At 45.7% G+C, this 63,303-nt stretch overlaps 1 protein-coding gene across 3 annotated transcripts; it reads left to right on the forward strand.

The window, feature by feature from the left end:
- The first annotated feature begins 10,018 nt into the window (after nt 1-10,018).
- On the forward strand, nt 10,019-44,424 carry LOC140417632 (zinc finger and BTB domain-containing protein 8B-like). 3 transcript variants are annotated; one of them, XM_072501223.1, is made up of 4 exons: nt 10,019-10,078; nt 11,794-12,760; nt 30,880-31,058; nt 38,905-44,424. In XM_072501223.1, the coding sequence occupies exons 2-4, from the start codon at nt 11,833-11,835 to the stop codon at nt 39,211-39,213; spliced, it is 1,416 nt and encodes a 471-aa protein (XP_072357324.1). In that variant the 5' UTR covers nt 10,019-10,078; nt 11,794-11,832; the 3' UTR covers nt 39,214-44,424. The 3 variants fall into 3 exon arrangements, with proteins under 3 accessions (XP_072357324.1, XP_072357323.1, XP_072357322.1); XM_072501222.1 differs by lacking the exon at nt 10,019-10,078 and adding an exon at nt 10,087-10,139; XM_072501221.1 differs by lacking the exon at nt 10,019-10,078 and adding an exon at nt 10,245-10,360.
- The last annotated feature ends 18,879 nt before the right edge of the window (nt 44,425-63,303 follow it).

Genomic DNA, 63,303 nt, shown 5'->3' on the forward strand with positions numbered 1-63,303 from the left:
ACAAATGTTTGGACACGGCACACTTCCCAATGGTGGACCAGTGCTAGGTTTATCATCCAAATGTTCCAGGATATAAATAGCATGTGGCAGTAACCCAAAGGTTGCCTAAATAAAATAAACTGTTTTTGAAAGAAAAGTTCGAATGAGGTGCGTGTGGGCCGCGACGGGTACGATTTGGGTGGAGTCCCCGGGTAGGACGGCTACCAATACCGTATCTTCCCTACCCGAGCGTTTTGGACCAACGGGGGGGTCCCCAGGCAGGGCGGGTCTCACGCCGTTTCTCCACTGCCTGAGCGACCAAAGAACGGACAAAAATGTAGTCATCATGGTGGGGTTACTGTTCTGATTCTACCATCAAATCAGAAGAGTAGTTACAATCGGGTGTCTGAGGCAAGTCCTCAGAGGTATCGGCCGAATGGGCGTGTGGCGGTGGGTGTCAGTGGGAAAGTTAAAAAGTTCAGGTGAATGGGTGTGGGGCGGTGAGAAAATTCTCCTGTAGGACGAACAACATTTAACAAACAGAGAGACAACGAACAACATTTAACAAACAGACAGACAACGTAAAACCTTCTGCAGGTTCCATCAGAATACGGGACATCGTAAATCACATTTGGGCTGGGGTGTAATTAGCATATGGAGGGAGTGCAGCGTGACCAAAGAAGAAAGGAAGGAGGAGTGAAACAAAAATGAAGTGGCCTTGCTGAGGTAACGCTGCCATGAGAAGTGGTAGGTAAGTGCTCCCAGTTTGCATGGGGCAGCTGGGACCTTGTAGCTGCTGTGGGTGGTGTTCTCTTTCATATCTGGGGGCTAGTCTAGCTGGTGGGGGTCTCCTGCAATCTCGGGCGAAGTGTCCTGGCTGCTCACAGTTGTAACATGACCCCTGGGGCACATAAGGTGGAGCAGGCTCTATGGTGCATTGTTCCCTTGGGTGTGGTTCCCTGGGTGGGGGGTCAGGGCTGTTGGTTTCTTTGCTGGTTCGGGGGGCATTTGTGGGCTTATCCCGTTGGTGTTTCAGGGGGGCTTGACATTCTTGTGCGTAATGTCCTAATTGTCCGCAATTGTAACATTCCGGTGGTTTCTGTGGGGGGCTGTTCCTTCCTTCGATTACCCATGCGGGGTTCTGGTGCGTTTTAACTGGATGCATGTCTGCCTGCTCTTCCTCGGGTTCCCTAACTGCGGTTTTGTCTGCTTCTGCCTGCTGTTCTTCAGGATTTTTAACTGTGGGTTTGCTTTGTACAGACTGCTCCCAGGCGCGGGACGATCTTTTTAAAACCCATTTCTCATGGTGGGCTTCCTCTGACGGGTCATAATTTGTACAGGCTTTTTGTCCTGCCTCTGTGGCATGGGAGATAAGGGTGCGGGTCCATTTGGCCATATTGTCTGGGGACAAATGGGCACGATCTACGTTGCCGGAAACGGCTTCAAAATGAATCCACAAGCGTCCTGCGAACGCTGTGGGGTGTTCAGACATTTTCTGTCTGCATTTATTCAGACCGTCTATGGGGTCGCCCCGGTTGTACCCGATCGCATCCAGGATGGCGGCCTGCATTTCTGCAAGGGTGCCTCCTCCTACATTCTGTGGGTCGGGAAGGGCTGCTGCGACCAATGGGTCTAAGCTGAGTACCGTGAGCTTTACCTGCTCTTTCTCATCCAGGCCGTACATGGTCGCCTGGTGTTTGACGGTGGCAAAGAAATGGTGTGGGTCTGAAGCGGGGAGGAACGGTGTGATTTTGGCACACGCGTCCCGTAATTGGGTCACTGTGAGGGGGGTGGAATATAAGACTTCCGCCGCGTCTGCTGTGGCGGTGCGGTGGGTTGTTACAGGGTTCATGGGAGCCTGTATTATCTGTTGTGTGGGGGGTGGGGGTGCTTTCCTCCTTTGGGGTTTTCCCTGCGCACATGCTCCCTGAACATATCTCTGCGCTGTCTCTTGCAATTCTTCCCAATCAGGGCCGTGTTCCTGTTCTAAACTTTCCCCAAAGGTTTCTTGAAATCCCTTTTGGACAGAAAGCAGTGCTTTCAAGTCTGCAATCTGCTTTTGGCACTTTGCATGGTCTAAAGTACTCTGCCTTTGTTCCGTTGTTGTGGCGTGGAGCGCTCTCAAGGCTGCCTTGAGATCACTGCATTGTTTCTGGAGCGTCTCTACCTGGTTTTCTGTTTCTTTCTTGACCAGGACTGCACGCTGCAGGTCCTGATAAGCCTTCTCATATTGTGACTGGAAACTACTCAAGTGCGCCAGACACGATTGGTGACCCCGTTTGGCGTCAGCCACCTCTTCGTCTTTTGCTGCTAATTTCCCTTTCAATTCCAGGTTCTCTTTCTCAATTTCGCATATATCGGTTTTACTTATCCGATGTATGCCTTCTATTTCCTTGCGGAGCGTCCTGACGACCTCCTCTGTGCCTCGCAATTGTGCCAGACAGGACACAATTGCCATCGGCTTGCGCGCTTTTGCTAAACTCTTTCTGTGAATCTCACTCAGGTTCTCCCACCAAGTATGCCCTATACTTCCAGGACCTGAGTCGTCGTTATTGCAGAAATCCTTCCACACGGGCCATCCTTTGCCCTGCAGAATTTTGCGGATTTCCACTTCCCAAACGGGACACTGTCCCCGCTCCTACGCTGCTGACTGGTGCGACAGCAAAATCTTCGGGGTTCATGAGGCGCTGCATCGCTTGCATTGCCTGCATGGCTCGCTCTTATCTGCTCGTTACGTTCGAATTTGGAACAGGGGGCTAAGGTGGTGTGGTAGATGCGGGTACGGCTTGCGCTAATTTCCGAAATACCAACTGCCGACAGTTTTGACCCAACAAAAAATCTATCAGTTTTGCCTTATAACCCTGTTAGTTATCCATGCATATACACACTTCCGAATTGTGAATTATTAACCAGAACCGCTTGAACACTTGTGGTTTTTTTTTGTTTTGTTTCCGATTGGATTTCTAATTCAAAATGTTGGGGTTCTCCCGGAGTGGTTTTCTACTTCTATGTCGGGTCCCGTCAGGATGTCGCCAATTATGTTGCTCTTTTTAGCCTTAGTCTATTTGCTCTGTTTAGGTCACCTTTGCTCATGAGTCGCCAGGTATCTTTATGATACCGCCACGTGGTTCAAGTTCAGGTTATGATTAATAACACAGCACACCGCTTAGTAAGGATTAAAACAACGGTCATTTATTATATACAACAAACAATATTAATACCCTAATACTACTATTAATGTAATAAACCTATCACTACTGGCCAATACTTAACTTAGGAAGAGCCCACCAGGTCAGGGAAACGAATGGCTTGTCCAATCAAATCTGGCCCGCGGGATTCAAAGGGCTGCTACAGGTCGGTGGCTAGGTGTCTCTACCGGATAGCGATCGTTGGATTCAAACTTACACTTGCCGGTGGCTGGTCTTGCGAAGGTCTCGAGCAGGCGAAGAGGAGAGAGAGCGATCTGAACTTGGACCTTCACTTTTATAGGGCCCAGGGTCTTCCCGCCTCCCGGGGCGGCCCTTGACCCTGAGTCCCAAGTGATTGGATTCTGTCCCCAATCTCTGGGGTCGATGTGTCCAATGGTGAGGCGATTCCTCGATCGGGGGTGGTCGCTCACTTGTCTTTGTTTCGGCCACTGCAGGCGCCGACAGGTCTGGCCCGGTATTCAATTGCTAATATGTTGCAATTGTTCCCGGGGATAGCCGATTTAACTGTGGATGTCTGAATAGATTGGCTGCAAACAGTCCTGAATGCAACTGTGAATACCTGGGTTGTTGGCTGTTGATAGCCCTGAGTATCGATCTGGGCTAACTTCCCAGAGCCAAATATGCAAAGCTGTCTGCAGCTGCCTGCTTGAGTCTTCTTGGTTGCTTTTCCCAGCAGTCTTTCGGGTTAGCCGTTTTAAACTGGGTTTTGGCCAGATTAATTGGAACGCAGCCATTTTACATGGCTACAACGTGAAGGCTGGTAACGTGGAACGTCTGGGATTGAATGGGCCAGTTAAAAGGTTGCGGATGTTCGTGCCCCTCAGGAGATTCAAAGCAATGGGGTGGTCTTTCTGCAAGACATGCACCTCCGTGTGAAAGATCAGGTTAGGTTAAGGAAGGGGTGGGTCGGGCAGGTTTTCCCCTCAGGTTTTGATTCGAAATCAAGGAGCGGCAATTTTAATGAGCAGAAAAATGGGATTTCTGAGTGCAAAGGAGGTGAAGGAAGGGTGTGGGAGATATGTGGTTGTGAGTGGGATATTGAAAGGGTGCACGTGGTGTTGGTAAATGTGTATGCCCCAAATTGGGATGATGTGGGTTTTAGGAGGGGGTTGCTGGCAGCGATCCCGGAATTGGCCACGCATCAGTTGATCATGGGAGGAGATTTTAATTGTATCCCAGAGCCAAGGGTGAATAGGTCGAGCCCCAGGTCGATGGGTAGGGAGCTGGGTGGGTTTATGGAGAAGATTGGTATGGTGGATCCATGGTGCTTTCAGAACCCAGGGGGGAGTATTCCTTCTTTTCACACGTCTATAAGGTGTATTCAAGGATTGATTACTTTGTAGTGAGTCGGGAGATTTTGGTTGGGGTGGAGGGGGCAGAGTTTGCGGGGATAATTGTCTTGGACCATGCGCCCCACTGGCTGGATATTTGGTTTAGATCGGGACGAGAGCAGAGGCCGGGGTGGAGGTTTGATTCGGGGTTGTTGGCAGATGGAGGTTTTTGTGATAAGATATGGGCGGTGATTAAGGGGTATGTGGAGTTGAATCAGAATGGAGAGGTGTCGGCGGCCATTTTTTGGGAAGCACTGAATGCAGTGGTCCGGGGGAAAAATTATTTTGTTTAAGGCTCTTGCGGATAGGGAAAGGAGGGAGGAACATGACCGTCTAGTGAACGAGATAGTGGAGGGGGACAGGGAGTATTAGTGGGTGCCTGCCGCAGAGGAATTGGCCAGGAGGAAAGAGTTGCAGGGATAGTTTCATAGAATCATAGAATTTACAGTGCAGAAGGAGGCCATTCAGTCCATCGAGTCTGCACCGGCTCTTGGAAAGAGCACCCTACCCAATCCCACACCTCCACCCTATCCCCATAACCCAGTAACCCCACCCAACACTAAGGGCAATTTTGGACACTAAGGGCAATTCTAGCATGACCAATCCACCTAACCTGCACATCTTTGGGCTGTGGGAGAAAACCGGAGCACCCACGGGGAGAATGTGCAGACTTCGCACAGACAGTGAACCAAGCCGGGAATTGAACCTGGGACTCTGGAGCTGTGAAGCAATTGTGCTAACCACCATGCTACCGTACTGCCCTTAGATTTGACAGGTTGACAACAGGAATGGCGGTAGGGCAACTGCGTAGGGCAAGAGGGGTGCAATACGAGTATGGGGAGAAGGCCGAGCCACATGCTGGCATACCAGCTGCGGAGACAGGGAAATATTAAAGATACAGACTGGGGCTGGGGATGTGGTGTCATGGCCAGGGAAGATAAACGAGGCGTTTAGGGTGTACTACCAGGGACTGTACAAGATGGACCCGGGGGGAGAGGAGGGGGACATGGGCGGTTTGTGTACGAGCTGGAATTTCCCCAGGTGGAAGAAGCAAAGAGGCAAGCGTTGGACGAGCCCCTGGGGCTGAGGGAGGTGCTGGATAGTATCAGCGGTATGAAGTCAGGGAAGGCCCCAGGGCCGGACGGGTACCAGGCGGAATTTTATTCGGAATTTGCAACGGACCTGGCACCACGCCTGTTGGGGGCGTTTAATGAAGCACTGGAGAATGGGAACTGCTGGAGACTATGCCGCAGGCGGTAATCACGCTAATCCTGAAAAAGGGGAAGGACCCAGTGGAATGTGGGTCGTATAGGCCCATATCACTATTGAGCCTAGATATGAAAGTATTGGCTAAGTTGTTGGCGGGGAGGATGGACGACTGTGTTTGCAGAAGATCAAACAGGCTTTGTGAAGGGCAGGCAGCTCGCGAGTAATATAAGACGGCTGTTGAATGTTGTGATGAATCCGTCGGGGGCTCTGGTACCGGAGGTGGTTGTGTCCATGGACGCGGAGAAGGCATTTGATTGGGTGGAGTGGCGGTACTTGATCGAGGTTTTGGGAAGGTTTTGTTTGGGGCTGAGATTTGTGGCATGGGTGCGGTTGCTGTATGTGGCATCAAGGGAGAGTGCGAGGACGAATAATATAAATTTGCGAAGCTTTGACTTACACAGGGGTATAAGGCAGGGGTGCAGATGTTGTTTGCGCTGGCCATAGAGCCGTTGGCAATAACTCCTTGGGGGTCAGCCAAGTGGCAGGGGATTATGAGGGGACAGAGAGAGCATCGGGTTTAGCTCTATGCCGATGACCTGTGCTGTATGTTTCGGATCCGCTGGAGGGTATGGGAAGGATTATGGGCCTGCTGGGGAGGTTTGGAGAATACTCGGGGTACAAACTGATTGTAGGGAAAAGTGAGGTTTTCCCTGTGATTGAGGTGGAACAGTGGGCTAAATTGGGGTGATGCCATTTACGGTAGAGAGGTGTAGGTTTAGGTATTCGGGGAATAGACGGAGCTCCATAAATGGAACTTAACAAAGCTGGTGGAGGAAGCCAGTGGGGTCTCAGGAGATGGGATACACTGCAGTTGACATTGGCAGGGAGGGTCCTAGTGGTGAAAATGAATATTCTGCCAAGATGCTTGTTTATTTTTCAGGCTCTCCCGATCATTATACCAAAAGTCCTTTTTTCGGAAATTGAGCACGATCATTTTGGACTTTTTACAGGCGGGGAAGGTGTCAAGGGTCGGGTGAACCCTGCTGCAGAGGCAAGGCAGCATGGGGGGTTAGTGTTGCTGAATCTGCTTAATTATTATCGGGCTGCAAATGTGGATAAGGTGCGGTGGGAAAGAGAAGGGGTAGAGTGGGTTAGGATGGAGGAGGAATCTTGGAAGGGGTCTAGTTTGAGGGCTATGGTGATGGCAGCGTTGCCAATGGCTCTGATTAGGTATTCAAGGAGTCCGGTGGTGCAGTCCACAGTGAAGATATGGAATCAGTTGAGGAGCCATTTTAGGGTGGAAGGGATGTCGGTGAGCAGAGAATCATGGGTTTGAGCCGGGGTGGGGGTGGGGAGTGGATAGTGTATACAGGAGGTGGAGGGAAGTGGGGCTGGTCAAGGTGAGGGATCTGTATTTGGAGGAAGGGTTCGCCAGTCTGGAGGAGATAAGGGAGAGTGTATAGCTGCCGAGGGGGAGTGAGTTCAGGTATCTGCAGGTTAGGGACTTTGCGCAAAAAGTCTGGAGGGGGTTCCCGAGGTTCGGATTCACCCTGCTGGAGCGACTGCTGCTTCCGGATGTGGAAGGGGAGGGAAGAATTGGCGATATATACAAGTGGCTGGGGGAGCAGGGAGGCGAACGGATGGTAAAAATCAAGTAGAAATGGGAAAGGTTGTTGGGAGGGAAGATCAATTGGGGAGTATGGAGTGAGGCACTGCGCAGGGTAAATGGGACCTCCTCCTGTGCAAGGATGAGTCTGATACAGTGTAAGGTGCTGCACAAGGTGCATATGACTGGGGCGAGAATGAGTGAGTTCTTCCTGAGGGTAGCAGGTGTGTGTGAAGGGTGTGGGCGGGGGTCAGCAAATCACACGCACATGTTTTGGGGTTGCGAAAAATTGAGGAGATTCTGGACGGGAGTGTTTACGGTCTTAGCCAGAATAGTGGAGGAGGAGGTGGACCCGGACATTTTGTGGTTTCAGAGAAGCCGGAACTCATGGAGAGGAGAAAGGCCAATATCATAGCCTTTATCTTTCTGATAGAACGGCAGCGAATTTTGCTGGAGTGATGGTCGTCATCACCACAGGGGGCAGTGGCTTGGTTGGGTTACCTGTGCGACTTCCTGCGGGTGGAGAAGATAAAGTCTGCGTTAAGGGGCTCTGCAGAGGGATTTGAGAAAAGGTGGGGGATGTTTGTGGCCGTGTTTGAGGAGTTGTTCGTCGTTGGGGGGTGGGGGTGGGGGTGGAAAAGGGGAAACATTTGTACAGATTGTACAGTTAATTGCTGAAAAATATGTTTCCCGGGGTGTTCATTTGTTGTACCTGTTTTGATACCTGTTTGTAATAAAATACATTTTTGAAAAAGTCCCAAGTCCATGGAATAAAGCATGGATACAAAATTGGCTGTGTGACAGGAAGCAGTGAGTAGTGGTGAATAGTTATTTTGGACTGGATATAGTGGGATTCCCTTGGAATTAGGACCACTGCTTTTCTCGATCAGTATAATGACCTAGGCTGGTGTGAGCAGGACGCAATACTTGCAAGTATTGTGAATTGTGAGAAGGATAGAGATAAGACTTCAAAAGCACGAGACAAGTTGATGGAATAGACCGGACACATGGCAGATTAAATTTAATTCAGAGAAGTGTAAAGTGATACATCAAAGGAGGAGGAATGAATTATCATAGAATTTACAGTGCAGAAGGAGGCCATTCGGCCCATCGAGTCTGCACCGGCTCTTGGAAAGAGCACCCTACCCAAGGTCAATACCTCCACCCTATCCCCATAACCCAGTAACCCCACCCAACACTAAGGGCAATTTTGGACACCAAGGGCAATTTATCATGGCCAATCCACCTAACCTGCACATCTTTGGAGCACCCGGAGGAAACCCACGCACACACGGAGAGGATGTGCAGACTCCGCACAGACAGTGACCCAAGCTGGAATCAAACCTGGGACCCTGGAGCTGTGAAGTTGCACAACCTGGGACCCTGGAGTTGCACATTCTCCCCGTGAATGCGTGGGTTTCTCCCCCACAACCCAAAGGTGTGGGATAGGTGGATTGGCCACGCTAAATTGCCCCTTAATTGGAAAAAATGAATTGGGTACTCTAAAAAAAAATTTTTAAACATTGACTTTCAAGATTGCAGCACTATGGACAAAAGACACAGGAGGTACAAGTATCAGTACGGACACAATGGGCCAAATGGCTTACTTCTTTGCCATGATCTCACTGAGTGGCAAAGCAGACTCAATGGGCTGAATGACTGACTTCTGCTATTACATCTTGTAGTCTTATGGGTCATTTGATGATTCTGCATTTGTCAGAAGTGGAATGAATGCATTTCACTTTAATGGGAAAAACTGTGTAAACATGTAATCCACACTATGATGTCTTTTTTCAAAATTATTTTGCTGAGGCACTTATATATTTACACATCAAACACAAACATAAAACCAAATAAGCCAACAGGGCTGCAAATAATTAAACCAACTGAATACCTAACACCCATCTACACTATGATATCTAAACATAAAATTAGGCAGTTCAGGAATGGGGGGGCTTCGGAGCAATTGTTGTGGGATTCTGAGAAGCAGCCTTCAGACAGAGTGACAACAATAACGATCCAGCCCTGAGCCACCAGGATCCATTGGGACTTTCAAATGTGAATCGAATCATTATCTGAAAAGGGGAAATTTGTAGGGGAGTGGCACTAGGTGAATTGCTCCTTCAGAGGGCTAGAACAGACACGACGTCTCGAATGGCCGCTGCCGCCCCCTCCAGTGTTGTGACCATTCCGTGGGTCAAGATTTCGGCCAGCCAGTCCCCTACCAGCATCCAGCACATAAGGCTGCGAATTGCTTTGTGAAAATTGGATGAGTTTTGCAATGGCTCCATTGGATGGTCACTGAACCGAGCGGAAACCATCACTGGACCTGGGGGCCACTCACCGTCACTGACGTGGACCAGATGTGGCCTGGGCGCGCTGAACGCTGGGAATTGTAGTTCCTTCCGGCTATGCCGGCGCAGCGACCAATGAGGAAGGAAACTACAACCCCCGACAGCCGCCTGACGCGCGCGCGCACTGGGCCCCCAAACGCCTGCAACCGAACCTGCTGGCCCAATCGTCCAGCCCACTCACCCCCTCCGTCCATTGGCTAAAACGCTCGCCCTCTCGCCGCTCGGCTGCTTCTATTGGCGGTCGCTGCTGTCAATCGAGGGGCGCCGCAGCGAGTTCCGGTGCGAGGTGAGGTGAGGCTAGGTTGGCGAGGCGTGCTGGCTGAGGGGGGCTGGGTGGGGGGGGAGGAAGCGCATCGGTGAAATCTTCTGCTCTGGCCAAAGGCAGAAAAGGTAAATATGGAGCCCACTGAGGGACTGTGGCCTGGAACGAGTCAACGAGATGACAAGTGAAGTGAGAGGGGTGTTTGCCGAGGGGGAATGAGAGGGTGTGATCCTAAACTCTGACCTGTTGTAGTCTTCATTAGCAACTGTTAAGTGCTTTGCTGCGGCAGCACAGTTAGACCTCTGGCATGGCTTAATCTTTCACTCTCAGCCTCAGGATTGAACTTGCTGGGCCTGGGTGTCTGGCAGCAACTTTACTCCTGGAAGATGTCTAGTTGTGGGTCAAATAAGGTACCTGTGACGTCATAAAGAGTGTCAAGAACCGAATATTTTAAAACAATTGGCCCATGAGCAGGTCCTGAAAGAAGAGCAGGGTTGATGTGCCCTGGGGTGTTCCTCTTCATTTAGTCAGTGCTCATCATTCTGAAAATGTGGATGCCATTGTTACCCCACCATTTGCTGCTCCATATCCAGTTTTCATAAGATGGTTTGGCATTTTGAACTGTTCAGAAGTGAGTCAGACGAGTTTTGTTTTAAAAACTTGTGACTTCAACGGCAGCACAGTGGTCAGCACTGTTGCTTCACAGCGCCCAGGGTCCCAGGTTTGATTCCCGGCTTGGGTCGCTGTCTGCGGAGTTGGCACGTTGTCCCCGTGTTTCGTGGGTTTCCTCCCACAAGTCCTAGATGAAATGCTATTTAGATAATTTGGACATTCTGAATTCTCCCTCAGTGTACCCGAACAGGCGACTAGGGGCTTTTCACAATAACTCCATTGCAGTGTTAATGTAAGCCTACGTGTGACAATAAAGATTATTATTAAGGACAGCAAAATGGAATTGAATCCGGTGCTGCAATGATAAACTGGCACTTCCCTCAAAGCAGTGTGCTTGCAGTATTTTGTGCATTAATGAATGCAAGTATTTTTTTCATGCAGTTGTGTTATGTAATGGTAAGAGCATGCTCATTTCATTTTGTCAGTTTGTAATACTTTTCTGCTCTAATGGACATTTTTTTTCTGACTGGATTTACTGTTGATGACTAGCCTAGCCCCTTGTACTTAAAATACTCTGGACGTCTGATATGATTGTTTTGCTCCGATCTGCCTACATAGTTCCAAACATTAAAAAAAACATTGACATAAAAAAAAATTATCTGACATTATATGTTAATTTGTGTCTTTCTTGTTCTGAATCAAAATTAATTTTTTAAGTCCATTGAAAATACTGATGGGTGCTGAACTGAGATCAGCAATGGCTCCGTCAACTAGTATTTCTACCATCACTAGTAACCTTTGCATTCACAAATGCTGATCTGCCTTTCTTTAACCTAATGCCAACCAAGCATTTAATTTATAGTCAGCATGATTTTCCAGCTAAAACTGTTCATCAGCCATCTCAAATGGACAATGCATTGGTCTGTATGGAGAGGTTTAAGGAAAGCTGGTGTGGGATGTGGAAAGTTTCACTGTGCACAAGAAAATAGGTGCTCTCATTGGGATAAAATGCATTTTCAGGACAGTGAAAGGAGTGTTGTCTGTTGGATCTTTAGGAGTATGATCTTTCCATTATTCTATATTTTCTTTATTCTCTGGAGCTTTATTTGCTGAGGTTAATTGATGCTGCCACTGAGGCCAAGTTGAAAAATAATTTCCACTGTAGAATGTTTTTGAATACAAAATTATTTTTTAAAAATGCCTTTTCTCAATTTAAAATTTTTTTTTACAGGCGGCAAAACACCTTTTGACAAAGTCTTGCTCACTAAAGATGGAGATCACATCGTATTACACTAAACTTCTAGGAGAATTAAATGAACAGCGGAAGCAGGACTTCTTCTGTGACTGCAGCATTATTGTGGAGGGGAGGATCTTCAAAGCTCACCGGAATATTCTATTTGCTAACAGTGGCTACTTCAGAGCCTTGCTGATTCATTATATCCATGATAGTGGGCGTCCTAGCACTGCCTCCCTGGACATTGTCACATCTGAGGCCTTTTCCATAATACTGGACTTTCTTTATTCTGGAAAGCTGAACCTTTGCAGTAAGAATGTTATTGAAGTTATGTCAGCAGCTAGTTACCTACAGATGACTGACGTAGTCAGCTTCTGCAAATTATACATCAGATCTTCTCTTGATATTTGTGTGAAAGATGAGAAGGACGATAACTGTAATCATGTGGAGAATGGGAATAATGTAGCAGCCTTTGGAGATGCTGTGTCGTTTTGTAGGAATCAATGTCCAAATCCTGTTCCAATTCAACAGCAGGAATCAAGTCCTGACAATAATCAAAGCATAACCTGGAATGAGTGCAATTCTTACCATCCTATAGATCTTGCTCAGAAAGATCAGGACAACCTTTCTCCAGAGAAACTTCACCCTGCATCGCTACCTAAACTTCCAGAACCTAAAGTTGAGTTTGACGAGGATGAAGTAGAATCAGTTGACAGGTTCCGGCAGTTTACATCATCTGCTGCAGACCAGGCTGAGGAGAGGCTGCAATCTGCCCCAGCTATGGAAATAGCCTATGAAAATTATCAGATGAAACAATTCTTGGAGGTTTTATTGAGGACAGGGAACGTACAGCGGAAGGAAGATCTGATACAGCACTTTTCCAGAGGGGGGCGTCCAGAGGATGGAGGGGGCTCCTTCTCCAATATGATGGATGTACAAAGTGATTGGTACGGGGAGGATGCAGGTGAGATTTACATTATTAACCAATAATGGATTACATTATCAATACAATGGGGGAAATGCATTTAGGAATTTGTATTCTGATAATGTACTGTATTCATTTATACAGTTGGTGACTAATCCAATAACTCTGGTGCAGTGAAATTCAGATAACCAAAATGCTTTCTACATGTGAACGGGGAAGAACTATCTTCACTTGCACACATTTAAAAAAAATCTTTATTAGTGTCACAAGTAGGCTTAGATTAACACTGCAATGAATTATCTGTGAAAATCCCCTAGTCGCCACACTCCTAGGTGCCTGTTCGGGTACACTGACGGAGAATTCAGAATGTCCAATTCACCTAACAAGCATATCTTTCAGAACTTTTGCAGGACGAAACTGGAGCAGCCGTAGGAAACCCACGCATACACTGGGAGAACGTGCAGACTCCACACAGACAGCGACCCAAGCCAGGAAGCAGCAGTGCTAACCACTGCTGTATGATTCTTAGTGAAGCCAAAGTAACACTAAGGAAAAGATTGGTTGAATCAGTAACCCATGGATTTGGCAAAATACACCTTTTTCAACTTTAGATTGCCATAAGGTGACAATGAGGCCTTTTTTTGTACAAACCCCACACAAATTCAAATCGGTTTAGTTTAACATTGATCCAGTAGATGAAGGTTAGTATGGCTAACAATGCACCAGTAACAGTGTGTTACTGGGGTGATGGGCCAACCGATGGGTTGTAACATGAAGATGTTTGGGAAAATCTTGACCCTATTAACTGGGTGGTTTTAGTATAATTCCTCCTGGTAACATATGTCTGTGTATATAAGATGCAGTGAGTAAATTGGCTTCTACTGTGTTAATCAGTGTGTTTATCATGGGCTGGTAATTCTTGCTTGGTTCTTATTACTTTGCTTTGAGCTGCAAGTTTTTTTGTACATTACATGTCGATTTGATCATGGTGTATATCATCAACACTAAATTGCAGCATAATACTTATCCAGGGATATTCTCAGGAGAAACAGTTGCATAAGAACCACGATGTACTGTAGGAGTTACTGTGAACAGGATCCTGTATATGTTTTAGAGACTTCAGAACAAATCCAACGTTTTATTACTGTCCCTGGACTGATGGCAGGTTAAGTAGATTAGGAGCTACTATTTCTTCAAGTACTATTTTACTTTTTATCATGTTGTACTGCTAAATAGTTTAACATCCCTCTTCTGCTTCAAGAGGCAGTTTCTCCTCTTGAATCAGTTCCCTTTTAATACAAAAAAACTTCCTAACACTGAGGAGTTGCTCAGAGTCCTGGACCGAGGAATTTGCTTACTTTGTACTGTTGCTGTTGTAGGACTTTATTTCTGCCTCAGTGCCACTCGTCGACTGTTGGGAGCATAAGAGCCAGGAGTAAGTCGTTTGGCCCCCTGAGTCTGTTTTACTGTACATGGCTGATCAGTATCTTGTTTTACTGTACATGGCTGATCAGTATCTTAACTCTATCTACTGTCCTTGGTTTCCTAATCTGTAATACCCTTGCATAACAAACAATCTCTCAGTTACATGCTTGAAATTTTCAATTAATCCCCAGCCTTGACAGCTCTTTGGGGAAACTAGCTCCAGATTTCCACTATCTGACTAAGTGTTTGTTAACAACACCCATGAATGGCCTAGGTCAGGTTATGCCCCCTTGCTCTGAACTCCCCTACCAGAGGAAATAGCTTCACTCTTACTTTTATCAACTCCTTTAAGCATATTAAGCAGCTCATTTAGTTCACCGCTTAATCTTCAGTGTTTAAGGGAATGCAAGTCTAGTTTGTGCAATCTTATGCCATTATTTAACCTTGGCATTATTCTTGTGAATCTACATTGTGTTCCCTAAAAGCCAAAATTACTTTCCTGAGGTGTGCTGCCTAGAACTGAGTGCAGATGGACCTAACCAGAACTCTGTACCACTATCGCATAACTTCCACCCCTTCATATTCCATCCCTCTCAAGATCAAGGCTAATATCCCATTAACTTGCAAAATCATTTTTTGTTGTACCTGTCTGTTCGTAACTTCTGTACTTGTACTCCTAAATCTCTCCTCTTCTCGCTACCTGGACAATAGTCTAATTTGTCTTTCTTGGGTCCAAATTATCTCCCATTTTTTCAAATTGAACTCCATCTACCACACTATTGCTCGTTTTTTTTTTTTGAAAAACATTTTTATTAAGGCATTTAGAATTTTATAATAACAGTAAACAGTACAAAAACAAGTATAAAAATAGTGCAAAGACTGCTCTTTTCCTATTTTTAACATTAGCATGGAGGGGGCAGCACAAGTGGATAGCACTGTGGCTTCACAGCGCCAGGGTCCCAGGTTCGATTCCCCACTGGGTCACTGTCTGTGTGGATCTGCACGTTCTCCCCAAGTCTGCGTGGGTTTCTTCCGGATGCTCCGGTTTCTTCCCACAGTCCAAAGACGTGCAGGTTAGGTGGATTGGCCATGATAAATTGCCCTTAGTGACTAAAAAAAAAAGGTTAGTAGGGGTTATTGGGTTACGGGGATAGGGTGGAAGTGAGGGCTTAAGTGGGTCGGTGCAGACTCGATGGGCCGAGTGACCTCCTTCTTCACTGTATGTTCTATTATCCGTCTCCGGGCTACCAAGGAGGCAAAGGCCAAGACGCCAGCCTCTCTCACCCCTGGACTCCGGATCTTCCGACACAGCGAAAATCGCCACCTCTGGATTCGGCACCACCCTTGTTTTTAACACCGTGGGCATGACATTTGTAAAACCCTGCCAAAATCCTCTCCGCTTTGGACATGCCCAAAACATAAGGACATGGTTTACTGGCCCTCCCGCATATCTCTCACACCTGTCCTCTATCTCAAAAACTTTCTCATCCGGGCCACTGTCATGTGTGCCCGGTGAACAACCTTAAAACTGTCTGCGTTTTCTCCGATTCCATGAGTTCTTTATAAATATCCAAAACCTTCCCCTCCCCCACCTCCGTTCTGGAAACTACCTTGTACTGTATCCCCCGTGGCAGTAGGAGTGGAAAGGTCGAAACATGCCTTCACAGAAAATTCCGTACCTGCAGATATCTGAATCCATTTCCTGCTGGCAGTTCAAATTTCTCCTCTAAATCCTTCAAACAGGGGAAGCTCCCTTCTATAAATAGATCCCCCATCCTCTCAATCCCTACTCTCTGCCATCTCCGAAACCCCCCATCCAGCCTTCCCGGTACAAACCGATGGTTATTGCCGATTGGAGCCCAGACCGATGCTCCCTCCATTCTCATATGCTTCCTCCACTGTCCCCAGGCTCTCAGGGCCGCCACTACCACTGGGCTTGTGGAGTATCGGGCTGGCGAGAACAGCAGAGGTTCTGTTACCAATGCCCCCAAACTTGTGTCCTTGCATGATGCCGCCTCTACTCGCCGCGCGCGCGCCCCCCCCCCCCCCCCCCCCCCACTACCCACTTCCGAATCATGGCTATATTTGCCACCCACTAATAGTTGCTAACATTTCGGCAGCACCAACCCACCCTCCCCTCTGTCACGCTCCGGCAACATTTTCTTCACTCGCTGGGATTTACTTGCCCACACAAAACCCAAAATCACTTTTTGTTTACTCGTTTGAAAAAGGCCTTTGGGATAAAGATGGGGAGGCACTGAAAAACAAACAGAAACCTCAGGAGAACCGTTATTTTCACGGTCTGAACTCTTCCTGCCAGTGACAGCGGGAGCATGTCCCACTTTCGAAAGTCCTCCTTCATCTGTTCTACTAGCCGGGTCAAATTTAGTTTATGTAACAGCCCCCAGTCCTGTGCCACCTGGATTCCCAAATAACGAAAGCTTTCCTCCCCATATTCAATTTGTTCCCCGAAAACCGGCCAAATTCCCCTAAAATCCTCATCTCTCCCATCCCCCCTAACGGGTCGGAAATATACAGGAGCAGGTCGTCGCCATATAGTGAGACCCTGTGTCCTACCCCCGCCTTGGACCAACCCCTTCCAGTCCCTTGAAGATCTTAGTGCCATCGCCAGAGGCTCTTTTTGGCCAAAGTGAACAGCAGTGGGGAGAGGAGGCAGCCCTGCCTAGTCCCCCGGCGCAATTTAAAATAGTCCAACGTCAACCGATTTGTTCAGACACTCGCCACTGGTGCCAGGTACAAGTACCGGACCCAATCAATAAAGCCCCTCCCAAACCGCCCCAACATCTCCCAAAAATGTTCCATTCCACCCGGTCGAAGGCCTTTTCTGCGTCTATCGCGACTACTACTTCCACCTCCCTCCCCTCTGGGGGCATCATGATCACATTTAAGAGCCTTCTAATGTTAGCTGTTAGCTGCCTACCCTTAACAAACCCCGTCTAGTCGTCCCCTGTCACCTCTGGGACACAATCTTCTATCCTTGAGGCCAAGATTTTAGCCAACAGTTTGGCATCGACATTCAATGGGGAAATTGGCCTGTACGACCCGCATAGTTCAGGGTCCTTCTCCCGCTTCAGGATCAGTGAGATCGAGGCCTGTGACATTATCGGGGGAAGAACCCCCGCTCCCTTGCCTCATTAAATGTCCTCACCAGCAGCGGGCCCAGCATCTCGGGGAACTTTTTGTAAAATTCCACTGGATAGCCATCCAGCCCCGGGGCCTTGCCCGACTGCATGGCCTCTAGCCCCTCTGCTATTTCTTCAATCCTGATCGGTGCTCCCAGCCCATCCATCAACCCTCCTCCACCCTCGGAAACTCCAGCCCTCCCAGAAACTGCCTCATCCCTTCCACCGCAGCTGGGGGTTCCGACTCATATAGCCGGCTGTAAAATTCCTTAAACGCCCCGTTTACCCCTGCTGGGTCCATGACTGTGTTCCCAGCTCTATTCACTCTACCTATCTCCCTGGCCGCCTCCCTTTTCCTTAGCTGGTGTGCAAGCATTCTGCTGGCCTTCTCTCCATACTCGTATATTGCTTTCCTCAGCTGCTCCACCGCCTTCCCCGTAGACAACCGACCAAACTCCATCTGTAGCTTCCGCTGCTCCTCCAATAACCCTGCCTCCGGAGCCTCCGCGTATCTCCTGTTATTGCTCGCATTAATTATGTCATATTGCAACTTTCTGCTCGCGTCCACTGTATTTATTTGTTAAATCTATTTTTGGGTCATCAACAAACTTTTATAAATGGCTTTCCTTTATCCAAATCCTTTATAAACATCATGAAAAGCTGTGGTCCCAGTATTGATATGAATGGGACACCGTTGGGTACATCTGTCAATTTGAGTATATACCCAGTGGCCCTCCACTGTATCTTATCCCCTAATTGATTCCCTACTGAAGCCAGGAGGGCATTTTGTTCCTTATCATAGCCTCTTGCTGAGAACCTTGTTGAATGCCTTCTGGGAGTCCAAATGTATATTTAACATCCAGAGATGGTCCCTTGGCTGTCTCGTTAGTTTCCTCTTCAGAAAATTTAAGTAGGTTTGTTAGAAATGACATTCTCTTTATAAGCCCTTTCAGGTTCTCTGATCAACTGATGTTTGTTTAAATGCTCAAGTGGGTTTGTTGGTAAGCTTGAAATAATGCTAATGTAATTTATAGTTCAGCTTTTTTTATTGGCGCAGTGCGGGTGTTTGAGCTCAGGCCTTGGAATAGTAAACTCCTCTCCTGGCACTGTATTTTAACTGTTGTAATTGTTATTTTCTTAAGGCAGGTATAAAAATAAATAATTTAATCATGTCAAAAATTTGAACTTCTGGAAAATTAAGTTAAACTAAAATAATTGTTAGTGATTAAAACTAACCTTTTAAACTGTTGATCCTAGCAAAGTACAGATTGGGGAAACAATAATGTATAAAGTTCATAGAAGGCTTGATCAAGATCAATGCTGAGAGGCTCTTTCTCCTGGCTGCAGAAACAAATCCGGGTGTCAAAGCCTCCGGATAAGGGGTCGTCCACTTAGGAGGCAGATGTGGAGGAGTTTCTTCACTGAGTTGTGAATCTTTGGAATTCTCTACAGTAAGCTGTGGATACTCAAGTATTGAGTAGATTTAAGGCTGTGATTGAAAGGTTTTTGGACTCTTGAGGAATCAAGAAGTGGGGGTTCGGGGGAAGTGGAGCGGAGGTAAAAAGAAATAGCCTGGTTTTGATGAATGGCACACTAGGCTTTGTGTATGTGTGTGTGAGGGGGGGAGAGGAAGGGGTGTGGCCTACGCTCCTGCTCTTTTCCTATTTTTAATGTTCTGTCCTCATTACAATCATTTTCATGTTTCTTGTATTTGAAAATGCCTTCCACATTTTGCGAGAGAATTCAAGTGGATTTTTGATATTTTCTTAATCTAGTAGTGGGTAACCTGTTTGTTTCTGATGAATGTACTAGCTCTAGAGCTGGGCCAAGCTTTAAAAAAAAATCTTATTTGAGTTGTTGGTGACCAGGCACACTAAAATGTGGGATTAATAGATGTATGTTTGTAAAATCAAGTTGTGAGCTTTGGATTCTGTGGTCAATATACTTATAAAACAATGACTCGAGCTGCTAGCATGCTTTCCTGAGATCCTGGTATCTGATTAGTCCCTGCTAAGCATATATGAACATACAAACCTATGAAATAGGAGCATGGGTAGGCCATTCAACCCCTCTAGTCTACCCCGTCATTCAGTAAGGGCATGGCTGATCTAATTGTTCGAGTTGTGCGTTCCCCTCTACCTCCATTAACCTTTGAATCCATTGCCTAACTAGAATCTATCTACCGCCACCTTTAAAGATATACAATGATCCTGCTTCCACTACCTCTGAGACAGAAGAGTTCCAAAGTCGCACAACCCTCTTGGGAGAAAATAATTCTCACCTCTGTCTTATGAGGGCGACTCCTAATTTTAAAAAAATCCTCCCTAGTTCTGGACTCGCCCAGAAGAGGCAACATCCTTTCAACGTCCACCTTGCTGACACTGTTCAGTATCTTCTACACTTCAATTCAGTCACCCCTCACTCTTCTAAACTCCAGTAGAAAAACGCCCAGTCTGTCTAACATATCCGAATGGCCAAAAGGCCTCCTCCTGCTCCTATCTTCTATGTATGCTCGTAAGACAACCCACTCATTCCAGCTATCAATCGAGTAAACCTTCTCTTGACCCGCCTCAAGGATTTGCATTCTTGAATAAGGAGACCAAAACTGCACACCGTACTCTAGATGCGGTCTCACCATTTCCCTGCATAACTGAAGCACTCTATGTTCAATCCCTCTCGTAATAAAGGATAACATTCCATTAGCCTCCTTTATTACCTGCTGCACCTGCATACTAACATTTTGTGACTCCTGCATGAAAACACCTAAATCCCTCTGCACCTCGGCATTAAGTGACACTCTGCTTTTTTTATTCTTCCTGCCAAAGTGAACAACTTCACACTTTCCCACATTATACTCCATCTGCCAGATTATTGCCCACTTGCTCAACCTATCTATATCAATCTGCAAGCTCTATGTCTTCTTCACAACATACTTTCCTACCTATCTTTGTGTCATCTGCGAATTTAGCTATCATTCCTTCGCTCCACTCGTCTATCATTGATGTAAATTGTAAAAATTTATGGCCTCAGCACAGACCTCTGCAGGACTCCACTCATCACATACTGCCAATCAGACACGCCTATTTATGCATACTCAACATTTTCTGCTAGCCATCCTTTAGTGCAGGCTAATATGTTATTGCCTATACCATGAGCTTTTAATTTCTGCAATAACCTTTGATGTGGCACCTTATCAAATGCTTTCTAGAAATCCAAGTGCCATACTTCTACAGGCTCCCTTCTGTCCACAGCACATGTTACTCCTTCAAAGAATTCTAGTAAATTGGTTGAGCATTATTTCCCTTTCATAAAACCACGCTGGCTCTTCCCACCGCTCTGAGGAGGCGGTGGTAAAGTGGAATTATCACTGGGCTAGTGATCCAGAGACCCAGGGTAATGCTGTGGTGATCCAGGTTCTAATCTCACCACTGCAGATGTCTAGGGCAAAGTTAGTAGTGAGAGTTAGGGCAAAGTTACTACTGAGAGTTGGGGAAAATCTGTGGGGATTTTTTTTGGGGGGGAGAGTGGGAGAATAAAATAGCAGCCTGTGCTCTAATTTGCTGGGGCGGGGGGGGGGGGGGGAGGGGGAGCGGAGAAATTCTTGGGGGTGTATCGATTTACTCCATGTGATTTCAAGAAATGACTGAAGGCACTAAATACTGCCAACGGCCCGGGCCCTGACAACATTCTGGCAATAGCACTGAAGACTTGTGCTCCAGAACTTGCTGTGCCCTAGCCAAGCTGTTCCAGTACAGCTACAAAGCTGGCATCTACCAGGTTATGTGGAAAATTGCCCAGGTATGTCCTGTATACCAGAAACAGGACAAATCTAACTCAACCAATTACTGCCCCATCAGACTATTCTCGATCATCAGTAAAGTGATGGAAGGGGGTTATCAACAATGCAACTCAGCAATAACCTGCTCACTGATGCTCAATTTGGGTTCCGCCAGAGTCATTCAGCTCCTGGCCACATTACAGCCTTGGTTCAAACATGGATAAAAGAGTTGAACTCTAGAGGTGAAGTGAGGGTGACTGCCCTTGACATCAAGGCAGCAGTTAGTCGATTACAGCAAAACTGAGTCTGGGAATTAGGGGGAAACCATTTGTTGGTTGTATTCATATCTAGCACAAGAGATAATGGTTGTGGTTGTTGGAGGTCAATCATCTTAGTTCCATGACATCTCCATAGGAGCTCCTTCGGGTAGTGTCTTAGGCCCAACCATTTTCAGCTGCTTCATCAAGGAACTTCCTTCTTTCACAAGGTCAGAAGTGGGAATATTCACTGCTGATTGTGCAACGTTCGACACTATTCACGACTCCTCAGATACTGAAGCAGCCCATGTCCAAATGCAGCAAGACCTGGACAATATCCAGGCATGGGCTGTCAAGTGGCAAGTAAGATTCAGACAATGATCATCTCCAACAAGAGAGGATTGCCTCATGACATTTAGTGGCATTACCGCCGTTGAATCCTCCACTATCAACATCCTGAGGGGTCACCATTGATTAGAAACTAAACTGAACTAGCCATTGTGGCTACAAGAGCAGGTTGAAGTCTAGGAATCCTGTGGCGAGTAACTCCTCTCCTGACTCCACAAAGCCTGTCCACCATCTACGAGGCACAATTCAATAGTGTGATGGAATATTGTCCACTTGCTTGGATGAGTGCAGGTCCAACAAAGAAGCTCACCTCCATCCAGGACAAAGTAGCCCGTTTGATTGGTTCCCCTTCAACAAACAATCAACCCCTCCACCACCGATGCACAGTAGCAGCCATGTGAACTTGCCAATGCTTCTTAGGCAGCAGCCTCCAAACCCATGACCTCTCCCATCGAGAAAGATAAGGGCAGCAGACACATGGGACACCACCAACTGGAAGTTCCCCTCCAAGACACTCACCATCCTGACTTGGAAATATAAAATGGCGCTCCTTCACTGTCGCTGGGTCAAAATCCTGGAGTTCCCTCCCTAACAACACTGTGGGTGTACCTACACCTCTGATTGCAGTCGTTCAAGAAAGCAGCTCACCAGCACCTTCTCAAGGGCAACTGGGAATGGGTAATAAATGCTGGCCTGCTACCGCTGCCAATATCCTGTAAATGAATTTTAGAAAACAATTACCGTGAGTGGGTCTTAAGTGCCCAGCTATAATTTTAATGATCGATTCTAACACCTTCCCCACAACATATGTCAAGCTCATTCTCTATAATTTCTTGTTTTCTACCTCCCTCCTTTCTTGAATAGAGGGGTTATATTTGTTACTTTTCAGTATGATAATGGAACCGTTGCAGAATCTAATGCATTTTGGAAAATTAACACCAATGCATCTACCTCATAGCCACCTATTTTACAATCCTATAATGGACATTAGCATGGACCAATCCAAAAACAAGCAAGAAACCCATTATTATTGATTCAGTTGTACTATAAAATCTAGGAGATATGAGAGGAAATAATTGCTTTTTATTATCTTGATACTTAGCAAAGCCCCCATGTTTGACCTGTAGTCTATGCTGAGGTAGTTGTACAATAGCTATAATTGATCTTGTGTTAGCCATGGTTCAGTTGATAGCACCCTTGCCTCTGAATCATAAGGCTCCATGCTTGAGTCCTACTCTTAAGACTTGAGCACACAAGTCGAGCGTGACGCTCCAGTACTGAGGACTTGCATTCTTTCATGTGAGATGTTAAACCAAGACCCATCTGCCCTCTGGCGGATGTAAAATATTTCATGGCACTATTTTGAAGAAGTGCATGGGAATTGTCCTGGCCAATATTTATCCTTTAACAAACATCGCAAAAAGAAATTCTGGCCATTATCATATTGTGGGAGCCTACTGTGCAAATTGGCTGCCGTATTCCATATAAAACCGCAGTGACTACATTTGAACAGGACTTCATTGTTTATAAAGATCTTTGAAATGTGTGGTGGTCGTGATAGGTGCTAGATAAATGCAAGGCTTTTTTTTCCTTGGGACCCCCTCATACTGTGCATGAATCCGGCTGTAAAATGCTGAGTGTTTATTTTGGAACATTGATAGTCCTCAGTTGTGCCTTTTGTGATTAAATAAACTTGTCAGTTCTCTTCTGTTGAGGCTCGCACATGAATAATGACCACTTCGGTGAGAAGATGGGTTTCACCTTTAGAATCAAATCCCCAAAAATAGACTTCATATTACTGCTGTAGCACAGAGAAATACAAGAGAGACCTTTGACTTTGTGATCATAAATTGATATAAAATCTTGTTTTGCGTATCAGTCTTTTTTTTTAAAGAGCATCACCAGGAATATCATTTTAAGTTCCAGAATATTTAAATCGATGCAGTATGACAGCTGGTGCCATTGACACGGAAACCACATGTATTGTAAGGATAATTGTTTCTCTGCTAGTCAGCCCCATTCAGAAATCTAGTTGTCCCAACTGTAAATTATTTCAATATTTTCTCTTGTACTCTGTTGGCTTGAAGTATCTTATCTAATCCCGTTTTCGCAATCTCAAAAGAACTTGGCAATACATTTGTGCCATGCTATTGATGCAGGGAACTACCTATATGGTCCAGAAAGCTGGTATCCACACCCTGTCATCAACCTGCTAATAAAGACATCAAATAAACCACTACATTATATTGAATTTAGAACAGACACAAGATGTTTGGGCCAGCCAGTGTATGCTGGTTTTATCCTCCGAGCAAGGATTATTTTTAATCTATCTGTCCACCCTGTTTCCACAGCCCTTTCCTTCAACCGCCTGTTAAATCTATTCTTGAATGTTAACATGGCCTTGCTTTAGTCATTAACTCTGGTATTGTATTCCACAGCCTTAAAACTAGCTGTGTTTTAAAAAAAAAAAAGTTTCCCCTGCTCTCTAAATGTCTTAGTCTCCTCATTTTAGATCACACAATCATCGGAAGCAGTCTGCTGTTTCAACTCTTCATGATTTTAAGCATCCCATTAAATCAGGTTGTATAGACCACCTACATCCAAAACGGCCCTAGTTACATGGATATTTACCGAATAAAAGCAGCCCCTCTGGCCCAACTGTGATGATGCTCCACAGGAGCTTTCTCCACCATGCTTCATCTTAACCTGTAAACATTTTTCTTCTAATTCTTTCCCTGTCAGGTACTTATCCAACTTCCCCTTTAATGTTTCTACAATGTTTGCCTCAATGGCTACATGTGGTACTGAATCCAAATTATCACCACTCAATCTTTCACACCTTCATATTTATATATCCTTATACTAGACTGCATCTGATGAACCTGTACCCTGTAATGCCTCGACATTCTTCCTCTTGTGGAATCCAAAACTGCACAGTAGCACAAGTGATTAGCACTGTGGCTTCACAGCACCAGGTTCGATTCCCTGCTGGGTCACTGTCTGTGTGGAGTCTGCACGTTCTCCCCGTGTCTGCGTGGGTTTCCTCCGGGTGCTCCGGTTTCCTCCCACAGTCCAAAGACATGCAGGTTAGGTGGATTGGCCATGATAAATTGCCCTTAGTGACCAAAAAAGGTTAGGAGGGGTTATTGGGTTACGGGGATGAGGTGGAAGTGAGAGCTTAAGTGGGTCGGTGCAGACTCGATGGGCCGAATGGCCTCCTTCTGCACTGTATGTTCAATGTAGTACTGCACCCGTGGTCTTAATTGGCTTTTATAGATTCACCATTACACTTTGGACTTTTTTATTCGATACTTCTTGCCATATAACACAGTTTTCCATTAGCATTTTTAAAATTGCCTGTCCACTTGAAGTGCTGCTTGATGACTCAGAACCCCTTAAAGCCTCTGCTCTAATATGGGGGTGGAGTTTTACTGAATAATATCACCTTACTGATATTGAATTTGATCTTTTCACCATCACATCCATATCCCCTTACAGCCTCCTTACTCCTCAGAATGATTTACTTTGCAATTTGGCTACCTTGTCTAAATCGTTGATCTACGGGAATTAAAGTGATCTCAGAATAGAACTATGGGACACTGCTCCCTGCCTTCATCCACTATGAGAAGCTGTTCTTAAATTTTATTCTTTGTCCCCCTTTCTGATCACTTTTAACCAGGTTTGCTACCCTTTCCTTAATTTAATATCCTTTAATTGGGTGGCACGGTAGCACATTGATGTTTCACAGCGCCAGGGACCCAGGTTCAATTCCCGGCTTGGGCAACTGTCTGTGCGGAGTCTGCATGTTCTCCCTGTGTCTGCGTGAGTTTCCTCTGGGTTTCCTCCCACAAAAGTCCTGAAAGACGTGCTTATTAGGTGAATTGCACATTCTGAATTCTTCCTCTGTGTACCCAAACAGATGCTGTAGTGTAGCGACTAGGGGATTTTCACAGTAACTTCATTGCGGTGTTAATGTAAGCATACTTGTGACACTAATAAAGACTATTATTACCTCCTCCATTAAAGTCTAATGTGGGACCTTGTCAAAGGCTTCTTGCAAGTTTTATATACCACTTCTGCTGTTTTTTCCCATCTGTCATTTAGTTCATTGGGGATGTGAGAAACATCATGTTTGTCAAGCATGATTCCTCTCTCTATGTTGGCTGGTTCTAATTATTTTAATCTAGAAATTTAATAAATTGACCTTTAATTTAAGATTTCAAAATGTCCTCTGAAGTTAAATTGCGTGGCCTGTAATTACACTTGCTTTCTGCCTGACAGTGGATATTGCTTGGCCGTTCTTCTGTTGGCTAGCTAAAATCCACACTCTAGGGAAACCTAATTTCTAAGCTCTGCTGTTTCTTTCCCTTGCTCTCTTATGTCCTCCTGTAACTGAATTCATTTCCCTCAGTGTTTTCCAAACTTTTTTTCCTGAGACCCACTTTTGCCGACCGACCTTTGCGACCCACGCTGGCTGACCTTCGCGACACATGGCATGTTCGCTATGCGAAAGTGGAGCCTGCTTTGTCCTCACAATCTCACTCCAATTTGATTTGCAGGGGGAACGGGCAATGCGCATACCAGGTGCAGACTTCAGCCAGTTCCTTTGTGCAGTCTTCATCTTTGTGATAACTGGAAAATCCTACCTCACACACGTAGGTCGTTGTGAAGGGCAATAGCAAAGCAATGCTTGTTTTAGTCAGCACTAGATACATGTGGGAGATGTTATTCCCGAATGCGGGCAGCCTCACGGGCTTTTGGCATGTTTTTCACATGTCAGGTATAGCAGCGTAGTCTTTTCATTTGGGGTCAGCTGTAAGTTCATAACTGACTCTAGGGTTTCAACTTCAAACGGAATTTTTCACCCACCACTTCTCTTTCAAATTCTGAAACTTCTCCCCTCATTTGCCTGTACCTCCCTGCAATTAACACGCATTGGCACAATTGACAAAACCATAACTCAGGAAATCATCTTTATACTCCTTTGTTCCCAAGTTAAGTTTCTTCTTTGTAGGCTGGTAACCAGAGGCCCTGGAACTCTGTACAGGGCTAACACTAGCACTGCTCTATCCTCCCCTGGACTCTCCTGAGAAGCTCTCTCCAGCAGATTCAAATATAAGATCCTGGCCTGAAGGTACTCTGCCTATTTGTTTCTCTCTCCTTCTCTATCTTGTAACAAAAGGATTAATCTTCACAGTCCTTTTGCCTTGCTTTGTAGTAGCTAGAAAATGGATGAAGCTCTCTGCTGTGATTTTGGTGTCGAAAGTACATACATACAGGGCACTTGACGTCAACTGTGCGTTCAGGATGTGTGACCTGCTCACTGCTGCCACTTATGGTATTCCTCCTTGTTTTATGCGCATAGCCTCATTTTGTTCTAATTTAAAAGGCAGCAGTGGTTGACAGTCTCAATAAAAATGCTGGTAGTGGCTGTTGGGCACCTCTGCAATTGGGACCACCACGGGAATGCTACCACCCTCCCAACACCCACCCATGGGTCGTGACCCGCGCTTTGAAAAACCCTGCCTTAATATATAATTAGCAATATAAGACCAGAAAACGCTGAGAATATTCAACAGGTCTGGCAGTATCTGTGGAGCGAGGAGCAGACTTAATGTTTCAGGCCTCTGACCTTTCATCAGATTCTAAAGGAGGAAATTATCATGTGTTCTGCGGAAAGGTCTCATGCTTGAAGCATTAACTCTGTTTCTCTCCCCATGGATGTTGCCAGACCTGTTGAATATTTCCAGCATTTTCTGATTTTATATAACATTTTCAACATCTGCAGTATTTTGCTTTTGGTATCACATCATTAATTGATAATCGGGACTTGGTTTCAAAGTTTACAGATGACATGAAGCTTGTAAATGTAGTAAACATAGGAGTACATTTCAGGCAGAAATGGGCACTCTGGGCAGATGAAATTTAATGCAGGGAAATGTGTATGGCAGGGTGAATGGCCTTTTCCTGTGTAGTATGATTCTCTGATTTGAAGTTTGAAGTGATACTTTTTGGAAGGAAGAATTAGGAGAGGAAATATCAACTAACTGGTACAAATTTTAAAGGGGGTGCAGGAACAGAGAGACATGCGCAAGTCTTTGAACGTGGCAGGAAAAATTCAAGTTGAGAGGGCTGTTTAAAAATAATACAGAATCCTGGGTTTTTTGAATAGAATACAAAACAAAATGTCTGCTAAACCTTTATAAATCACTGGTTAGGCCTCAGCTGGAGTATGATGTCCAACTTTGGGCACCACAATTTGGGAATGATGTCAAAGCCTTGGAGATGATGCGGAGGTGATTTCCCAGAATGACACTGGGCTGAAATTAATGCAGTTGTATATGGAGAAGGGTTGTTCTGCCTTTGGACAGAGAAGGCCAATGGGAGATTTAATAGTGGTGTTTAAAACTCTGATGAATTAAACGGAGAGGAACTATTTCCATTGGGAGAGGCTCAACAACCAAAGGAGACAGATTTAAGGTGATTGGCAAAATATTGAGGGGAGGAAATGGGAATTGTTTTTACATTACGAGTTCGAATGCGCTGCCTAAAAGAAGGTGGTGAAAGTAGATTAAATAGTTACCTTCGAAGGGAAATAGGATATATAATGGAATATTTGCTGGGCTATGGGGAAAGAACATAGGAGTGTGACTAATTGGATAGCTCTCTTTGAAAGAGCTGCCACAGACATGACCTGAATGGTCTCCTACTGTGCTGCATGATTCAATGGTTCTAATTTATTATGACATCTAATTTCATGATTTATCTTCTCCCCAATATCCTATTTTCTAAAGTTCTCATTAAGTATCCCTACCAATTTTCATATACCATCTTGCTAACACACCATCCTTTCTTAGAAGGGACCTTATCTTCTAACGATTCTCTTTTCACTAATGTACTTCAAGAATATTTTCTTGTTTGATTTTTAAGATTCTCTTTGCTTATTCATTGCATGAGTAACCATTCAATCGCTTCTAACCCTTTTTATTATTGTCATTCCTACTGGCTCCATTTACCCTCTTCTTCATTTATAGCTTGTTTCTAACAATTCTTGACCATTGAATTGGGAGACCTGAAGTAGTCTCCTTTTTGTAATGCTGTATGTTTATTCTGCATCTTTGCAGTTCTTAAAATAAGTGCCATTTTTCTTCTCCAGTGGTGTGATAATTTCCCTAACCTCTGCAAACTTATTCCTTCTTGTTTTTGTAAAATCAATTCTAATTTGTACTGATATTCCCCTTTTTATTGGGACCTTAAAACGTATCCTATTAGGCTTACTACATTTCATTAAAATTACAGATTTGTCACTCATACCTGGATTTAGCAATGTCCCTTCCATTGTAGGCACACATTTTGGGAAGTCATTCATTTTTTTCTGTTTACTCCTTGCCTACCTCCCTGATTTATTTATAGATTCCCTCTTCTATTTTCCTTCCCCATTCAGTGATCGCTTGCTTTGTCCTTTTGATTATTAGAAGAGCTTTTGATGGTGAGATTCATTCATCAAAGGTTGTGCGAAAAATCCTTGTAATGCTGTTTCAGACCGTCTTAGTGACTGCAATAAGCAAATTCCAGGTTACAGATCTGAGATTCCCAGCACATGTTTTTCACCAGATATTTAACATGGGATTATGCAGGTGCAGTACAAAGAAACAACTGTTGTTGTTGGATCTTTGCTTGGTACATTGAAGGGGAAGATGAAATGTTTGGTCCATTGAGAGTGTGTGTGCGTGTTAATCTGCAGAGCTGTGCCATTGGTGATTCTACATTTGATGCATGTTACTCTAACCTTTAGTCGAAAATTTATTGCCACCCACTGCAATTGGTAGTCCTCCGGCAACTTCCAATTCTTCAAATGTGAACCATAAAATGTGACTATTGCCAGGCAATAGTCTGCAGTGGGATGGTGAGGAGGCTGTATTTTCCTGCGGGAGGAAGCTGTATTTTCCTGTAGGAAGAGGCACTGGATAATATCCGGAAGCTGGAACCCTGATCTGCCCTCCCCTTCTTTCCTTCTTTCCTATCAGTAGGGCTGTTGCTCATTGTTACTTTTGGCTTCTCCCTGGTGCAGGTTGACTAACCTGGCAGAAACTAGGAATAAAATCTGTAATGTAGTCTGTATAGTCAAGTGCTTTTACCCCATGTAAAACCCACAAAGTGGATTTTATATTTTTATTTCATTTCACAACTAAATAATATGCTTCTCATGATTCAGCAAGTTTATGCAATGAGTAATGTAAACATGGGAAGCAATAGTGGTGTGGTATTGTCACTCGACTAGTATTCCAGAGACCCAGGGTAATGCTCTGGGGACCCGGGATTGAATTGTACCCCACGACATGTGAATTAAGTATGATACACTCACGTGTGGCTTACATTCCAGATCCGCAGCAATGTAATTGACTCTTACCTGCCCTCTGGAAATTCCACATGGTTCAAGGGCAATTAGGGTTGTGCAACAAATGATGGGGGTTTGATATCTAGCCTATATGGAATTAGCCAAACTCCATAGGGGTAACAAGAAGCCATTATCGTTACACCGCAGGTTGCAGGGGGTTGAAAAATGGCCGTGCTGTCTTGAATGACGTGCTAGAAAACTGTGTAGTTTTGGATGATAACCGGTTTGAACTTTAATAATTGATGCTCTAGTCTCTGAATAGTCTGTTGTCCTTTATATTTGAGACTGTCACATGAATAATGTCCTTTTGAGCTAAGGTACTGGCATCTTTAGAATTGTGCTTCAGCAGACAAATCAATGCTTTTGGGAGAGGAGTGGAGCAAGAAATTTAACTGGGAGGGGTAATTTAAAGTAAAATATTTTTTGTTGCACAAGTGCCGTTGCCAACATGCTTATGTAATTGTGTTGTGTGGGTTAATTCGAGAACATCCCTAAGATATGTAGCAAAAAGCGCAAATTGAATTGTCTCTAAGTTTTCAGTAGCACTTCATTAAGATTCTACAGAGACTTAACTAAGATTCAAAACTGTATTTGGATTTTGGGGTTATTACTGTCATATTGTACAATATTCTTGGGTGAATTGGGCATTGCATTGTCCCAGATGGAGATTTATTCTTATGGATGCTTTCTAAATAAAATCCTGTCAAATTTATAGATTTTTAGTCTCCATGCTGCCACCCCACTCCCCCCTCCCCAAATGGTTCACCTGAGCCATTCCATGCTTTAACGCTGATGGTTTCTCTTTCTAGGGAATGGAATAATTGTGCCAAAAAAGATCTACAAGTGCCCGTTTTGCACCTACACGGCTAAACAGAAAGGAATCTTAAAACGACACATGCGCTCACACACTGGAGAGCGGCCGTACCCGTGCGAGACCTGTGGAAAAAGATTCACCAGACTTGAGCATCTCCGAAGCCATGCTTTAAGCGTGAGTAAAGTTTGCATATTCTTGCTTATAACCATCATTAGGTGAAACTTTAGCCCCACCCTTCACAATAGATAGGCTGTGATTGTTTCATCTTGACGCCCTAATTTCTAGTTAAACGCTTTAAATTATATAGCTTTGAGTTCAAGGCTCACTGCACGGACTTGAGTACACAATCTGGCCTGTCATTCATTTCATAGATTTTTACAGTGCAGAAGGAGGCCATTCGGCCCATCGAGTCTGCACCGGCTGTTGGAAAGAGCACCCTACCCAAGGTCCACGCCTCCACCCTATCCCCATAACCCAGTAACCCCACCCAACACGAAGGGTAATTTTGGACACTAGGGGCAATTTATCATGGCCAATCCACCTAACCTGCACATCTTTGGACTGTGGGAGGAAACCGGAGCACCCGGAGGAAACCCACGCACATACGGGGAGGATGTGCAGACTCCACACAGATAGTGACCAAGCCGGAATCGAACCCGGGACCCTGGAGCTGTGAAGCAATTGTGCTATCCACAATGCTACCGTGCTGCCCATTTGACTGCTGCAGTGCCGAAGATGCCATCCTTTTGATATATTAAACTGAAGGCCTGTCTGCCCTGTCAGGTGGACATAAAAGATCCAACGGCACTGTATCAAGGAATGACATGGGAGTTCTCCTTGTTAATAAGGGGCTGGTTTAACACAGTGGGCTAAACAGCTGGCTTGTAATGCAGAATAAGGCCAGCAGCGTGGGTTCAATTCCCGTACCGGCCTCCCCAAACAGGTGCCGGAATGTGGCGACTAGGGGCTTTTCACAGTAACTTCATTGAAGCCTACTTGTGACAATAAGCGATTATTATTATTATTAGTATTATTATTATTATTATTATTATTATTTTTCCCTTCCCTCACATCTAAAATCAGATCATCTGATTATCACTTGCTATTTGTTGGATCTTGCTGTATGCAAATTGACTCCCACATTTCAACAGTCACTCTTCTTCAAAAGTACGTAATTATTTGGCTGTAAAGTGCTTTGAGATGTCCTAATGTCATGAACGATTAACTTACTGTTGCAGTGAACCTTAATTCTGTGTTTAGGAAAATGCTTTGTTACCGTGGTTTACCTTGGCCAATATCAGCAAATATGTTCACAGGACAAAACGCACTTGTGCTCTGTCAATATGTTGTTTTCCTGTTTTTATTTCCTGCCCTTCTATCTTCCAGTATGCTCAGCTCCTCCGTTGAAGGCATTGCCTAATTCCTGGTATTCCACTTTTTTGTGCTAACCTTCGAAGCTTAGAATGTCATACCATTGTAAAGTGCTATTTTGACCCATATCTTTCCTTCAGTGCTGCTGTCTTTTTCCATCTAGTCTAGTTCCACTCTAGTGCTTGCTCCTGTACAATTTAATAATCTTGCTTTCACATATTCCTCTTTAAAATGATCTGTGGATTTGCTTCAGCAACATATCTGTGTGGAGTTTGCACTTCCTCCCAGTGTCTGTGTGGGCTTCCTCCGGGTGCTCCGGTTTCCTCCCACAGTCCAAAGATGTACAGGTTAAGTGGATTGGCCATGCTAAATTTCCCTTTAGTGTCCAAAAGGTTAGGTGCGGTTACTGGGAGCAGGCGTGGGCTTAAGTAGGGTGCTCTTTCCAAGGGCCGGTGCAGACTCGATGGGCCGAATGACCTCCTTCTGCACTGTAAATTCTATGATTCGGTAGAAGACTGTATTGTAATCACCTTTTGGTTAAATACTTTTTCCCCCTAACTTATGCTTTAGTTTTTATTGATAGCCTTGTGGGGAGAGGGATTGTTTGCAGTGAGACAAATCAAGGTGTGCGGTGGTAGATCATGCACTGGGTAAGCCTACCTCATGGCACCCCCACATATCTAGCCCGCCCCCAGGGACGACACCGGGGGTGGCATTCGACTGCCCTCGGGACCCTGGCCCGAGCCCATCTCCAACACCCATGCCCCACACCAGCGGCCTCTCATTACCCACCCTCTGGGACTGGGCCACACTCCTCTGTCTCTGGTTCAGGTCAGCCAACGCTAAACAAGTGCTCCCCATGCCCGCCGTCATGTCCTATTGTGGCTGGGCCATGCTCTGGAGCGGCGCAGCAATGTCCGTGTGGCCCTGATGCATGGTTGCTTGTTACATGGCGGCCCTGTCCTGTGCCTTGTCCACCGCCCTGACACTGTGCTCCAGGCCTTGGACGTCCTGATCCAAGGTCTCCACCACGTGCGCTACCTGTGTGGTGTTAGCCGGGTAGCACGCTTGGTTGGCACTGCCTCCTGCCCCTGCAAGCAGTTGGACTCCTCCAACTGCACCTGCAGGCATTATATCATTGCTGACAGTCCCTCATGTAGTCCCCGGCTCTGCGCCTGCATCCTCAACATTGATGGGACCGCCAATTCCGGAAGCCTGAGATCCTCTGGACAGCAGCTAGTCCCTGGGGTTGGGCCACCATCCGCCCCTCAGGAGTTCCTACATCCACCTGATATACTGCTGCATGTGTGTCATGCGCACCAGATAGTGCCCCAGGAGCCTCTTCACTAACATAACCAACCAAGATGAGTGTCTCTGGGATGGTGGAGAGTGTTGGTGACAGTATTGCCAAGAAGTCAGTGTTGTCCCCAGATCTGTGCTCTGGGGTATTGCGGTGTTGTGGTTGGGGGCGCAGGTCACCAGCAGGTCCCGCCTCATTGCCGGATGAGTTGTGTGGTTGCGGCTCGGGGTGAGGGACTCAGACGGACCTACTCGTCGTTAGGTGATCCTGCAAAACCAAAGACAAGACGCATGGTTAGATCGTGAGTGAGGGTGGTGGGGACTGCCGCACGTGGTATAGGGTCACCGCTATTCATTGCGGGCTCATTTTGATCTCCGATGCCGACCTCTGCTTCGGCAACTGCCCCTCTCTAACCCCCACAATGAGATGCGGGAAGCGCAGGGGTCCGCGGCTGGTGGCCTGTATGTGCAGGACACCCGGCTTTGGCGGACGGTGTGGGTGTTGGTATGTGGTGCAGGGTGGGATGCGTGTTGACTACCGGCGAGTGGGGTTCGATCGCCTCTAAGCGGCGGGGGAGGGGAGATGGGGTGCTATGGGGGTTGGTGCCAGGGGCACGGTGATGGAGGTGGCACACCCAGGCTGGCCTGGGATGTTGCTCAGTCTTGCCCAGCACTGCCTACCGGTAGGCCTGGGGGGGCCGCCGGAGGAGTGGGGGGAATTATGGGTATGGGGTGTGTGGGACGGGGGAGGTGCCAGGGACACGGTGCTGGTGATTCACCCTGGCTGCCCTGACGAGGTCGTGCAGCTTCTTCCTGCACTGCTGGCTGGTCCTGGTGGTGGGGCTCACGGCCTCTGCCACCTGTGCCAAATAAATTTAATACACTCCAAATATTTCATAACGAGTTTTAGAAAATGCTTAATTGTTCGTATATTAATGGAACTATCAACATCAAATTGTAAAAACAAAATAAATATTTATGCTTTGATTGGACACCGAGGGAGTGCACGACTCTCGCAGTAATTGTGTGTAATCAGCCGCATCTCACTTCACGTGGCCTGTTTTACGTGCGGACCACTTTAGTCATACTGGTAGGAAAATAAATTCCCAAATGGAAACCAGCAGAATGTGATAACACTGTGCGTGGGCAACAGTCAGCACTCTCAACCGCAGGTCGCTGACCACTTCTCTAACCCCTCAGCCCTGGAACCATTTGAGTAAATCTCCTTAGTACCCTCTTCATTGCCTTCATGTCCATCTATAGTGTGGTCCCCAGAATTGCACACAGTACTCCAGCTGAGGTCAAAACAGTGTTTATGAAGATTTTGCCTTTCTGGCTGTTGTAGTCTTTATTATTTTTCCGTTTTGAAAGCCCAAGATCTCGTATGTTTTTTAAAATTATTTTATCAGTTAGAAAGCCAGAGCTCTCTAGTTCGGACAGGGGCAAACCCCCAATCCAGCTCCCCGCCTGCTCCAAAAACCAATTCAAATTAAATCCAATTCATGGTCCCCACAAGAGAGACAGACCAGATCCAGGATTACACCTGACCTCGGCGCTCATCTTAGCCAAAAGGCCGAGAAACAATTTATGTTTTATTAACTGCTTTGTTACTTGTCCTGCCACCTTCAAAGATTAGTCCACAAGTAGCCTTGTGACTCTTCTTGCACCCCCTTTAACTATTCTCTATTTAAATATTTCCCATTCCTGATCGACACTTCTGTTTACTATCTTGCCATCCTGTTAATTTGGCTAAGTATTATTATTTTACTTTTTCAGCCAATTCTCAACCTATTGATATTCATGGATCCCCTGCAGTGCAGGAGGCCTTCCAACAGAGCACTCTATTTAGGCCCACACCTCTGCCCTATCCCCGTAACCCATGCATTGATCATGGCCAAATCCACCTAACCTGCACATCTTTGTGACTGACGGAGCACTGGGAGGAGACACAGGGAAAACGTGCAAACTCGGCAGACAGTCACATACCAGAATCAAACCCATGACCGTGACGCTGTGAGGCAGCAGTGCTAACCACTGTGTCATCATGCTGCATAGTTTCCCAAATGTACCCCTACTCTTGTATGATTTCCATGTCAAGTAGTAATTTCCTTCCCTGAGGTAACAAAATATTAACAGAGGAAACGGTCCTGAAAATACAATAGGGTTCTTTTTTTCACCACAAATGCTGTTCATATCCCAGTCTATTTTTGAACCAGTGTAAAATTTGCAATGTTAATGATTAACATTTTTTTCTTTTAGGTTGCCTACAAGTGCAGGCTTCTGTTTCTTCTCCATTGTTTGACAGTCCATAATGTACTGTCAGTAAAGTTATTGATGCCTTGTCATTTTTCAGTTGTATTTATTTGAGTTACTTATTTAAATCTTTCCTGCATGATGTTATCCTGCTTACTACCTCTACCCCATCTCACTTCATCTACACCTCCTGAATGACCTATCTGCAGGAGTATTCAATTTCCCAGGCAAATTTCAGAGACTGCTATTTAGTCATAACTTTGTTTTATTCACTTTTTGTGAATATACATTTTTAGTTTGAGTTTGTTGGTTTGACAGTTATTATAAAAAGATTGAAAGAGGTGAAGCAGGACCGGATAATAAACAAGTGCCCATTCTACGTGTGTGACTCACCACAATTAATGTCGCTGGTTATTTGACAGTATCGAGCTTCATAAATGATCATGGTCCTGTTTTCAGTTGCCCACATGAACTTTCTAGCAAGAATCACTGGATAGTGACGAGTTGTTGGTACCTCGTCCGTTATTTTTATACGCTTTATCTGGATGGGTGCTGATACCAATTGTGGTATCAGGTTTTGTGTTTGTCGTCTGCACTTTTCTTCAGAAATAGTTTGGGAATTAGTTATGTTTATTTCTTTAGAAACCGTTTGGGAATTAGGTATGTTTTAGTGTTATGTTTTAAAACCAAATTCACACCGTTTTTAATAAAAAGGCACTGACTTCAGGGGTTGAAATTTTGAAAGTTGATGATCTAGATTGTAGAATGTGATGGCTCACTGTTTCTTCAAGCTGAAACTTTGAGGGTCAGTTGTCTCATCCCAGGTCTATTAAACCTGTGTTTCGGACAGGAGGGGGGGGGGTTAATTTAAACAGCACTAATTTCTCCTCTCACCACCCATACGGAAACAGAAAGGTGTTTTGATTTGTATCTCTTCTAAGTTGTGCCGTATTTCCCAACCAGGTGGTAAAGAGAGGGATAGAGAAAAGAAAGGTTTACTGTACAGAGACCACAGAGAAAATAAATATTGTTCACTTGGGTTCCAGAGTGCTGAACCAAAGTCCAATCAGGTATTCCTGCGCCGAGGTCAGTGCGCTCAAAACCAGTGCTGAATAATTAACTTTTCCGATGGTGTTGACTTCACACGATGTGATAGGCATGCAACAATCAATCAGTCTTATAGGTAATAGTACAGACTTCCATCAGAGCAGGCTAGATGGGGCCAGGTGGCCATCCTGGGCCAGAGTTACTACGGTGTGGCCTGTTAGTCAGATAGTAAACAGCAGAATGATGAATGCAGCTCAGCAAGGCAATAATACCTGTTCCACAAGCCAGAGGCCCATGTCACATTACCTACCTCTCCAATCGCCCTTTGACAAAGGATGTTTATCCAGTGTTTGGAAATTGGCTTTGTGTTACAGGCTGCTAATGTCTTAAGTCTTATTGACTAAAAATAATTTTTGGGAGACTTTTGTCTTAGTGGACAATGAACGGACTGGATAAGCAACATGGGTGGGGGGGGGGGGGGGGGGGGGGGGTGCACTTCAGCCAACCAAAATGTCCACTATGGCACCCATCTGCAGAAGCCACAGGTTCGCGCCAGCCATGTTAGATGCCACCTTAAAGTGGTGGAGACAGGATGGGGGGACACTGACTGTTAGGGGCTTCTACACAGAGGACAGGCTAGCGACCTTAGAGGAACTGACAGAAAATCTACAACTACCCAACGAGAGCGAACTGCGACATCTACAGGTAAGAGCTTCCTCCGCATGGAGACGACAACATGCCCACGGACCCCGAGGCACACAATGTTAGAGGAACTATTGGACGCGGGCACTCTGGGAAGGGGGAACTGCGGGGTCCTGTATGGACGACTGCTCTGTATGTGCAGTAAAACAACTTGACCAGTAATATCTGCTTCTTCTCGTTTACAAGTTTCAGTCTGCCTTCAGAAGATTAGAGCAGTGTGTGTGGAAAGATACAACATTTAATTCAGTTCACCAGTTCCTATTGCTGTGGGTTATATAACAATGGGTTATAGTTGGATATTGGGCAGTATGAGCACACACTTGGACTGTTGTGGGCATGACAAACGTCCAGAGTATCTAGACAGACCCTTAACAACACCCGCCCTGTTGTACCAACTAACTCAACGTAGATTAAGAATCCTTCAAGCTCAGCTGTACACTGCCTTTACCATCTGAGGCATTGGGACACCTTGTGCTTCCTTCTACAACAAAGCTACAAGTCTAGTGAGTGAGTACTTGTGCAGGCAGGACTGGGATCAGTACCCTCTGTTCATGCCAGTCATTTTCTGACCCAACCTGTAGCTAGACAGCTGAGTCTGCTTTATTTACCAAAGCCATTCAGAAATGATATGTTCTATTTTTACAATATCCTATTCTTACAACATCTTTGTAAGTAATTTGAATTTTACACAGCTGATATAAAAGTGTTAGATATCTTTAAAAAAAAAAAAAAAATGTGTACTGACAAACCAACATGGCATTGTTGTTTTCAGCAATTCTGCAATTGTTGGTTCTCGACAGAGTGGTCATTTCTGCTTTCAATCCTTTAAAATAAGGTAATGATTTGAGTGACGGTGTTAGTGTTATATCACAAATGGAAAAACATTTCTACCTGACATAAAAGCTCTCAAACAGCAAGACTAACAGAAGGTTGAAGAGCATTACCCTTCAGTTTAAACATTGGTTGTCAGCAACACGTAAATTTGCTGTGCCCTTTGGACAAATGCAGAAGTCTATTGGTGACTGTTGCCACTTTTTCAGTAGTCTGTAGGCCACACCTGGACCAATTGCACTACCACAGACCCTGGGTTACTAGTAAATGTATTGGTTGCTATCCAGTTCTTCCTTTAGATTGGGTGTGATTCATAATTAGTCTTTGACATAAATGAGACCTTTACTCCGTTATTGTCCAGAAATATCTATTTAACCATTTGTTACAACAAATATTGTGACCTAGAGGTTAACTTTATTTTGATTCTCACTTTGAAATCCTATTGTGTTCCATTTGATTAAGATATCTTTGTATGGTCAAAGGTTGAACTATACATTTTAAATTCCATCTCTCTCAGGTACATCGTTCAAACAGACCAATTGTCTGCAAGGGATGCAGGAGAACATTTACCAGCAACCTACAGCATGGTGCAAGGCGGTTTGGCCTCTGTGATAGCTGCACATGTGTGATGACCACCAACGAGGAGACATCACCGGTCAATCTGAGCCAGACTGAGCAAGTTTTGGAGACCCAGGAGAAGGAGGACAAAGAGGCCAACTGGCCTGTGTACATAGAATCAAGTGAGGAAAATGAGTCTGCTGGAGACAATGTGGATGACAAGCAGCAGATTCAGAGAAGCTTGACAGATGGTGAAGGATTTATTTAGTGCTACCTTAACTATCTCCTCCAGGCAGTTTGCAAACACTCCCTTAGCATCATGTTGAACAGATGCAGTTACGTACCACTGTATATAGTTGGAAACCTCAAGGCCAAAGAAACTCCAGCCACTGCAGATCCCCCATTGATTTCTGAGTTGGATATGAGCAGTTTTAAAGAACCTCTGTCCAAGGAGTCCATTTGGAGGTCAGTTAACTGGAGAGAAGAATGCTACAGAATGCCTGTCGTTTTGAATGGAGGAAGCTGAGAAGCCTCTTTCTGTGACAACTTCTCAACTGGAAAGAGCCAAATATCTGCTGGTAAAACCAAAGTGAAGTCTTCTGCAGGAGCAGAAAATCAAGAGCCAATTTCTGTTCAGCTTTTGTTGAGTATTTCTGTTTGTAAGAAATACTTTATTTTCTTCCCAAACAATATTCTAAACAAATACAACCAAGCTGGAATAATTCTACTGTAAGCCACTTGTTATGGGAAAGTAAACATTAATAGTTAGTAAAAATCAGTGGGCTGTGCCACTGAAAAATCACTTAGAATTTCAAGATCAAGCAGCTTGAAATGCTGTGCATTGAATAACTATGTACATAAAGTTCTTTTTTTTAAAATAGCAGTAAAATATGGTAGTCTTGGTGTATTGAAGTATTCACTGTTGGTTAATATGTGGATGTGTTATAGCTTGTACATAGTGGATATTGTGTTGGTGTTCCTACAGTTGAGTAAAATCTGTTCTCTTAGAATTATTTTTAGGGGCCAAAAGCCAGAACCACTGGATTTCCCCAGCCCTCTGTGGGACTCTGAACATTATTTAACCAGGATATGGCACAGGTGGAAGGAGGTAGGGTGGATTCCAAAAAAATTAGGAAGGCTCTCCAGCACTTGACTATGTATTTATGATAATTGTATCCATTCTCATTGTTGTCTCTTTTTATTTTTTTTATTGTGTGATTAAATTTATTACCCATTCCTGGCAGCCTACAGGTTTGGCTAAACAGAGGTGGAAAATGAACAGCTGGAATGAGAAAAGAATTTGATGAACCCTATTCTTCACTTTTGGAAAGTGGAATTCAAGGGCTAGAAAATAGTATTTAAAGAAAACTTGTCCTACAGGAAACAAAGCCGAAACTTGTCCGTTATAAATGAATCAGAACTGCTTTAAACTGCAATAATTTTTTTAATTTACATTTGACCTGTCTAAAGGGTCAAGTAGCAGACAAGACTGCTCATCTATAAAGGAATCCTCAACTTTGTCTAGTAGGTTATATTGCTGTTTGCTAGCCCTGGCTTGATAAACTGTCATTGTATTATGTTGTATAATGGGGTGCTGTGTAATGGGGTGGAAACAGTGTCCCTATGTCCCGTTGACATTGTTCCTTTGGTGTCTGATCATTTCTGTTGGTTTGGGCACTGTTTTAAAGTTTTATCTTAATTACTTAGTAGATGTGATTTTAATGTACATGTGCATGTTGTAAAGTTTGTTCTCAATTATACTGAAACTAACATTGTCCTCGCTGACTGGAAACAGAGAATCCTGTTAAATTTAAATCAGGAGGCCAGAAATGATACAGCCATGGGCAGTTATCTCAAAGTATTAAAGCTATTGATTAATAACCAATATTGATTCACCTTTCTCTTCAACCCCATTCTTAGTGGTTTCAAGTATATTCCTCCCTGCGTAAGATCTCTGCATCATTCATCTGTGACCGATCAAACTAGCTCCTAAATTTATCTAGTGGCACTTTGGAGACAAACTGGCACATGCACACAAGCAAACCTTCCTTGTAGATTTTCTTTTTTACTTGTCAGCTATCCAAATTATACAAATAATGTGTTGGACTAATCTGTGCCCCTGGCCGCTTTCTGATCCCTCTTAAAAGTTGAGATTAAAAGGGATCAAGTGGTGAAGTGAGTTAGCACTCTGGTCTTTTAATTCAGGGACCTGGATACTAAATCCAGCCAGACTGGTGTTATACGTCTGCTCAATCTTGCAACTGCTCTAGTTACCTGTAGGTTTGAATACATTGCATGAATTATTCTTAATTTATTGGCATTCTTATTTAGGCTAAGGACATGGGCAGTATGGGAGAAGTTACACTTGCGTTAGGTGCAGCTAAAATTGGGATTAAATGTAGTCTGGTGGAGTAAAAATTAAATTACCTCTGCAGCTGTTGGGTAGAGCCAAGGTAAAGCTATAATGTGGGAGGGGAGTGGCTAGCTCAGTTGGTTGGACAGCTGGTTCGTCATGCGGAGGAAAATCAACAGCGCAGGTTCAATTCCTGGACCAGCTGAAGTTACTCATGAAGGCCTGCCTTCTCAACCTTGCCTCTCACCTGAGGTGTAGTGACCCTCGGGCAAATCACCACCAGTCAGCTCTCAAAGGGGAGAGCAGTCTTTGGTTCTTTGGGACTGTAGCAACACTATAATATGGGAAGTGAGAAGAAATATCTGATGAACTCCTGTGCTGTGGCTAGCAATATTGTCAGTGCTGGAAGCAGATCAGTAACAGTTAATCAATCCATGGCCAAAAGAGACTGACCCTGGAAAAAATTAGATCTCGCTTTGTTGGTGCAAAATAAAGGAAGCTTTACCAGTAACTGACCCATTTGATGCCAATACAGAGTAGGAACATGTTCCATTTCAAAGATCCCATACAACTTCAAACTCAGTGAAAAAAAAAAATGTTTCCAATCTGAAATTGTGGCTGTGTTAAATTGCCCGTACAAATTCTCTGGATAGTCTTTGTTTGCAGGATCATATTGATTGAGGCACCATATTTGGCATCGCAGAATTATGAACACAAGTGCAGTATTTGGATTGTTTGACAATCCAGTCAGCTGCTGGTAGGAAATGGAGGATGAGGGGAAGAAAAGACTGGGGTGGGGGGGGGGGGGGGGTGGGGGAGGAGCAGGACAGCTGAAATACTCTTTATTCTTGATGATCTTCTAATGATTGAAAAACTGAATAATGTTTTTGATTCATGAACATTCATCTCCAATGTGGACAGTAGCATATTGCAAATGAATAAGCACTCTCTTTACACAGGCTGCTGAGAGTAAGGCAGAATTGAACTATGCTCTGAAACAAATGTAGGATTTCAATTGTTGTGTTGTGTCAGAACATAACCCCTAGTTCCTTAATTGAAGCACTTTCCACCCCATTGGATGACACCATAACATTCAAAGATGTAAAATGGCTAATGTACCGTTTGAATGTTTGATTAAGTTTTAAGATGTAACTTAAAAATCTTTGAAATGCAGTTCTGTCTCAAAAATAATGTAATTACAAAAATGCATGAATTAGAATCTTGTACAATTTTTAAAAAATTCTATATGCTGAATTAATGTTAAAAGGAGTGTTCCTTTATAGTAGAGTTACAGTGGTATTGAGTGTTAATGTAGCAATATCACTGCTCATGAGTAAAAATATTATCTTAATACAAAGAAAAGGATTTTCTTTTTGTCTTCCTTAGCCCTCCCGTTTTGCAATCTTCTGGAGAATAAATGGAATTGATAGCTGTATGATTACTGTGTGTTCTGAAGCCTGCCAGCTGAATTAATTAAGTCGGTGACAGTAAGCTCCCTGTTGCGGTAACCGATGCTGGGTGACCTCTAATTGGTGATAGAACTGATGGAATTCAGGGTGTATAGCTTTTTCTAGATATAATTTTTTTTTAAATTTCTTCTGGTTCAGTTTTTAAAATATATTCTCTTTTGGGCCCTAATTTTCTACCTCTGGATCACATGTTACAGTGCTTTGTTTCCTGGCCAAAATAGCTCAACAGACAACCTCCCAGGTTCTTTCCGTTGTTGCTGCTCCTGAGGTGGCCGCTGGGATGTCTGCATGAGTAGCTTGTGGTGTCCAGTCATTTTTTTCAAAGGACTTTGCCTTCTCGCCCCCAGCAGATGAGAAACTTCCTGTATGGAAATTCACAGATTGAAAGGCCACATTCCACCACTTTCTGTGGTGAAGTTGCACCACTACACTGCCTATGAAAGATTTTTCAAAAAAAAGATGTAGTTAAACAGGATTGCATCTTTTAACTGCACAATTTGTTTTTTTTATGATTGCCATAGCACTTTTGGCAGTAGCAAAGATGCTGACCCCGGGCCATTTTATTTAATTTGGTGATAATGTGCACTTTGAGCTGCAATAAGTTTTCTGATCATGATTCAGTTCACCATTGTCATACCGGTAAACCAATTTTTAGATGATGCAGGGCAAATTGCAGAGTTTCTGCCATTGTTATTGTTTAGGACCCCGTGTGCTATTATGACTCGGTAAACACTTTTGGTGTAAACTTGTTGCTGCTGAGCATCTGTTACCTTTTGAAGAACATTTGATTCTTCCCTTTATGTTTACTGAACCATGTCTATTTTCATGCTTCCTCGTTGAAGTTCACAGATGGCGGTCCTGTGGACACTTGGTGTAAACTTTCCAATAGATGCAACAAAATTATAAAATTAAGTATTTTACGGCCAACCAATAAAATGGCAATTTTTTAACTACGTTTTTAGGTGATAATTTAATAACTATTTTTTAACTGTGTTGCAGATCCCAGACAAAAGTCAATACTCTGGCTTATGACATCTTTAACTCTTAGCCCAGAATGTTCATTGTCCCATCAGCACAACAATTGTGTTCTAGTTCTTAAAAGGTGAACTACACTGCAGCTATGTATCTCTACAGTGTTACTGTTATTAAAATGCATTTTCATATTGTATGTCTTTAAGGTATTTTGTATTATTCGGACATTTTCAGTTAATTTTGGAGCATAGGAAATTGAAGTAGATTAAGTCCATGGAGGAGGTAAAATTACATTTTCTGAATATTGTTACAAATTTGGAGTCTGTCTTAGATATTCCTTTTGGTGCAGTGGTGATGATCAATCTCTTCAGTAAGCTGAAAACCTTGCAGTCAGAGGTGTGCCCCTACTGCTATTTATCTAATTATATGATGATGTAACCTGAATATTTAACAATAGGATCCTTAGTTATAGTGTGTTTGACATTTGGACTGAACTTCTCTAGTCTATATCTTCACAATGAGAAACACTTTAGTGAGATGAGCCCTGGTTTGAATTGTTAAGCTGCTTTATTTTATAGACAGCAAGTGAATATTACCTTTGTAAGCAAATCTCCCTTTCTTCATGCAGTTTTGCTTCTCTTCTTGAAAATGAGGAAAAAAATAAAGATAAACCACATGCTCTGTCCTTTTTGTGGGCTGACTTTACTTTGGCAATAGCTTTCTCTCAACAACTGACTAACTGCAAGAACTAATCTCTGCATTTTAGCTCCCAGGCCTTCAACTTGTCATTTTGTTTAAAAAAAACAAAATGGCTGATTGCCCTCGTCTCTCCTTCCCCTCCATTTCCCACCTTGCATTCATAGGAAAAAGCAATGTCTCTGACTCATTCCCCATCAAGCATTTTCAAGTAAGCCTGGCAGCCAAACAAACTTATTGTCCCTCTCCAAAGAGATGTCCTCACAAGACATCACATGCTGGGTTCAATAATTAAATCATCCCAACCTTAATAGGTTCTGGATGTTCTGTTTGCCCATGAGAGGAAAATAAACGAAACGCTTAATAACCCCAGTTGTTATGGACACTTCAAATCTCTGTGAGGTTGCAGCCTATAGCTTTGTAAGTATGTTAAAATGAACCTTAATTTAAAGTTTAATGCTCTAACATTCATTTTTAAATCTTTCCTGTGACAAAGCTCACATCCCAAAACATAAGAATTACTATTGAACAGTAGATATGTCTTGCCAATTGTCTCGGGTGAGTAGTACGACTGTGCTGCTAATCCAGTCTGTCCTTTTAAGATCGCGACTGTTATTGGTGAGTAATCCAGGTAACTGATCTGTGCTGTTGTTACATCATCGGCGAGACTGATCACGTTTGTAAAAAGACATTTGAACTTCCAGTTACTTGTTGAAAGAATTATACAACTGATTTCAAATTTTAAAACTTTTAATATTACCAATGACTAAAAGCACTATTGACTAAACATTTTATTTTTGTATGTAACTTATACTTTAAACTACAGTGAGGAAAATTCCTGTTTTATACTTGTAACGTATTTCACTCTCCATGGAAATATATTTCACTCCCTATGGAAATACAGTCTGTGTAGCAGACAATTCACAGTTTCTCCCAGCTTCCAATGGATTCCTATGTTGCTGTTTCACTAAGTGGTTGCTTCATTAATCATCTCCAGGTGCTTTCCTCAGTTTTTGGAGAATTTCTTAAATGCACAACAGTAAAGCCTGTTCTGATGATCGTTCGTCCCCTGGCCATGCCAGGACAAATTTCTCAGCAACTTTAGATAGCTGCAGGATGTGTCTCTTTGAATAGAGACTGTCCTGTGGTAGTTTGCAAAGCCAAGCAGCCTTTTCTCTGTTGACCAGTGAAACATTGCTGCTGTCAGTGATATTCATTGATTATGTAGAGAAGCCTGTAACCTGATCTCAAAAATGGCTTCCTCTGCCCTCTTTCAAGCTGTGCATCTAGGAGTACATGGTGATTAGTTATTTTGACCCCAACTCTCTTTCACCTGAAAAGTAAATGGACAGTTTACTGCACAATTGTTTACAAACCCGATACTGCCGATTTTGGGAGACTCTGAGTCTACTAGACTGCTGCCATTGTGTGCAAGCTTAAATATCTTGCACTTTCTTCACAGTAAAATAATTAAGCCTTCCTTTGATCTCAAACAATCAAGCATGATTACTGTCAAACAGACTGCAACGGGGCCTCGGATATTAGGGGTACAGATGGTGCTTAATCACTAGCATTCATGCCTCCAGGAGACCCTGAGTTTAGTGGCCAAGTGGCCTGCCAATCTGGATGTTCATATCCAAAGCAGCCAATCTAGCACGTACCCACCCTGATTGACAGGCTAATTGGGCCAGTGATTGTTGTTGTTTTGAACAATAGCTATTATTGTCTGAGTAATGGGTTGTGCCAGATTCCTACTCTCCTTTTGTGCCTACCTCATGGACTTCTTTTTGGACCTTTATTGTCACTGAGTGCTGCTTCCTTGATCTTTCTTCAGATCTGGCTGGAGGTTGCTAGAGTGCAAGATAAGAGGTAAAGCACCTAATGACTCTTGTCTCCGGCCCTACCTGACCCCTCTCTGGCCATTACTCTTGGTGTTAATATGGATCTCCTCCAAGTTGCCATAGTTTGTGAAAAATTATTTCAGTTCCGTCTCATGAATATCTTGAGGCAGGTTCTCGACAAATAATTGATGACTATCCGAATATTAGATTATGCGCTGTATTTCTGTATCACCCGGGTAATTTTTATTGCCTTCTGGCCTGAGCCCTGCTGGTGACATACTCTGCCATTCTATCAATCACTATTCACAAGGACTTTGGGGGTGGAATCTGTTTCTGGCTTTGTCTCCGGTCAGGGCTGTGATGTAGGATGTTTGACAATATGATCTGAAGACCAGGAGAACATCCTTGAATCCTCAGCCAGAATGGGTGCTGGATTGACAGGTGGAGGGGATTTTACCACAGGATCCTCCTCCAATGCATGCTCAGGCTTTACTTTCTCCACAGGTGGTTCTGATTTTGGTTCTGAATGTGTTCTTCCAAGGGTTCTACGTTACTAATTTCCCAGCCAACTTCAGTCCCACTTCGATGGTGGGTGTGTGAGGGAGGGAGAACCGGAGACTGTGAGTGAATCAGATGCATGCGCAAAACCTTCTTCCCTCCCCAAAAACCTACCCACACTCCAGGCAGGGAGAGGAGAAAAACCCAGGCTGAAAGGCAACCTGGTTCTGTCCCCCACTTACTCTGAGCTGGCGTCGGCAGAATTTATATGTATGTGCTACCAGAGGTGACATAATGTTGGTGTTAGTTAAACCCAACTCCTTAGCTCAGCCCTGGTCCCCTCCCACTTCCCCGGTGACCAGGATTTGATACCTAATCTGTCCCTCTAGCTCTGCTTCTAAGTGTAACAACAAAAAAGGTTTTTTTAGGGGTACGTGTTTGAAGACTTTGTTGTTGGCGTCTTTGCCGGCTGGATAATTCACGAGCCAAGTGGTGATGTCAGCCCGAAGGGTGTGGGGGCAATGGAGGCAGCATTTCGGGCTGGATAGTGCCTCTAATGGCGCCTATCTGTAATAACCAAATGTTTGCACTGGCGGGGCTGGAGGCGAAATTTCAGGGGTGGCAGCAGGCGGGGATTCAGAGCTTCGGTGACTTGTTTGTAGGGGGAAAATTTGCGGGGCTTGAGAACCTGAACCTGAGGAGAATCTGCAGGTTCAGCACTTCTGGGGTTGCAGGACAAAGTGCTTTTGAAGGACAAAATAGGGGAGGGGAAGGTGTTGGATATCTATAAGGAGTTGATGGAGTGTTGGGGGCCCTGGTGGGGTATATAAAGTGTAAATGGAAGGATGAGTTGGGAGGGGAGATGGGGGCCGAGACGTGGGCGGAGGCTTTGCAGAGGGTGAACGTGTCCTCGTCATGTGAGGATAAGCCTTATCCAATTGAAAGTGATGCATCGGGCCCATCTGATTGGCGAGGATGAGTAGGTTCTTTGTGGGGGTAGAGGATAGGTATGGGTGGTGAGCAGGGGGCCCGCGACTCACGTCCCCATTTCTGGGTGTGTCCGAGACTGAGGGGGTTCTGGCAGGGGTTCTCGGACATGATGTCCGAGGTGCTGGGTGTGTACGTGGTTCCGAGTCCAGTGGTGGCGATATTTGGGGTGTTGGAAGACCCGAGAGTCCAGGGGTTGAGCTAGGCCAATGTTTTGGCCTTTGCCTCCCTGATAGCCCGGAGATGGAATTTGTTAGGGTGGCGGGACTCGGAGCTGCCTGAGTGTGGGTCAAGGGGCAGCACGGTGGTGCAGTGGTTCGCGCTACTGCCTACGGTGCTGAGGACCCGGGTTCAATCCCAGCTCCTGGTCACTGTCCGTGTGGAGTTTGCACATTCTCCCCGTGTCTGCGTGGGTTTCACCCCCACAACCCAAAGATGTGCAGGGTAGGTGGATTGGCCATGCTAAATTGCCCCTTAATTGGAGAAAAAATAATAGGGTACTCTAAATTTATATTTTAAAAAAAGTCAGTTGGAGAGTTTCCTGAGGCTGGAGAAGGTCAAGTTCACTTTGAGGGGGTCGGCACAGTGGTTCACCCAGAGGTGGAAGCCGCTTATTGATTTCTTTAAGGTGGATTATGGGGTCAGCAAGGGTGGGGGGATAGGGGGAAAGCAAGATGTGGTGGGGGTTGGTGTCAGAGGGGCAGGTGGGGTGTGGTTGTTCATTGAGTTTTTCTGTTCTGATTTTTTTTGTGTATGTGTGGAAATGCCTTGAATAAGATATTTTCTTTAAAAAAGGAAATGTTCAGCATGCCTAGTGGCATCAGTGCACGCCTTGCGGGATCTACGCAAGTTCTGAGAGGCATCGGAATCTGAAGCACAAAAGGGGGGTGACCAAACGACGCGTGCCTAAGTAGTGTTTAAACCTACTGCGTGGGTTTCACCCCCACAACCCAAAGATGTGCAGGGTAGGTGGATTGGCCACGCTAAATTGCCCCTTAATGCCCCTTCAATCCTTTTGGGATTTATCAGCAGTTCTGGTCCACCCAAACTTGGACAAGTGGAACAGTACCCAGGGGGTCACCTGGGCCATTGGAGATCATGGGGAGGTCAGGGATAGTGCAGGGTAGCTCCCTGGCCCTCCCCCTGGAATGCAGGCCTTGACTACAGAACAGGCTACATGATTCCCTTCATTTTCCCTAAATTCAAAGCTGCACTGCCAAAATATAATAATTGTATAAATCTCATAATTGTAACGTTGCTCAGATTGTACTTAACTAAGCAATTCTAAATGCTAGTATTTTTCACGCTCCAGATCAGTTTGTTTACAACAAAATATGACTCTTTGAAATGCAACATAGTCTTGTATATACCAGCTGATTTCCTGTAATACTGCTCATGGGCAATCTGGATTCATAGAATCCGTACAATGTAGAAGGAGGCCATTCGGCCCACCTTGTCCATGCCAGCCCAAGGACACTGAGGTGCCATTTCTAATCCCACCTTCTTGCACCCGGCCCTTAGCCGTGTAGATTTGAGCATTTAAGTTGTAGATCCAGATACTTTTTAAAAGAGTTTAGGGTCTCTGTCTCCACCACCTACTCGGGCAGAGAATTCCAGTCTCCCACTACCCTCTGTATAAAAAGGTTTTTCCTCATGGGCCCAGTTCAGCTCTAGTCAAGGATGTTTACAATGGGGAATTTGGTGATGGTAATGCCATTGGATCTCGAGGGGTATTGGTGAGGCTCTTGTTGGATATGGTCATTGCCTGGCACTTTTTCTCTCACGAATGTTATTTTTCATTTGTCAGCTGAAGCCTAATTGTTGTGCAGGTGTTGCTGCATAAGGGCATGGATTGCTTTAGTGTCTGAGGAGTTGTGAATAGTGCTGAACATTATGCAATCATCAGCAAACAGCCCCACTTCTGACCTTGTGATGGAGAAAAGATCATTGATGAAGTAGCTGAAGATGGTTGGCTAGGTGGGTTCCCTTTCGGAGGGTGATGCAGACTTGATGGGCCAAATGGCCTCTTCTGCACTGTAGGGATTCTATGACCTAGGAATTCCTGCAGTGATGTCCTCGTATTAAGATTGATCTCCAACAATCACAACCATTTTCCTATGTGCCAGGCATGACTCTGACCAGTTGAGATTCACGCCCGATTCCCATTGCCTCCAGTTTTAGTAGGGCACTTTGATGCCAAGCTCAGTCAAATGTTGCCTTGATGTGAAAGGCAGTCACTCTGACCTCACCTCCTTGAGTTCAGCTCCTTTGCCCTGAGGTCATGAGGTCACAAGCTCACAGCACTAATGTGGGCAAAGGGGTTTCCCAGCGGATCGGAGGCCCCCGGGTGATTGGCCTGGATCCGGGCACGATGGCACCCAGGCACTGGTGCAGCATGGCACTGCCAGTGTACCAGGCTGGCAGTGCCAGGTTGACATTGTGCCCGAGCCAGGATTTGGGCTCTGGGGTGCCCTGACTGAGGTGGGATTTGGGGGGGGGGCCCCCAAGGACCTCCTCATAGGTGAGTTGGGGCTTTAGTAGGCCCGGCAGTCGTGTCAGAGGGGTGGGGGGTGGTCGAGAGGTTGAGGCGCCAATTTTTCTCCTGCACTGAGGGATTCAGGCAAGCGGAGCTCCTCAGTGCAGGAAACGGGACTAAGTGCAGCCTCAGCAGGAAATTCCCCGCTGACGCCCTGGATTGCAACAATTTCAGATTGCAACTGCAAGCGGCGGGAAACACCCGGCTAAATGTGCTTGACACGTGACTCTGTCGCAATTCACTTAGAACACGCCCATTATGTCTGCAAAGACAAACGGGCCCCAGACTGCTTTGAACATCTCAAGATTCCAGACCTGAAAAAATAAAACCTTTTGTCTAAAACCCAGGAGAAATGGAAGGCATGTGACATGGCCTCCCCCAAGCTGCTAAAATCCGTAATGTTACCGTTTGGAACAGAACCCAGGCAGTCTACCATTTTATCATTTAATAGGTAATAGCAGAAAGAGCTCTGTCCAGGTAAATTGCCTGGCCCTCATCTACACTGTGTACTAGTGGAACATCAGAATTCCTGTATCAATGCCTATTCATCCCGGCATGCTTTTTTCGATCGTGGAAGTCCTCGCTTCTGGAAAGACAAATCTCCCTGCAACAGCTTCAGCCTGCTAACCTCTAAAGGAATACATCATATTGATTTTGGGACTCGCGTGAAAACTGAACTCTTATTTTTTTCATGGTCTTCCCTGTACCCCTTTCCCTTCTCCCTCTTTTATTGTATGAGTGCTAAAAGGATGAATTGCGAAACCCCATCCCGCGTACTGTTTGTATGCAAAATAAAGCAACCCTCTTATTTTACCTTATCTCGAGATTGCTGTGAGGTTATTAATAGCGGATCAGAACACTCCAAATTTAAGGGTTGGGGAAAATATACCACCAATTATAAAGGGGGAAATTTAAAACACCTTTCTGTTACAGACAGGTAGTGAGAGGAGAAGTCGGGGCAGTTTTCATTAATCCATCTTCTGTCTGTAACACTACTCTCCCCAGACTCCCGTCAAGGAAAGACAAGCAGTAAGAAGCAGGCACACCCATCTCTGATATCTGACGCCTTCAAATTATTGAAACAATCTTTACATGCAGCACTTTCATATTATAAGAACTAGGAGCAGGAGTAGGCCATATGGCCCTTTGAGCCTGCTCCGCCATTCAATGAGATCATGGCTGATCTTTTGTGGACTCAGCTCCACTTTCCCGCCCGAACACCATAACCCTTTATTCTTCAAAAAACTATCTATCTTTGTCTTGAACACATTTAATGAAGGAGCCTCAACTGCTTCACTGGGCAGGTAATTCCATAGATTCACAACCCTTTGGGTGAAGAAGTTTCTCCTAAACTCAGTCTTAAATCTACTTCCCCTTATTTTGAGGCTATGCCCCCTAGTTCTGCTTTCACCCGTCAGTGGGAACAACCTCCACACATCTATCCTATCTATTCCATTCATAATTTTATATGTTTCTATAAGATCCCCCGCATCCTTCTAAATTCCAACGGGTACAGTCCCAGTCTACTCAACCTCTCCTCGTAATCCAACCCCCTCAACTCGGGGGTTTACCTAGTGAATCTCCTCTGCCCACCCTCCAGCGCCAGTACGTCCTTTCTCAGGTAAGGAGACAAAAACTGAACACAATACTCCAGGTGTGGCCTCACTAACACCTTATACACTTGCAGCATAACCTCCCTAGTCTTAAACTCCATCCCTCTAGCAATGAAGGACAAAACTCCATTCGCCTTCTTAATCACTTGTGAACCAACTTTTTGTCACTCATGCTCTAGGACACCCAGGTCCTTTTGCCCAGCAACATGTTTTAATATGTTATCATTTAAATAATAATCCCTATTGCTGTTATTCCTACAAAAATGGATATCCTCACATTTGTCAACCTTGTATTCCATCTGCCAAACCCTAGCCCATTCACTTAAACTATCTAAATCCCTCTGCAGACTTCCAGTGTCCTCTGCACTTTTTGCTTTACCACTCATCTTAGCGTCACCTGAAAACTTAGACACATTGTACTTGGTCCCCAACTCCAAATCATTTATGTAAATTGTGAACAATTATGGGCCCAACACTGATCCCTGAGGGACACCACTAGCAACTGATTGCCAACCAGAGAAACACCCATTAGCTCCGACTCTTTGCTTTCTATTAATTAATCAATCCTCTATCCATGCTACTACTTTACCATTAACGCCATGCATCTTTAGCTTATGCAGCAACCTTTTGTGTGGCACCTTGTCAAAAGCTTTCTGGAAATCCAGATATACCACATCCATTAGCTCCCCGTTGTCTACCGCACTGGTAATGTCCTCAAAAAATTCCACTAAATGAATTAGGCATGACCTGCCCTTTATGACCCCATGCTGCGTCTGTCCAGTGGGATAATTTCCATCCAGATGCCTCGCTATTTCTTCCTTGATGATAGATTCCAGCATCTTCCCTGCTACAGAAGTTAAGCTAACTGGCCTATAATTGCCCACTTTCTGCTGACCTTTTTTAAACAGTGGTGTCACGTTTGCTCATTTCCAATCCGCCGGGACCACCCCAGAGTCTAGTGAATTTTGGTAAATTATCACTAGTGCATTTGCAATTTCCCTAGCCATCTCTTTTGGTACCCTGGGATGCATTCCATCAGGGCCAGGAGACTTGTCTACATTTAGCCCTATTAGCATGTCCATCACTACCTCCTTAGTGATAACAATTGTCTCAAGGTCCTCACCTGTCATAGCCTCATTTCCATCAGTCACTGGCATGTTATTTGTGTCTTCCACTGTGAAGACCGACCCAAAAAACCTGTTCAGTTCCTCCGCCATTTCCTCATCTCCCATTTATTAAATCTCCCTTCTCATCCTCTAAAGGACCAATATTTACCCTCGCCAATTTTTTTTGTTTTATATATTTGTAGAAACTTTTACTATCTTTTTATATTCTGAGCAAGTTTACTCTCACAATCTATCTTACTCTTTGTAGCTTTTTTAGTAGCTTTCTGTTGCCCGCTAAAGATTTCCCAATCCTCTAGTCTCCCACTAATCTTCGCCACTATGTATGATAGCCAGGAGGGAACTGAAGAAAGGGATTAGGAGAGCTAAGAGAGGTCATGAACAATCTTTGGCGGGTAGGATCATGGAAAGTCCCAAGGCCTTTTACACATGTGAGAAATATGAGAATGACTAGAGCGAGGGTAGGTCCGATCAAGGACAGTAGCGGGAGATTGTGTATCGAGTCCGAAGCGATAGGAGAGGTCTTGAACGAGTACTTCGGTACTTACAAATGAGAGGGGCCATATTGTTGGAGAGGACAGTGTGAAACAGACTGGTAAGCTCGAGGAAATAATTGTTAGGAAGGAAGGAAAATGTGTTGGGCATTTTGAAAAACTTGAGGATAGACAAGTCCCCCGGGCCTGACGGGATATATCCAAGGATTCTATGGGAAGCAAGAGATGAAATTGCAGAGCCGTTGGCAATGATCTTTTTGTCCTGACTGTCAACAGGGGTGGTACCAGGGAACTGGAGAGTGGCGAATGTCGTGCCCCTGTTCAAAAAAGGGAATAGGGATAACCCTGGGAATTACAGGCCAGTTAGTCTTACTTCGGTGGTAGGCAAAGTCATGGAAAGGGTACTGAAGGATAGGATTTCTGAGCATCTGGAAAGACACTGCTTGATTAGGGATAGTCAGCAAGGATTTGTGAGGGGTAGGTCTTGCCTTACAAGTCTTATTGAATTCTTTGAGGAGGTGACCAAGCATGTGGATGAAGATAAAGCAGTGGATGTAATGTACATGGATTTTAGTAAGGCATTTGATAAGGTTCCCCATGGTAGGCTTCTGCAGAAAGTAAGGAGGCATGGGATAGTGGGAAATTGGGATAGTGGGAAATTTGGCCAGTTGGATAACAAACTGGCTAACCGATAGAAGTCAGAGAGTGGTGGTGGATGGCAAATATTCAGCCTGGATCCCAGTTACCAGTGGCGTACCGCAGGGATCAGTTCTGGGTCCTCTGCTGTTTGTGATTTTCATTAATGACTTGGATGAGGGAGTTGAAGGGTGGGTCAGTAAATTTGTAGACGATACGAAGATTGGTGGAGTTGTGGATAGTAAGGAGGGCTGTTGACGGCTGCAAAGAGGCATAGATAGGATGCAGAGCTGGGCTGAGAAGTGGCAGATGGAGTTTAACCCTGAAAAGTGTGAGGTTGTCCATTTTGGAAGGACAAATATGAATGCGGAATACAGGGTTAACGGTAGAGTTCTTGGCAATGTGGAGGAGCAGAGAGATCTTGGGGTCTATGTTCATACATCTTTGAAAGTTGCCACTCAAGTGGATAGAGCTGTGAAGAAGGCCTATGGTGTGCTCGCGTTCATTAACAGAGGGATTGAATTTAAGAGCAGTGAGGTGATGATGCAGCTGTACAAAACTTTGGTAAGGCCACATTTGGAGTACTGTGTACAGTTCTGGTCGCCCCATTTTAGGAAAGATGTGGAAGCTTTGGAAAAGGTGCAAAGGAGATTTACCAGGATGTTGCCTGGAATGGAGAGTAGGTCTTACGAGGAAAGGTTGAGGGTGCTAGGCCTTTTCTCATTAGAACGGAGAAGGATGAGGGGCGACTTGATAGAGGTTTATAAGATGATCAGGGGAATAGATAGAGTAGACAGAGACTTTTTCCCCGGGTGGAACAAACCATTACAAGGGGACACAAGTTTAAGGTGAATGGTGGAAGATATAGGGGGGATGTCAGAGGTAGGTTCTTTACCCAGAGAGTAGCGGGGGCATGGAATGCACTGCCTGTGGAAGGAGTTGAGTCCGAAACATTAGGGACCTTCAAGCAGCTAGTGGATAGGTACATGGATTACAGTAAAATGATATAGTGTAGATTTATTTGTTCTTAAGGGCAGCACGGTAGGATTGTGGATAGTACAATTGCTTCACAGCTCCAGGGTCCCAGGTTCGATTCCGGCTTGGGTCACTGTCTGTGCAGAGTCTGCACATCCTCCCCGTGTCTGTGTGGGTTTCCTCCGGGTGCTCCGGTTTCCTCCCACAGTCCAAAGATGTGCAGGTTAGATGGATTGGCCATGATAAATTACCCTTAGTGTCCAAAATTGCCCTTGGTGTTGGGTGGAGGTGTTGACTTTGGGTAGGGTGCTCTTTCCAAGAGCTGGTGCAGACTCAATGGGCCGAATGGCCTCCTTATGCACTGTAAATTCAATGATAATCTATGATTAATCTAGGACAAAGGTTCGGCACAACCTCGCCCCCGTCAAGTGCGCTCTGTGGACCACCTTAAATTGTATCAGGCTGAGCCTGGCACACGAGGAGGAGGAATTAACCCTACCTAGGGCATCAGCCCACAGACCTTCCTCGATCTCCTCCCCCAGCTCCTCCTCCCATTTACCCTTCAACTCTTCTACCAGCGCTTCCCCCTCTTCTTTCAACTCCTGGTGTATTTCCGACACCTTGCCCTCCCCGACCCATACACCCGAGATCACCCTATCTTGAACTTCTTGTGCCGGGAGCAATGGGAATTCCCTCACCTGTCGCCTCCCAAAAGCCCTCACCTGCATATATCTAAAGGCATTTCCTGGGGGTAACTCAAACTTCTCCTCCAGTGCCCCTAGGCTCGCAAACGTCCCGTCAATGAACAGGTCCCCCATTCTTCCAATCCCTGCCCGATGCCAGCTCTGGAATCCCCTGTCCATCTTCCCCGGGACAAACCGGTGGTTACCCCTGATCGGGGACCACACCGATGCTCCCATTGCACCCCGGTGCCGTCTCCACTGGCCCCAGATCCTTAGCGTTGCCGCCACCACCGGGCTCGTGGTATACTTTGTCGGCGAGAGCGGCAGCGGTGCTGTCACCAACGCCCCCAGGCTCGTTCCTTTACAGGACGCCATCTCCATCCTCTTCCATGCCGCCCCCTCTCCCTTCATAACCCACTTGCGGATCATCGCCACATTTGCTGCCCAGTAGTAGCTCCCCAGGTTTGGCAGCGCCAACCCTCCTCGGTCCCTACTGCGTTCCAGGAACCCTCTCCTTACTCTCGGGGTCTTATTCGTCCACACAAACCCCATAATACTCCTGCCTACTCTCTTAAAAACGGCCTTAGTGATCACGATGGGAAGGCACTGAAACACAAACAGAAACCTCGGAAGGACCACCATTTTGACCGACTGCACTCTACCCGCCAGCGAGAGCGGTAACATGTCCCATCTTTTGAAATCCTCCTCCATTTGCTCCACCAACCTCGTCAGATTCAGTTTATGTAGGGTCCCCCAACTCCTGGCTATCTGGATCCCCAGATACCGAAAGCTCCCCTCCGCCCTCCTCAGCGGTAGGTCCCCTATCCCTCTTTCTTGGTCCCCCGCCTGTAATACAAAGAGCTCACTCTTCCCTACAATGAGCTTATAGCCCGAAACCTCCCCAAACTCCCTTAGAGTCTGCATGACCTCCACCATCCCCTCCATTGGATCCGCCACGTACAGCAACAGGTCATCCGCATAGAGCGACACCCGATGCTCTTCTCCCCCTCGGACCACCCCCCTCCATTTATTAGACTCCCTCAATGACATGGCCAATGGTTCGATCGCCAATGCGAACAACAGGGGGGACAGGGGGCACCCCTGCCTCGTCCCTCGGTACAGTCGAAAGTACTCCGACCTCCGCCGGTTCGTCACTACACTCGCCATCGGGGCCCTGTAAAGGAGCTTAACCCAATTGATAAACCCTACCCCGAACCCAAACCTACGCAGCGCCTCCCAGAGGTACTCCCACTCTACTCGGTCAAAGGCCTTCTCCGCGTCCATAGCTGCCACTATCTCCGCCTCTCCCTCCTCCGATGGCATCATTATCACGTTTAAGAGCCGCCACCCATTGGTGTTTAGTTGCCTGCCCTTTACAAATCCCGTCTGGTCCTCGTGGATTACCCCCGGGACACAGTCCTCAATCCTCGTGGCCAGCACTTTTGCCAGCAACTTTGCATCCACATTGAGGAGCGAGATCGGCCTGTACGATCCACATTGCAGTGGGTCCTTGTCCCGCTTTAGGATCAAAGAAATTGTTGCTTCCGACATTGTCGGGGGCAGGGTCCCCTCCTCTCTTGCCTCATTAAAGGTCCTCACCAGTAGCGGGGCCAACAGGTCTGCGTACTTCCTGTAGAACTCCACCGGGAATCCGTCTGGTCCCGGGGCCTTCCCCGCCTGCATACTCCCCAAAACCTTGCTCAGCTCCTCCAACCCAATTGGTGCCCCCAAACCAGCCACCTCTTGCTCCTACACCCTCGGGAATCTCAGCTGATCTAGGAATTGTCTCATCCCCTCTTTCCCCCGCTGGGGGCTGGGATCTGTACAGCTCTTCATAAAAGGCCTTGAATACCTTGTTTATTTTCGTTGCACTCCGAACCGTGGCTCCCCTTCCATCTTTGACTCCCCCTATTTCCCTCGCTGCCATCCTCTTATGGAGCTGGTGTGCCAGCATCCGACTAGCCTTTTCCCCATACTCGTAGGTCGCCCCCTGCACTTTCCTCCACTGTGCCTCCGCCTTCCCTGTGGTCAACAGGTCAAACTCCGTCTGGAGCCGTCGTCTTTCCCCAAGTAATCTTTCCTCCGGGGCCTCTGCGTATCTCCTGTCCACTCTCAAAATCTCCCCCACTAACCTCTCCCTTTCCATACCCTCTGTCTTCTCCCCATGAGCCCTAATGGAAATTAGCTCTCCCCTGATCACCGCCTTCAACGCCTCCCATACCACCCCCACCTCCCCGTTGTCGTTGGCCTCCAAGTACCTTTCAATACACCCCCTCACCTTCCCACACACCACCTCGTCCGCCAGCAGTCCCACATACAGCCGCCACAACGGGCGTTGGTCCCTCTCCTCTCCCAGCTCCAGTTCCACCCAGTGTGGGGCATGGTCCGAAACGGCTATAGCCGAATATTCCGTCCCCTCCACCCTCAGGATGAGCGCCCTACCCAGAACAAAGAAATCTATCCGGGAATAGGCTTTGTGTACATGGGAGAAGAAAGAAAATTCCCTGGCCTGCGGCCTTGCAAACCGCCATGGGTCCACTCCCCCCATCTGATCCATAAACCCCCTAAGTACCTTGGCCGCCGCCGGCCTCTTTCCAGTCCTTGATTTGGAGCGGTCCAGTGCTGGATCCAACACTGTATTAAAGTCCCCTCCCATTATCAGGCCTCCTATCTCCAGGTCCGGAATGCGCTCCAACATGCGCTTCATGAATCCTGCATCATCCCAGTTTGGGGCGTATACGTTTACCAACACCACCCACGTCCCTTGCAGCCTACCGCTCACCATTACATATCGCCCTCCATTGTCCGCTACAATAGTCTTGGCCTCAAATGACACCCGCTTTCCCACCAATATTGCCACCCCTCTATTCTTCGCGTCCAGTCCCGAGTGGAATACCTGTCCTACCCATCCCCTTCTTAACCTGACCTGGTCCGCCACCTTCAGATGTATCTCTTGGAGCATGGCCACGTCCGCCTTCAGTCCCTTTAAGTGCGCGAACACTCGAGCCCTCTTCCCCGGCCCATTCAGGCCCCTCACATTCCATGTTATCAGCCGGATTGGAGGGGCTCTCACCCCCCCCCCCCCCCCCCCCCACGCCCCGCCGACTAGCCATCTCCTTTTCTGGGCCAGTCCCGTGTCCACGCCTCCATCACCCTCCAGTCCCCCAGAGGGGGGACCCCCGTCCCGACCACCTCTTCTGTGTCCCATTCCCTTTCGGCCAGTGCAGCAGCAACCCTTTCCCCCCCCCTTCCCCTCCCCCCGCTAGACCCGTCTAGCTTTTTTGCTCCCCCCATGTCACTCCCGTAAGTCAGCTGACGCCTGCTGACCCCGGCTTGCCCCGCCGTCCCATTGACCTCCCCGCGTGGGAGTCTCCCAATCCATATGCATTCCTTCGTTCCCCTTCCCGCCTTTCTTCCCGCGCGCGGGAAAAAACCCCGCGCTTTCCAAAGCCCGCTCCGCCCCCTCTGGCGCAGCTCCTGTCGTGGCCTTGTCTCTCTCCCCCAGCCCATGTAACATTTCCTGCGCGTGATTGACCCCCTATATACAACAACCATCACACATCAAACCCCAAAACATCCCCCCCACCCTCACAAACCCTCAGTTAAGAGTCCAACTTTTCGGCTTGTACAAAGATCCACGCCTCTTCAGGCGTTTCGAAGTAATAGTGTTGGCCCTTGTATGTGACGCACAGTCGCGCTGGCTGCAGCATTACGAATTTCACTTCTTTCCGGTACAACGCCGCTTTGGCCCGGTTGAAACCCGCTCTCCGCTTTGCAACCTCTGTGCTCCAGTCAGGGTATATTCGGATCTCTGCATTGTCCCACTTACTGCTCCGCTCCTTCTTGGCCCATCTCAGGACCCACTCTCTGTCCGTGAACCGGTGGAACCTCACCACCATCGCCCTTGGCGGCTCATTTGCCTGGGGCTTCTTCGCCAGCACCCGATGTGCCCCGTCCAACTCCAGCGGCCTCGAAGGGGCCTTCGTGCCCATCATCGCCTCGATCATCGTGCTCGCGTATGCCCCGGCATCAGCCCCCTCCAGTCCCTCAGGGAGACCCAGGATTCGCAGATTCTTTCTCCTCGACCTGTTCTCCAGCTCTTCGAGTCTTCCCGCCCACCTCTTGTGTAGCGCCTCATTCTGCTCCACTCTCACCGCCAGGCCCACGAGCTCGTCCTCGTTCTGACTGACTCTTTTCTGTACCTCCTGGATCTTAGCTTTGTGGGCCTTCTGCGTGATCCCGAGTCCTTCAATTGCCGAAAGCATAGGCACCAACATGTCTTTGCGCATCTCCTCGCGCTGCTCCTCGAAGCAGCGCTTGATGAACTCCTGCAGCTCCCCTTTGTCCCTGGCCGCCGCCATTTTGTTTTCTTTCCCTCGCTTCTCCCGTTGCTTCAGTGCCGCTCCTTTGGCCGTTACACTTCTGGTCCGTTTCATAGAAGTTGGCAGTGTTTGCTTCACCAGTCTGCCCCAAAAAGTCTATGGAAAACTCCTGAAAAAGGTCTGAGAGTCGGCTCCAGACGGGAGCTGTTGAATGCGTGACCTACTCCTCCATGGCCTCCACCAGAAACCTCATCCCTGCTTCTTCAATGGCCCTGGTAGATCTTTTCACAGTTGTTCCCTCTGTTGCTAGAATTCACCTTTGATAGAGTCAAGCCAGATTGCAGCTTTAAGCTTTCCCTTCCCCCGCCTGCATGCTGGAAGAGGCCCTCGTCTACTGCTGCAGCTCAAGCCAAATCTTTCATTGTTTCTGCCGGGTCTGGTAGCCAAAAGACACAACACTCCTGGGGGACACTGTCAGGGGAATGCTGCAGCCTTCTTCCCACACCGGGAAATGTCAAACAAATGCCGTGGGGGCCCTGTAAAAGGGCCCAAAGGTCCGTTCCAAGCGGGAGCTGCCAAATATGCGACCTAGCTCTGCATAGCCGCACCCGGAAGTCGTATTTTTCTATGTTCTATGTATGCTTTTTCCTTCAATTTGATACTCTCCCTTATTTCCTGAGATATCCATGGTCGATTTTCCCTCTCGACCGTCCTTTTTGTCGGCATAAACTTTTGCTAAGCACTGTGGAAAATCGCTTGGAATGTTTTCCACTGTTCCTCAACTGTTTCACCATAAAGTCTTTGCTCCCAGTCTACCTTAGCCAGCTCTTCTCTCATCCCATTGTAATCTCCTTTGTTTAACCACAAAACACTAGCGTTTGATTTTATCTTCTCACCCTCCATCTGTATTTTTAATTCCACCACATTGTGATCGCTCCTTCTGAGAGGATCCCTAACTACGAGATCATTAATCAGTCCTGTCACATTACACAGAACCAGATCTAGGACTGCATGTTCCCTTGTAGGTTGCATTACAAACTGTTCTGGGAAACTATCGCGGATACACTCTATAAACTCCTCTCAAGGCTGCCTTGACAGACCTGGTTAAACCAATCAACATGTAGATTAAAATCCCCCATGATAACTGCTGTACCATTTCTACATGCATCAGTTATTTCTTTGTTTATTGCCCACCCCCACCATAATGTTACTATTTGGTGGCCTATAGACTACTTCTATCGGTGACTTTTTCGCCTTACTATTCCTGATTTCCGCCCAAATGGATTCAACCCTATCCTCCATAGCACCGTTGTCATCCCTCACTACTGCCCGAATGTCATCCTTAAGAAACAGAGCTACACCACCTCCCTTACCATCCACTCTGTGAATAGTTTGATACCCTTGGCTATTTAACTCCCAGTCGTGACCATCCTTTAACCATGTTTCAGTAATGGCCACTAAATCATAGTCATTCATAGTTATGAACATGATATAGTATAATTTACCTGGGGGTCCGTGATTACTACTACCTTTGAAAAAGGGTTCTTCAATTAACCTTTGAGAACCACTAGGTTAAAAGGCTTCAGTGTCTCTTCAAGTATTTACTAAATGCAATGATTCTGCCATCCTTTCAAGCAGTAAGCTCAGATGTCCATGACCCTCTGATCCATAGAATCCCTACAGTGCAGAAGGAGGCCATTTGGCCCATCGAGTCTGCACTGACCCTCTAAAAGAGCACCCTATCCCCGTAACCCCACTTAACCTTTGGACACTAAGGAACAATTTTTGCTAATTTCTAATCCACATCTTTAGAAAGTGGAAGGAAACGGGAGCACCCGGAGGAAACTCATGCAGACACAGGGAGAATGTGTAAACTTCACACATTCACCTAAGGTTGGAATTGAACCCGTTGCTGTGAGGCAGCAGTGCTAACCACTGTGATGGAAAAGATTCTCCTCAACTTCCTCTACTCCGACCAATTACTTGAAATCAATGTCCTCTGGTTGTTGACATCTCTGTTAAGCAAAATACATCCTTCCTATCTACTCCCATCTGGGTCCCTCAATCTTGTAAACCTCAATTAAATTTCCCCTCCATCTCTATTCCAAAGAATACACCAGCCTATAACCTTCTTCATAGCTAAAATTCTGCAGTTCTGGCAACATCCTGGTATATTTTCACTATACTCCCTAGTGCAGTCACATCCTAGCTACCATGCAGCGATCCGAATTGTATGTAGTACTCTAGGCCTAACTGGTGTTTTATACCATTCTAGCATAACCTGCTCTTGTATTCTGTGCCATTGGCTAATAAAGTAAAATATAAAGTCTTATTCAACTTATCTAGCTGTCCTGCTACCTTCAGGGTTCTGGGGACATGGACTCTAAGGTCCCTATGTTCCACTACACCTCTCTGTAACTTTCCATTTATCGTGAGTTCTGCTTTCTTGCTTGCTCACTCCAAAGACAGTGCCTCACACTTCCCTTGATTGAACTTCCATTTGCCACTTTTCTGACCCCATGACCTGTCCATTAATACCTTCCTGTAGTCTGCAACTTTCTTTCTCACTCAGTCACATGGTCATTTTTGCATCATTTGCAAACTTCTTAATCTTGACCCCCACATGCAAGTCTAAATCATTAATATATACCACAAAAATCAAGGGACTTTATAGTTCTATGGAATCCCACTGAAATCAGTCCCTTAGCTGCTAAACACCTGTTGACTGTTACTATTTGCTTCCTGCCACTGAGACAATTTTGGATCTAATTTGCCACTTTCACTTGAATCTCATGGGCTTTACTGCCCAGTCTGTCATGTTAGACATAGCAGGCATTTTGACTAAAATCCACGTATACAGCGAATGTTTTCCCGTACCAGCCTCCCCGAACAGGCGCTGGCATGTGGCGACTAGGGGCTTTTCACAGTAACTTCATTTGAAGCCTACTTGTGACAATAAGCAATTTTTGTTTCATTTTTCATTTCATCGACCCTCCTTGTTACCTCCTCAAAAAATCCAATCAAAAATGTGCAGGTTGGGTGGATAAAGCATGCTAAAATTTCCCCTTAATTTCCAAAAATGTGCAGATTAGGTGGGATTATGGGGATAGCGTGGGAAAGTGGGCCTAGTTAGGGTGCTCTTTCAGAGGGCCAATACTG

This window comes from Scyliorhinus torazame, chromosome 1 (assembly GCF_047496885.1).
Source record: "Scyliorhinus torazame isolate Kashiwa2021f chromosome 1, sScyTor2.1, whole genome shotgun sequence".
Classification (NCBI taxonomy): Eukaryota; Metazoa; Chordata; class Chondrichthyes; order Carcharhiniformes; family Scyliorhinidae; genus Scyliorhinus; species Scyliorhinus torazame.

Coding starts and splice junctions, on each gene's coding strand:
- LOC140417632 (XM_072501221.1), top strand. CDS start 10,337: ATGTCTAGTTGTGGGTCAAATAAG. Junction 10,361..11,793: donor CTAGTTGTGGGTCAAATAAG/GTACCTGTGACG, acceptor TTTTTTTTACAG/GCGGCAAAACACCTTTTGAC. Junction 12,761..30,879: donor TTGGTACGGGGAGGATGCAG/GTGAGATTTACA, acceptor TTCTCTTTCTAG/GGAATGGAATAATTGTGCCA.